Raw genomic sequence first — 72,089 nt, forward strand, 5'->3', positions numbered from 1 at the left:
AAAATTCATTTCTTACAGGAGATATGACAGAAAATGCTCATGGATTTAATGAAGTAGTAAATCAATTTATTAATGAGAAACATTTTTTGTTGTTCTTTAGTTTTTATGGAAGTATAATGAACATACAGTGTTATATTAGTATCATGTACATTGTACATTAAAATGTACATATTACTCAGTTATATTAGTTTCATTATACATTAAGATGGATTTATTACTTGGTGTTCATCAAGATAAGTGTATTCTTAATCCCCTTCACCTATGTCACCGATCCGCCTCCCCACTTCCCTCTGGTAACTACCCATTTGTTCTCTATATCAAAGAGCCTGTTTTTCTGTTTATCTCTTTTTGTTTGTTTTATTTCTTAAATTCCACATATGAGTGAAATCATACGGTAGTTATCTTTCTTGGACTTATTTCATTTGGCATTATACCTTCTAGGTCCATCATTCCTTGTTACGGTCGAGTATATTCCATTGTGTATATATTCCACATCCTCTTTATCCCTTCATCTTTTGATGAACTCTTGGATTGCTTCCATATATTGACTATTGTAAATAACACTGCAATAAACATAGGGAGCATATATCTTTTTGAATTAGTGTTTTTGTTTTATTTGGGTAAATACCCAGTGGTAGAATACTGGATCATACGGTAATTCTATTTTTAATTTTTTGAGGAATCTCCATACTGTTTTCCATAGTAGATGCACCAATTTTCATTCCCACCAGCAGGGTATGAGGGTTCCTTTCACCCCACATCGTTGTCAACATTTGTTATTTATTGTATTTTTTTATTTCATCCATTCTAACAGGTGTGAGGTGACATCTCATTATGGTTTTGATTTGCATTTCCCTGATGACTAGTGATGTTGAGCATCCTTTCATGAGTCTGTTGGGCATTTATTTGTCTTCTTTGGAAAAGAAAAAGTCTGTTCATATCCTCTCTCCATTTTTAGTCAGATTATTAGGAGGTTTTTATTTTTTTGGTTTTGAGTTGTAGAAGTTCTTTATATTTTTTGGATATTAACCCCTTATCAGATGTATCATTTGTAAATATCTTCTACCATTCAGTAGGTTGCCTTGTCATTTTGTTGATGATTTTTTTTGGTGTCCAAAGGTTTTTTATTTTGGTATAGCTCTAATAATTTATTTTTGCTTTTGTTTCCCTTGCCTAAGGACATATATCTAGAAAAATGTTTCTGCAGCCAATATCAAAGGAATAAATGCCTGTTTTATTCTAGGAATTTTATGGTTTCAGACCTCACATTTAGGTCCTTAATCCATTATGAATTTATTTTTGTGTATGACATAAGAAAGTGGACCAGTTTCATTCTTTCGCATGTAGCTGTCCAATTTCCCACATCATTTGTTGAATAGATAGTCTTTTCCCCATTTTATATTCTTGCCATGTTTGCTCCCTCTATTCTGTTCATTGTTTTGATCCCTACGGCTTTGTAGTATGTCCTGAAATCTGGGGCTGTGATGCCTCCAGCTTTGTTGTTTTTCTTAGAGATTGCTTTGTCTTTTTTGGGTCTTTATTGGTTTCATAAAAATTTTAGTGTTATTTATTCTAGTTCTGTGAAGATGTTGGTATTCTGACAGGGATTGCACTAAATCTATCGATTGCTTTGGGCAGTATGGACCTTTTAACATTATTGGTTCTTCTAATCCATGATCATGGAATATTTTTCCATTTGTGTTGTCTTAATGTCTTTCATCAATGTTTTATAGTTTTCATAGTAGAGGTTTTTTACCCCCTAGATTAAGTTTATTTCTAAGTATTTTATTCTTTTTGGTGCAATTAAAAATGGGATTGTTTTCTTAATTTCTCTGGTATTTCATTATTAATGCATGGTAATGCAACTGATTCCTATATGTCAATTTTGCATCCTGAGACTTTACTGAATTAATTTATCAGTTTTCATAGAATAGTTTATCTCAGAAAATTATGTTTTAAAGGCAATTTTAGTTGAATGGAAAGCAAAAGACATTTTAATATAGTAGATAATTTACCTGAGGGTTTTTTTTTTTTAATGAGAGAAGTTTAGATTATGTGAATTATACATGTAAAATTAGTGGCACTCATTTCTAAGAAAAGATGATCCATCATATGCTGATTTTCCAGTGATTACAAGGTGTATCATTTTATTTAGCTTTGATAGCAACTGGGAAATTTACTTATTTGTAACTGACAAAAAAAGGTGGAAAATTGGTGTGAATGTTTATAATCCACAGTTTCTTTGTATTTATGGTATAGTTGCAATTTTCCTTGGACATCTTTATAATTCAGCTTACATTATTTTGTTTGTGTTAAGATCTATCTGTCTATCTATCTTTCTGTCTGTCCACTTTTAAGAGTGGATATATCCACTGAATATGACTATTAGTTCATAAGCTACAGATAAAAGAAAGCATTCCTATTTTCAAATAGAAATTTGTCTGTAGAAATAAACCAGATGAATAAATAAATAAAGTAAATTCAACTGTGAAATCCAGTGCTTTGATCTGCAGTTTAGAATTAAAAAAAAAAAAAAAAAGCCAGGATGTTAAGTACTGGCTGAATAAACCTTTTGTACATAACCGATCTTCAAAGTCAACCTTTCTGAGAAAGGTCATTTTCAGAAATGACAGAAAGTCAACTAAGCAATATGAAAGAATTGTTGCTTTATTCAATTAGAGTCCCATTAATGGTTCTTAAAGTCATATTGACTTGATAAGAAGGTGGAAAGGGAAACAACCCCAAAGTAACAAAGGTCCTCTCAGGGATAATAGATAAAAATTATAGACAAATAAGCATTGAAATGTCATTCCTACTTCCAGGTCACTTGGTAATGACTTTACACGGGGCATTTACATATTCTATGTCACATGTACCAGTTTACAAGAATAAAGATAGAAATCTCACTCTTTCTGATTTTCACATGAATTTGGTAATTTCTGTAAATCACTTAGTTTGGAAATTGTCTCCTACCTTCACCTCCCATCCCTCTAATCCCCTCTTCCTCTGTCTCTCTCTTTCTCTTTTTCTCTCTGTGTGGGTGTATATCTGTTAATTAGCCAACATGTGTTTATTAACTACTTAATATAGACTAAACACCATGTGGTAGAAGGGGTGAGTAGGTCTTGAGTATTCAAAAGAAGTCAAACTAAACCACTTTGTCTCTATCATATATATATAATATATATAATATATGACACAGGGCTCTTATCAAGAAAATCACATTCTTACTTAAGCTTAAACTTACTTAACTAAAATACCAAGAGTTATAAAAGCATCAAGTGTAGAGAACTATGCAAGATAATACAGTCCCTCGGTTTTTCAGACAACTTTGAGGTTTTTGTTTTATTTTTCTTATTTATCATCACTTTCATTTTCCTTCATTACAATCAATTTCTTACAAATATAGTCACAGCCTGGAGGATTGAAGGCCAGGTCTTCAACATATGAATTTTGTGGAGACAAAATTCAGTCCATAACACATGTCATCAACCCACTCTTTGGAGAAGAAGAGCAGGATTCCAGACAGGTGCTGAAAACTTTCCTGGGCTCTGCTTGACCCTGAGTAGATGGTGAGGGTAAGTTTGTGTGAAGAGTCCCTCAGTGAGCCAATATGGATGGAGGGGAGTGACCAGGCATTGTGAATGGTATGATTGCATCTGAGAAACTGGCTAGAAAAAAGTAAAGGCTACAAACCAAACTCATACTGGAAATCAAATTATATCAGATTTTATTGAAAATCAGCCTGGAGCATGGCCCAGAGCCTGGAGCATGGCCCAGAGCCACCTCATCTCTGCCTTCTTCATAAATATCCTGTCTATTTATATAATTATATAAATAATTATAAGAACTAGCATGGAAACATTACAGAGATGACACAAGAAAATAAAAATTAGAAAAAACGAGCAATAGAAACAAAAGGCAAATGAAAAAAATCACTAGAGAACAGGCTAGAGAAGAAATGAGACAGAAATTAAGAGTTAAAGAGGATTAGAAAGAATATGTGAGAAATCTGAAATGCACTTTGTTGTTATCTATGAATAGAAGAACCAAAATAAGGAGTGGAAACCCTTTGAACAACGCAGCTGAAGAAACTGTTGTAGAAAAAGAAAGATTGAATCTGCATAATGATGGACCAAACATATCCTCAAGAAGTTAACAGAGAATAACTGTAGTTGAGACATAGCCTAGCAAAATTAGTAAATTCTAAAGACAAAGATATTTTGCCTAAGCAAACAGTCAGGACTAAAAGAAATTTGAAACTACGTGGTTCTTAAAAAAATAATTTAAAAAAAAGGGTGTGTCAGTTTAGACCAAAGCAAAGAAAATGTCTATAAAGGCAGCAGATAAACATTTTTTGAAAATGTAAGAAATCAAAGCATATAGTTTCCATGGTCTTTGTAAGATCATATATTAAAATCCAGCCAATAATAAATTTAATAAAGACTGGCAGTGAGTTGGGGCGCCTGGGTGGCTTAGTCGGTTAAGCGTCCGACTTTCGCTTAGGTCATGATCTCGCGGTTCGTGGGTTCGAGCCCCGCGTTGGGCTCTGTGCTGCCAGCCCAGAGCGTGCAGCCTGTTTCAGCCCGTGACTCCCTGTCTCTCTGACCCTCCCCTGCTCACGCTGTCTCTCTCTCTCTCTCCTAGAAATAAATAAAAAATGTTAAAAAAAAAAAAAAGCCTGGCAGTGAGCATTAAATCCACTTAAATGTAGGATAAAAGACTAAAATACATGTGAGAATTAAGTTTTAAAACAGAATGTAAAAGTTGCAAGACTTGACAATGTAAAAATTGCATTGCTTTAGGAAGCTGAGCTTGGGAGGAGGGAAAAGATGAAAAGAGGAAATAGTACAAGGATGTAGATTTATAAAGTTGAGAGTCGAAAGATACAATTTAAAAGTCATAAACCAGATAATGGAAGCCTTAGTATCCTTAAATTAAATAATCATAAATATTAAGAAAATAGGACTCTCAGTAAAATTGAGGGGGGAAGCAAAACATATTACTTAAATTCTTGCTTATCATAGAGAAACTAGGGAGAAAAGAGGATTAGGATATTATATAAAATTATAGTTATAAGTGTAGCCATGAGAACAAAAACACATTGAAATTATCAGAAAACATTCATGAAAAGAAAAGAACATAACTTGTGATGGTAGAACTAAGATCAAACATATGTGTCAATAAATGTAGATAAATTCAGTGGAACAAACACCCCATTAAACCAAAGGATTCAGGGATCAGGAAGCAAAACTCAATATATACTGTATACAAGAAATATTGGGTCCTTCTAATGGTTTTATGGGGGGGTGGATTTGAAAAAGCCAAATCTGCAAATGAGGAGACCAGTCAAAAAGCGACCACAGCTTTGCCCAAGAGAAATAATGGGGACTTAACATGAAACAGAGGATTTAGGGAATCACGAGAATTAGAAAGCAGAAGAATTTGTTATTGACTGGATGTGGTACTGAGAGAGAGGGAGGGTATCTCCTAGGTTGTTCATGGGCTCACTCTCCATTGGGACAGCGAATGTCAGAGGGATAGGGTTTTTAAAAGAAAGATGGTCCATTTCTATTGTAGCTCTTGAGTTGGAAGGGTCTATAGCCCACCTAAGTAGATCTGCTGGGCATGTAGTACCTACATTAATCTAAACCGCAGTGGGCAGGTCTAGGAGAAAGATACTAATTTGGAATTTTTACTAGTAGAAGGAGGAGTGAACATGTTCATATCGTATCTGTGACCCACATGTTAAAGACAAAAATGAAATTTAGGACTCTTCCTGGAGTCTGGCCTAGACAGAGGGTAATATTATGATGGTGAGGGTAAATGGGAAAGAAAAGCAATCTCATTTTCCCTCATCATATAGAAGATTGAGTTTCTTCGGTTGCCATATATTGTGACATATGGTGATTTTTTTAATATGCTAATAAGTTAAGAATTTTCTAATGCTTATGATAATCTAATGCTCACAGCAAGATCTTATTTCTATTATAATACAGTGGAAAATCTGCCAAACACAGCACTCCAAATTATAGCAATAACTGTTGTAAATACGTGGAATGCACTTGTATTCTACTGCATGAGCTTCTTTAATGTTAATAGCTCAATTTCGCTAATTTATTTATTGTCATTTTCGTATTTTGAAATGATTTTGTAATGGTTCTTAACACTGAAGCCCTTGTCGTGCCCATTAATGATACAATAGAGTTAAGTCAAATATATCCTCAAAATACTCCGGCTGAACTTCTCACTTTTCCTATTATTTGTGACCCAAAAAAAAAAAAAAAAAAAAAAAATTCCATTTCATTATAGCAGTGAGTCTCCATAAGGAACATTCCATCCAAGTAATTTAGCATTTCGAGTTGTTAAAATCACTTTGCTTTTGGCTTCATAACTTAAAACACCACCCAAGGCACGCTGTAATTATGTAGAAATGCACGACTTGTCAAATATCATAGATTTTAAACTCCAAGTCAATTGAAAGGAAGCACATTCCATGAAAGTCTTTGCCAAAAAGATGTTTCTTGTTGGGAGGCGACACTCTAAGGAAAGATCCTTTTTTGTTTTTTGCTTTTGTTTTTAGATAGAAGAAGAATACAGTTGTAAAAGAGGGGACGCAAGGGGCACACAGAAAAGGGGGCGGGACTTGTGCGGAGAGAGGCAAAGAGGAAGGAAGGAGAAAAAACATGGCTTTGACTTCCTCATTGGGCTTCAGGGACTTCAAGAGTGTGGGAACTGTGCAGCCTCTTCCGACTGGGCTGGGATTGGAGTAGGGATGGGGCTAGCAAGAGCCAAAGGGGGCAGCCAACGGTGAGCATATACAGTGTAGTGAATAATAAAGGAGAGGAAGCTAAAAGCGATACTTTATCTCATTGCTAAAAGGACAAGAATTGAAGACATATTTACACTGAAGCGGGATTATGCAAGAAAAGTGAATCCTGAGCCATGCTTGGGAACGTTGACGAGATCCATCTTCTTGTCTTCCTTTTTCCTCATTGCCTCTCCCTCTCTCTGATGTGTAACTCTTTGGCTGTAATCACAGTCTTCCCTCCCTCTCACTCTCTACACTCCTTGTCTTCCCTATGTCTTTCTCCCTCCAAATGCCCACTGGCCTCTGTAGTCAGCCATATTCCGTCTAGTGGGTACACTCTCATCCTCACTTCTTTTCTAAGCATCCTTTCCTCAAAACTCTTGAAAACTTTCAGAGAGAGAGAGAGGCCACAAATACAAAAACTCACAAAATACGCCAGTATATTTGGATGTATGCTTTCATTCTTTTCTCTTTGCAGAAGGGTAGAGCATCCATTTTATCTGCTGGCTTCATCTTTAAGTTTCTATTTGAAGTCAGAATAGTACAGCAAAGAGAGCCATGTCTTCTAATTTTATTCGTGTACCATATTAGTTTCCTGGGAAGTCAGTACTTGGTAAGTTCACAAGATGCTGATTTTTTCGAGGTGGGGGAGGGTGTGGTGTATTTCAAATGGTATGTATTTATATCAGCGATTCACCAGTGCTTACACTGCTTCAGAAAAAAACGGATAGGCAAGCACAATTTTTTTTTTTTTTTTGGTGAATTAGACTTTGCAGCAAGAAAACACGGTCCCAAAATGCCAATATGTACAAAACATTAGAAGCATTTGTCTATTTTTGCATGTAATGCTAATGGCATTTTGTGTAATTGCTCCTTTGAATGTAAGAACATTATGGTGGTGCCTGGAGTAAAAGAAGGGTTATGGATGTGACCGTCTTCAGGGCAGAGTGGTAGTCGGGACTCCGCCACTAACCAGCTTTGTGCCTTCAGTCAGTCACTCAAAACTCCTGGTCTTCAGCTTCCTCATTTGCAAAATAATAGGGTTTGCCGTGCTGTGCCCCTTTTTGCTCTGTTTCACTGTGTTCCTTTATAAGAAATACTTTAAAAGTTATCATCAAACTCATTTCCTTCTTAAAGTTCAGTATGCTTTGAAAAGGAAATGACCTCAGAAAATGTCAGGGCATTTTAAAAATGAATGCCATGTTGGAATTTAAATATGTCTAAATTATTTAGATACACTCTAAGTCTGGGAATGCATTTCTTAGTCTTGAAACACCTATCCCTTGAGGAGAGATGATATTTCTTATTTTTATCTGGACACGACATATCGTAACTATATTTTCCAGAGTGAATATGAAAAAGTGATATCTTTGCATAGCTTGAACTCTGAAGACAAGAGCTATCTAAAAGAAGATACTAACTCATATACTGTACTATGAAATTTAAATTTAAAGTAGCTGAACCATAAGCGAGTAGGGCTACCAGTCATTCAATGTGGGTTGTGCTGTGGTGGCTGGTGGGTTAGGTGCGAAGGGCACAGAGAAGAAGAAGGCAGTGACAGAGTCTAGCCAAGGAGACTGACATGCTCTGATAAGGGCTATCCAATCGGATGTGCAGGTTCAAGGGCTGCCCAGAGGGTCAAGAAGATATACCAGGCTGAGCTACTACATAAGCTGATGTCTTTGTTCAGTTAGGAAAGACGAAGAAGTGTATTCCAGGTAGGTGAGGCGGCAGACCAAAAAAAGATCATGGCATGAAGATCCCAGAGCACGGGCAAAGGATCAGATGTGAGAGCGACATCAGAATTTTGGAGAAACGTAGTGGTTTTATATGGCTGGGGAATAAAAGTCAGAGAAAGTTTCAATGGCCAGAGAGGAGAGAAGGAAGCAAGCAGGGGACACAAGATGCATATCTTGCATCCTGTGTTAAGGAACCTTAGAATTTACTTTTAGGCATCACAGAATGAAAAGAGAGTTTTTTTCAATGAGGGTACCTTTTAGAAATATTTTTAAGATAATAAGAAAAATAAACAGGCGAAATGGAAACAAGAGACCAGGATACCAGTCAGGAGCTACGACTTGTGTATGAGGGTTTGCCAGAGAAACAGACCAATATACAAAAGATTTTAAAGAATTGATTCATGTGATTGTGGGGACTGGCAAGTCTGAGATTTATAGAGCAATTTCCATAGGCCAGAAATCCAGGTAAAAGTTGACATTTCAGCTTGTGACTGAAATCTGTAAGGCAAGTAGGCTAAAAACTCAGGCAGGGTTTTATTTTATTGTTTTAATGTTTATTTATTTTTGAGAGAGAGAGAGAAAACAGGGGTGAGGCAGACAGAGCGAGACACAGAATCTGAAGCAGGTTTCACGCTCTGAGCTTTCAGCACAGAGCCCAACGTGGGGTCAGAATCATGGACTGTGAGATCATGAGCTGAGCCGAAGTTAGACGCTTAACCAACTTAGCCACCCATGTGCCCCACAGGCAGGGTTTCTATGCTGTTGCCTTCAGACCAGATTCCTTCTTCATGAAACTCCCTCCTTTGTTCTTAAGGTCTTTAACTGATTGGATGAGGCCCACATTATGGAGTGCTTTACTCAAAGTCAACTGATTTAAATGTAAATCACATCTAAATATACCTTCATAGCAACAGCTAAACCTATGTTTGATCAAACAACTGAGCACCATAGCCTAGCCAAGTTGTCATACAAAATTAACCATTGCAGTTATCATTTTCATTAGTCTTGTCTATTCATTTCATTGTGAATCATTACTTAGGATTTGCAGATGGTGTGATTCATTCTTTCTCTTCCTCCTTCCTACTAAGGCAGAAAATAAAGTAAATATAACACTAGAAAATACAAAATGAAATTATAGCCATGTAATATTTTCACAGGTTGTTATCTGTAGTTTGAAGCTAGTCTGGTTATTAAAAGGTCACTTCTTTTTAATAAAGTCTAAGCAGGTAGAGAGACTGTCTCACCAAGAGCCAGGTCATTGCTGGAAAATGGAGAAGAGAATTTCAATGAGTGAACAGAACTCAGAAGAAAAAAGCTGATATCACATGCTAGAGTTTGTGGTTAGGGACCAGCAATCTGTGGAGATGGGTCCCTGATCAGTGAGAGCAGTCCTGAGCAATTTTTCCCCCTAAAAAATGTCAACCTCTGATCATTATAGGTCACCACTCTGTGTCCTGTGTGAGGCCCAGTGAAGGTAGACAGCCTTCAGCGGACTCACCTCTATTTCATTCACTCTTTCTTCTTCATATTCACTTTTTTGATCTATTCTTCTGAGCCCCTCTCCTGTAAAGGGTCAGTCAGAAGAGACAAAGTACCCATCCAACTATGCCACCTATGGAAAGCCACCGAAGCTGGCCTTTGTTTTGATGTTGAGGTTGAGACCCAAATCATGCTATTACATTTTAGTAGTCACGTATATATTGTGAATTTTTGAATGCTGATTTTCCTGAATTCAAAAATATTTCATGAATAGGTAAAATGAGAATAGTTTCAAAGCTTTTTCAGACTGCTATAAATAAGTTCTATATTATTTTATTTGATCCTTATACCCCTGTGAATTAGATGTGGCCAGTAGTTTGATCCAAAAAGACATAAAATCTTAAATCTCTTGCTTAATATTATATGCATAGTAAATAGAAAATTTGTGAGGAGAGTTTAGGTTTTTCAAGTCCAATCTTTTTCCTTTCATCGTTTCTCATTCAGCTTTAAGGATTTCTCAAAGAGATTTAGTTACCCTTTAAGATAATTCATGGAATTATATGCTAATTATTCAGATTAAAGAAAGTAATAGAAAAACACTTTCTGAGAAACTTAGTAGGAAGAATCTGGTCATCTCTCATTTTATGACAATTCATTTTATCACGTTGCTGCTCTAGGTACTTAAAAATTATGAAACATACACATTAATACTAAAGACTGTAAATTAAGGAAAGAACTTTGCTTAAGTGAATGATTATTACTTTAAAACTCAAGATTTTTTGAAAAAAATTGTTTTTCCTTCCCTTGAAAAATGAGAAAGCATTTATAGGAAGTCAGAATCTTCTAAGGTATTTCCTAGGATGAAAGGTACTTAACAGTTATTGCACATTTACAATGTACATATTATCTTAACTCCACTGAGAGATGCATTGTTATCCCTCCATTTTCTTAAGCATTGTGGTAACGACAGGGGATCCTTGGCTGAGTAGCAGATCGAGGATGAAAACCTAGGTGATTTAACAGCAAATCTTCCGCTATACTCTACTGGACTGGTCTCTAAAACCATAAGGAATGAAAAGGCTAGCTTATTTGTTCAGCCAGAAGACTATGCCATGCTTGCCTTTCCAAGGAGTTAAAAGAAGTTAACTATAAAGCTTGTAAAATATTAAATCTAAATATCACACTGAGCCTTGAATTACTCTTTAAGTAACATCCCTGTGCTGTAAAATCCATTTGCAGTAGATTTTCATATGCAAGCTAAAGGATTTCAGAGTCTTTCTGGAAAGCCCATGGGCCCTATGCAATTTGTATGCCTTACATTCTTTCCTCTGAGTGCTTAGAAATTCATTGTTAGAGGGGTTTAGTCTATTACCTTAAACTCAAGTCTCAGTCAATTACTACCTGTTCATTTTCATTTTGTGTGTATAAATGTCTTACTGTTACCAAAAAAAATATCCACGACGGTGTACAGACTGAAAGTGTCAGGTGCATATTATCAGTGGCAGAATAATGAAATAAAACAAGTTGATACAGGGAGATTTTCCAGTTGTGCTTGTATAGGAAAGCCTTCAGAGATGATGACCTTTAAAACTGAGTTCATGATAATATGCAAATGGATCTAGTGTTTATCATTTTCTGAATGCAATTATTTACGTACTGCAGTACTCTCAAGTTGTAATTATGGTGATCAGAGAAATACTTTGCAGCTTGTTGAGAACAGCTAATACCATCATCAAAATTTCAGGTGTCTTTCTTTTGGTTAGTGTAGAAATGGCATGGAGCAGAGGAAAAAAAATAATGCGCTGTTCACACTGGAAAAATTTTTATTGAACAGTGACGATTTTGCTTTGTGGGGAGTGCCAGAGTCTTCTCTAAGTTCACATATTTCTGAGCTTAGCTGCTATATCTTCCATCTCTTCTGGAGGTATGTGTCTGTGTGTGCATCCGTGCCTAGGCCTAACAAACATATAAAATGAAACACATATGCATACGTATTTATGGCTTATGAAGAATAGAACGTAGGTTTTAAAGTAGATGAGAAGTAAGAAGAGTGGCAGATTTCGAGATGTATGTGCTGTGTTTAATATTGTGATAAGTGATCTGGGAACGGATGTGGGAAATGCATTCTTTGGCTTTGCAGATGATATTGAGCTCTTCAGGTTAATGATATGCCAAGATGACCAAAAAATGACAGATGTTAGAGAGGATCAAGGGTATGAAATAAAATAATATATGAATTCCACAGTGAGCAAAAGTAAGGCAGTACAGTTAGGAGACAACGATCAGAACAGTACTAATAGGATGAGAAAAAGTGAAATTAACAATGAACTCACAAAGGGGAGAAACCCCTTTAGGTTACTATTCCCAAGCATATTGGGCCAATTATACTGCTGGATGGGCTTATTCAGAAAGAACTTTAGAAAAACTGTGAAGGTAAATTCTACCCCAATATAAAATCTTGAGATATACACACATGGAAAATACTAACATTTTTAAAAATTTTATTATTTATTTATTTATTTTATTTATTTCTAAGAGAGAGACAGCATGAGCAGGGGAGGGTCAGAGAAAGAGGGAGACACAGCATCTGAAACAGGCTCTAGGCCCTGAGCTAGCTGTCAGCACAGAGCCTGACGTGGGGCTCGAACCCACAAACTATGAGATGATGACTTGAGCCGAAGCTGGACGCTTAACCGCCTGAGCCACCCAGGCACCCCAGAAAATACTAACATTTATATGAATTTCTGGGATATTCATAATGCTCTTGAAAATAATAAGCAATTCTAGACTTTGAACAGTATGCTTTCAATTTTCTGCACTCTTCTAAATTGTGGGATAAAATCTATGCAGCTGCGTTTAGGTACCCAGCGTATGGACTTTGATCATCAGATGAATAAACAACATTTTGGAATATTGAGTAATGGTGCTGCCTATCAGCCAATGCTTCAATTTCAGCAGTAAGTAATCCCCTTTTGTCCAGTAAGATTAATTTCTTCAATATTAGATTTCATTGCATTTCATTCTTCTTGCATAAAAATGAATACAAAGCAGGAAAAGTAAAAGTGCTGAGACTAGTATCAGAGCCTGTAAACCTGATACTATAGAGAAAAATTGGACCCAAAGAATTCAGCAAATATTTAAATTCACTCTGGTTTGTTGGGTTTAGTTCAGTTGACCATGTGTGCAGTGATGAAGGGATATTTTAAAAAAATATATTAAATTAGGGGAATATCTTAAATAGTAGATCTTGGAAAATCTTAGCTAAAGAGGGTCCTTTTTATAAAATTATTGTTTTCAAGTTTTTACTATTAGACTTTCAATATTCTTTTCAAGAACACTTGAATGTAAAACAAGTATGGGAGCAAGAAGATCATAGGTATAGAACTGACCCTACAAGTTACTAGCTATGTGAGTTTTGAAATTCATTAACTTTTCTGAGCATCAATATTCTCATTTGTATTTTGAGCATAAAAAGGACTCTGCTGTAATTGTGAGTGGTAGCAAATCAAGACAACAAATGCAAAACACTTAGCACGGTCCATGATACTGTTGAGCACTCAATAAATTGTGGTAGTTATTAAAGGTTCTAGCCCTCAAACCTAAATTGTCACCGTAGTGCCAGAGAATGGACAGACCTGGAGGTAGATATTTAATTGCAAGCTGCTGAGCAGGGTGATCACCCTAAAGATATGGGACGGGAGCCTGAGAATGGGATTGGAACCCAAGAATAAATGTTACAGTGATCCTAAGTGGGTTAGTCACCACATAATGGGACATTAGAAGGACAGGGTATGTCTCTACTCTTTATTGCCTTTAGGATGAAATATAACATCTCTTACAAGGATTTCAAAGTTTACATTGATTTGATGCCTGTTCATATCATCATTTGCATCTCTTACGACAATGCTTTTATACTTTATGACCCAGAGACTCTTAAACTACTTTTGGTCACCAAATTATGCCCTGCCCTCTATGCATGGTACTTGCTATGCTTAGAAAATGAATTTTTTTCAGGGCGGTTGGCTATTCTCACTCAAATGTCTTGTTTTGGATCAATGCTCTTCTCCTCATCTGCATTTCCATTAGATAAGTCTCTAACGTGCTTTTATATAGCATGGTGTAGGAGGCACAGTGATGCTTTTCAAACTGCAGTGCTTATTTGTATCTTTCACTAGACTGTGAGTTCTGTGATGATGTCTTAGATTTATCTTCTTTACTTGTACAGTACATAGCCTAGAATAGGAGACCAATAAATATTTATGGATGAAAGAAGGGATGTGATGAATGAATTTTGAGGTAGATGGTAAGTATAAGTATAATCACAGAAACTCATATGAAATCGTTTTATCAAGTTCAGAAAACTAAAATGTGGTACAAAGTGAGCATAAAATATTTCAAGAGAAGTCTAAGTAAAGTCAGTGGATTATAATCAAAGGTACTTACATAAGCATTGCCAAGGCACTAGGGAATAGGATTAGAAGAGTTTATTCTCAGACATTTACACCTACTACTCACTGGATGACATTTGTAAAGTCACTCAACTTCTTTTGGGTGTCGTAAGTTGTCTATAGAATAAGGATAATAAGATTTGTATACTTAAATGCAAGACGCTGAGTAATTCCTTGAGGTCTCTTCCAGCTGTAAGACACAAGATTCTTCAGATCAACTGTTAAATTTCCAATTCAAAATTTTCAGTATGCATATTTAAAAAGAATCACTGTGAGAACTTAGTGTGTGCACATATGTGTATACATAGAAACATGGTTTCTGAAATGAAGTAAGATCACATATAGAACTAAATGACTGAAAATTATACAAAGTTAGAAATTTTCAACAGACATAATCATTTTGGTTTAAACGCTATGGATATTAACATACAATCTACATATACATTTTTAAAAGATACAAACTATTATATATATAACCACATATTCAGATATAGTTCATGGTTATTTCAGTTTCAGAAGGATTTTCATCTCCCTAGTTATTGATTATTCATATCATATAAAAACCTCAATGAATACAGATGATTTGTATAAAGATACTACTTTTGAAAAAGACTGTATTTGCTTGTCAGTTCAGGCCATTTTTCATATACAGAGAAATCTTCTTGCTTTCCAACTATATATTCCTCCATGATAATGTATTGGGCTTGGTGTCAAAAATTTTCTGTGAATAAAAATCTCATAGTGAGAGACTGGGTGGCAGAATTTGAGTTATGGAATGAAAATAAGTTGGTCTAAAAGCCTACTGATGCACATTCTCAAAAGAAAGAGAAAAGTAATATATTCAATGTACAGAGATTATTTAAAAATGGAAGAAGTAGAAATAATTGAATACATTGGTAGAATATTTTGACGTGAACAAATGCCAGAAGGTACAAAATATCTAAAAGTTGATTATGAAAAGTTTGAAAGTAGTAAGTGAAAGAAATTCGGAAAAATCCACTATAGAACTCAGGGAGTATCTTATCTTTATAGATATAAAAATTATGTTTAAACTATCAGAACCATTGCCATAATGGAAGTATGGCCTAAAATGGAAGTAAAAGCCTAAAAACAACCCCAACATGACCAAAGAATGAAAAACCAAGATAGATTTTCTACGTTTTCCAGTACAAATACTAGAACAAAGTTCCTAGCAGTAATTGAGTTAAGATAGGAAGAGGAGAACATAAAAGTATGAAACAAGGATCCAATCATTCAAAAATACATTTATGCACTTCAAATTAAGATCCTACCATGTGCTCAGCACATGCTGTTAAGTCCTGGGCTTACAGAAATAGACACTTGGTGACCTTAAGGATTACATAGCTTGTTGAGAGAATTGGATCAGTCACTCAGCAATTATAATAGCATGTGATAAGTGGTGCTGTAGAAGCAGCCGCATAAGCACAGAGTCCTAACAAGCCCTCCTTGGGCAGGAGAAAGAAGTCTTACCAGGAACGAATGTTTAAATGTTGCCTTGAAAATATGGGAAGAATACCAACGTGTGTGTGTGTGTGTGTGTGTGTGTGTGTGTGTGTGTGTAAAGGAAGACGTGGAAAAACATGGAATTTGAAATAGAGGCCAGAGCAAGTAACAAGGCACAGAGGAATAGGCAGCACTTGGAGCAAGCAGTTCTTTATGTTTGGAAAATATATGAGTGTGGGAGGGCAAGATTGCAGACCAAGGGAAGATCAGGTCCAGATTTTTTTTTAAAACTTTTTAAAATGTTTTATTTATTTCTGAGAGGGAGAGAGAGAGAGAGACAGCATGAGCAAGGGAGGGTCAGAGAGAGAGGGAGACACAGAATCTGAAGCAGGCTCCAGGCTCTGAGCTGGCTGTCAGCACAGAGCCCAATGGGGAGCTAGAACCCACGAACCCTGAGATCATGACCTGAACTGAAGTTGGATGCTTAACCGACTGAGCCGTCCAGGCGCCCCAGGTCAGGTCCAGATTTTGAAGGGCTGACATCTGATTTGTGCATTTGGAAATCTTCTTTAATGATATCCTGTGAATTAATTTAGGAAAATTAAGCCTGAAGATACAGAGAGAATGAAATCCTTTGAAATAGTATAGAGAAAATATGAGACTAGTGTAAATAGACACTGAAGTTGAGCAGACATAATGATGAAAATGAGCAAAAAAGAGTCTACAGGTCATGAATAGACAATACATATGCAGGAAAGGAGCAGGAAAAAATGAGAATAGCTTAGTGTTCGGGTTAAGTATCAGAAAATGGTGATGTCATTTATAGAGATATTGGATGATTGAAGCCTAAGGGCGTTAAGTGATGATTCTCCTTCAGATATTTGTGGTTTGGGGCTTCTCAGCCATACAAATCGCTATTGGGGCATTTGAATTCATGAGTTTGAAGCACAGAAGTGTACAGTGGGTGATGCCATGGCCGAAAATGAAATTACACTTGAGTAAAATAAGGAAAGAAAATAATTTTGAGTGAACAGTTTTGGAGAACACTGAAATTTGGAAAGTAGGTAAGAGAAAACATAGGACAGAAACTCAAAGGGGTGTCATAAATTGTAGAAAATTTGAGTCACAGTTGAAAGCCTGAGTCTTTATATGAGGACCAGAATAAAATATTAGAATAATGGAAAATAAAATAATTTCAGGGAATCAATTATTTTTTTAATATATAAAGAAGTACAAACTTGGAATCAAGGCAACCCTCAACTCTTAAGTCTTAGGCATGAAATGAAAGAAGTAAGATGAAGCCGTGAAAATTCTTCTTAGAGAGAAATTACAGGAAGTTAAATTTAAATAACACTAATGACTCAATTTCCAGTAGAAATGTCCCATGACCTCACTTAAGTCTTGTTCTGGATGTCTTTCAAATTATGACAGCAATAACCAGTCATGCATCCTGGTTTGCTGAGCTACTGTGAAGCACTATGTGTATAAAAATAATTTAAATCATTGGAAAAGCAATATTCAAAGTCACTTCAGAATAATGAAGACAGTAGAGCTATGGAAAAAGTTGAACTTCATTAAAGGGAGATGCACTTTAAAAGAGATTCTAAAAGATCATTGATGGTCATGAAGACATAAACTGGGCTACTTTTTCCTGGTGATAAACTTAAATTGTAGCCAAATGATTTGTCAGTAGAGTTTCTGAATTATTTTGTCAAACTTAATATTGTAGCTTTCTAATGTAACTTTTTCTACATGTAAGAAATTATTTTGTAGCCTACCTTTGTCAAAGCGATGCAAAATTATCCCCATAGAGGAGGGACAATATAAGCACTCAAATAACTGATTGCATTCCTGAATGGGAACTAGTATTGCTTATTAAAAGTGCCCATGTTAGCTGGCACATCATGATTTTGTTTGTTTACATCTTATAGTAATTTTAACTGGACTCTGTTTTTCTCTTAGGAAATTCCAAAGAGAAAGAATTTTGTTACAGGGAAGTCATACACAGTACAATGGAACTACATCAATATTGGGCCAGAGGAAAGTGTACTTGTCATTTATTCTCTAAAGAAAGGCTTTTCCAGACAAACCCAAGAGATGTATGAGACATGGGAAAGAGATTAAATGCCTTCAAATCATCCCCGAGTACATTTAAAATGGCATGCTAAACAATTTATATTCTTCTAGCATGTTCCTTGAGGGCTCCTACCTGGCAGTACTGTGTTAACCTAGGTCTATTTATTGAGTACTCTTGAAAAAAATTAAACCTGCATGTCTTTGCATGTATTCCCTAGTTCTATATCTTTACTGACTCACATGGGTTAAATCAATTAATTAAATGGAGTGATATTTTACTATATGGATCTGTAAAAATAATTTTAAATAGCCCCCAGAATATGAATGGTATCAAGTTGCAGTATTTCTTCATAAAATAAGTAATATATTTTAAAATTTGTCTCTCATTGGGGATACACCAGACTATCTCCTATTTATCTTATCCTTTCCCAGATATTGAACTCTAGACAAAATGTGGAAAATGACTATCTAATGCATTGGAGGGCCACCAAAAAACCAGGCAGATACTGGATAAGAGTCGACTTTTGGAGGAAGGGAAGAGCTTTGAAAGAGAGTAAAATTTCCATGTTAATGACCTTTAGTCTCAGCACCTTGTGAGACTAAAAGGTGGCTAAATTTGGATAAAATATTTCACCTTTGCTGGCTTGAAGAGCTAGAGAACAGTCTTTTGGTCAATCACAGCCACTAGAAATGGGTAAGGAGAGTCTCAGAAAAGAAAGATTCATAGAGGAGAGGGACCCTAGGTTCTGTATATAAACTCTATCCAAGTCTCTGGCTGGTCCCTGAACCTCACATGCATGGTGAAGAATCTAAGTAATTCAGCTAAGGCCGATGTTTGAATCCCTACCATCACTGTGCAGACAGAGTTTTCAGTTTGACTTTATTTATAGTAAGTGCCTGCTAAAATAACACCAGCTAAAACAGTACAGCATTCTTCAGAAGAATAGAAGAACCTAGAATCTTGGGGCATTGACTTGGGTTATGATCCCAGGGTTCTAGGATCGATCCCCACTCAGGCTCTGCACTGACTGTGGAGCCTGCCTAAGATTCTCTCCCCCCTCTCTTTCTATGCATCTCCCCCGCCCTTCTCTCTCTCTCCCTCTGCTCCTCTCCCCTTGGCTTGCACTCGCTCTCCCTCTCCAGACAGACAGACAGACAAAAAAACACCCAGAATCTTAACATAACATGGGTCCCAAAGTCAAGGATACAAGGCAGCTCTTTGCCACAGAGGGACATTACCTCATTGCTCAAGGTTGCTGGTTGCAAAGGTGGTCCCAAGAATAACCCAGGGAAAGAGAGTGAGGGCCTTAATTTCTTGGCATACCTTGTAAGAACTCTAGTTCAGGAACTCTCAGAGCCCCAGGGCATGTGGCTTCCTCCAACACCCATTTTTCTATTCCCTTGTGTCCAACTCATCTGAGGGTAAAGAAGATAGTTCCTAGACTAAAAAATAGGAAGACTTTAGAGAGAACTGAGAACATTAGATAAGAGACCTTGGGCCCAATGAGAGGGAGGGAAATCTTACTATTTATAATATGCTAATTGGTTTACCATATAATATTTTCCTAATCACCTGCTCTTACTAGTGATTTTGCACGTTCAAAGAATCAGTATAAACAAAGATAAACACCTAAACATATTTCTAAAAAACGTCATTAATTTAGGAAATTACATTTTAAATATTTGAGACCTAATTATATATTTTTCAGTTGGGATGATTTCTGGCATCCATAACTTGAAAATATCGGTGATTATTTTCTAAATTTAAGCTTCTTCCAAGTTCTAATGCATTTTGAAGCAAAGCTCTCGGTGTGGCTATGAAGGATGGGAAAGAAAGTATCTCTTCATAATTGGCGTCAATAATTGTTTTGTTTTAAAAACATAGAATAATATAATAATTGGTAATTGTTTTGCTTTGAGAACATATTCACTAAAAAAATACATTAATTTTAACATATACAGCGACTCCATTAGTAAGCGTCAACATGCGTCACTTGGGTTCATCTGCTCTATGAGAGATAAGATGCACTGTATCGACTGTGAGGGTTATTTATGCAAGTTATAGAAGAAACCGACAGCTTCTATTTTTGTTAGCTCAGAATAATTGTCATCACTTAAGTAAGGGTATGCAAATATTTATTCTTATTTTGTAATTTTTAATCAAGAATTCTGCGTTAAAGAACTATAATTATAGATTGGTGTGTGTGTGTGTGTGTGCAAAAACACTTTACCATCGTGCTTTGGATAGGAAATATAATAACTTCAGGTGTTTTGATTTGGCCTATAATGCTTCTGGAATTAGAAGAAACCAATATTGTAGGAGTTAGAAAACATTTAAAAATGTGACTCAGAGAAATTTTTAATAAGCCTTTAGTTAAAAAAAAATGTCTTGAACTAATAAATTTCTTCCAAAAACATCTGTTTTAAATTATCTGTAATTCCCCCTTTCCACTTTCAGATACAATTTTCTGTTATCTGCATACAGTGAGCATAGACATCTTGTGTGTGGACACACTATGAATGGCTTAACTCTCTTGAGTTGCAATAGGGAAAACAAAAAATGTAGCACATCTTGTAATCTGCATGGTGGACAGATTCCTTTAATAGAAGATACAAGATCCTGGAAACATAACCCCAAATAAGATACTTTGAAGAGGAGTCCTGTGATCACTGATGTGCCACAGGCTCCATCAACAGTTTAGACTGAAGTAGACAGATGGAAATATCTAGGAGGAAGATCTCTAGGAGAAAACCAAAGAGAATAGTTTGATATATTTGACCAGTTAGGTATTTGACAAATCTCCTGAAATTTTAGCAAAATTAGCATTAGGAACATGGATAATTAAGAAAAAAATAACATTGGTTATTGTACAGATATATATACTTCTCATCCTCCCTCCGAAGGGAAGTGTATTATATTTAGCTTGCTTTAACCAATAAAGTATGGGGAAACATACCACATCAAAGCAGAAACCTTAAATGAAATAAGTAGTTCAGTTCAATTTCCTTTTTTTTTTTTTTAACCTCAGGAATATGGCCAGTCCCATATTAGGCCTTCCCTTTCAACATAGACCGCAGTATGAAAAAGGTATGCAGAACATTCTTGAAACCAACTGATCACCTCCCTGTAATGTAACTGAGAAATAAATGTGATAGGCCAGTGAAGTGATGACATTATTTGTTATGCAGGGGGCGGTGGGCCAAATTGTGTTACCTTCCATTCATATGTTGGAGCTCTACATGGAATGGTGTTTGGAGATAAGGTCTTCAAATACGTGATTATGTTAAAATGAGACAATTAGGATGACATCACTGACTGAGTATTGACTGGGGTCTTTTCATGAAGAGGAAGAGGCCCTAGGGACAGGTATACAGAGCTAAGGCCCTGTGAAGACACAGCCACGTGCAAGCCACGGAGAGACCTCAGAAGAAATCGGACCATGCTAGCTCCTTGATGTTGGAATTTCAGCATCTCACTGTGAGAAAATAGATTCTGTTTAAGCCTCCCCATCTGTGGCATTTTGCTGTGGCTCCCTGAGCAAGCTAGTGCACAGTAAAACCTAGCAAAACCCGAAAGGGTTAAGAGGAAATATAGTCATAGTGCCTAGAGTGGCTAACATTGAAAACATTTATGTGGCCATAGTAATGAAACACTGACAGAAAAACAAAATAAAACCAAGAAAAAAGTATGTTTCCAGCAAAATAAAAAATGTGTTCCAAGTACTTTGGGAACACGATAGAAAGGAAATGAGAGCTTAATTCTCATCACTGTAAAAGGACGTTAGGAGCAGTTTTAGAAGGGTGCCTGGGTGGTTCCGTCACTTGAATGTCAAACACTTGATTTCAGCTGAGGTCATGATGCCAAGGTTGAGGGACTGAGCCCCGCTTCTGGCTCTGTGCTAAGTGCTGATGTGAAGACTGCTTGGGATTCTCTCCCTCCCTCTTCCTCTGCCCCTCCTCCTCCCCTGGGAGCACATGCACGTTCTCCCTCTCATAAATAAATAAATAAATAAATAAATGTATTTAAAAAAGAGCCTTTATAGAGATGATGCTTACACATGTTAAATGAAAAAAAACCCATTTAATCATGTCTGTATTTGTATACATGTGTGTGTATGTCCTGCTCACTAGCTAGCAACTTGATTCTTTGGCCCAGTTGTTAGGTAGTTATTCAAAAATCACAATTGATATACAAGTATAATTAGAAAACTTTGGTGCATTCATTTAATCATATTTGTGTGTGTGTGTGTGTGTGTGTGTGTGTGTGTCCTACTAACTCACTTGCAACTTGATTCTTCTGTCCGACTTTTAGCTAATTCTGCAGATATATAATTAGAGTGATTTAGTGTATATTTATATGCATATCAAGCCTCACACAATCCTTCAAGCTAGGTATTATGATCTCCATTGTGTCCAGAATGAAATATTAAGTGGCTTGCCTAAAATGAAGACTTGATAAAATGAAAACAACTATTTTCTAAGTAATGGCTTTTGTTCACTTAGAACATACTAGTTGTTAGAGCAAAATAAAGGTTTATTATAAATAATAAAGCAAATTATTAACTCACCAAAGTAAAAGCTGTTATTATTATTATTATTTTTAGTATATACCAGAAAACTGAAACTTGCTTAAGGTGACTTAGAGGAAGGAGAGGAATGTAGGAGAGGAAGAGACAGAGCGAGGGAAAGTCAAAACCTGTGTCCTTTCCTATTAGCTCATGCTGTCAGCATCAATGCCAAAGTAGAGTCAACAGATAGAATTAAGTTCTAGAGTTCTAGATGTTCGTTCAGGTCGCTGTCTTGGTGGAAAAGAAAAGTAAATGTTCAGTGATGTTTTTTGGAAACGAAGAGGCATGATAGCTTTTATAAGCAAGATTCATCTGGCAAACTTAAAATAGATGTAAGCCTGCTAAAGCATCCAAATAGAAAATTATAAAGCTCATAACTAAGGTGCTAGTGGTTTAGCCATGACTTTTTGTACATCGAATATGTGTGAATGCTATGTTAAAAATCCTGGGATGGGGTGCCTGGGTGGCTCAGTCAGTTAAGTGTCTGATCTCACAGTTCATGATCTCACAGTTCGAGAGTTTGAGCCCCACATCAGGCTCTGTGCTGACAGTGGAGCCTGGACCTGCTTCAATTTCTGTCTCACTCCCTCTAACCCTCCCCCACTCACGTGTGCTCTCTCTCTCACAAAAATAAATAAACATGAAAACTTTTTTAAAAAAATCCTGGGCTAGAAGGGACTGGAATGTTTGTGTGTCTGTCTCCCCAGCAGATATACAGGGCCTTCAATAGCCTTCCCGGTGGGTGGGTAGCTATGATGCTGGAAAAGTGACCCACGGGGAGTTCTTGGCTGCATTTTGTTTACATGTCCAGATGTTTATATGCATTTACTTTCCTATCAGGCACTGCCAGACTTTTCCAGTGAGTAATTTATAAAGTTTTCAATTTATTTGATATCCATGTCTTTCCATTCCCTAATGGGCTCACCTCCATGATCTACTGCCACGATCAAAAGCATTTGATCTAGCATTTGACCTAGCAGGTCTTACCATCCCTGAGAACTGTACCATATCTGTATCAGTTAGAAACCTCAAGCAGAAAAGGAATTTATCAGAGAATATTTAGTGGCACACAAAATCTTTACAAAGGTCCAAGAACCAAGACTAGAGGCTTTGCAATCCGGAACAAGGCCCAGCTTATCACCTAAGGACTGCTCGCACAGGAACCTAGCTGCTCCCATGCCAGCAGGCTCTGCTGACGTAGGTACGGGATGGCATCACTGCTACCAATACCTACAGGAGCTGGGCAGGTATGTTTCCTTCTTTCCTCAATGGATATTTTGGGGGTACATGCTTCTCCTAGCCACCAGCTAAATCAAACTCTGCCAGAAAGTCTGAGAGGTAGATCCTAGATCACACTGCTCCAAGGAGGCTGGGAAGGTGACTTTTAACTTCTAACTGGGGGGGAGCATGGATTCCTGAGATGAGGAACCTCAGATAAAGGAGGGATGAGCAGTGTTTTTGAGCAGCTCTACCAGTCATAGAGAGAGAGAGATCTGGAAAGAGCAGGAGGTGAGGAGAGGGGTCAGTATTCCTAAAATCTCTGAAATATCCATTCCAGTGTTTCAAGCATTTCACTGTCCCACAACCAGATTGCCTTCCTCTTTCTTTAAACGCTAGTATCCTAGGGGTGCCTGGGTGGCTCAGTCATTTAAGAATCCAACTCTTGATTTTAGCTCAGGTCATGATCTCCGGGTTCGTGAGATGGAGTCCTGTGCCAGGCTCTGGGCTGACAGTGTGAAGCCTGCTTGGGATTCTCTTTCCTTCTTTCTCTGCCCCTCCCCTGCTTATGCGTGTGCATGCACTCTGTATCTCCCAAAATAAATAAATAAATACATAAATAAATACATAAATAAAATTAATAAGCTTAAAAGAGAAGCTCTAGTATCCTCTTTCTGGAAGTTATACGAGCACATAGGTACCCCAACCTGTTGACTCTACTATTCACTCTCCTTTAAACATTCTTCCTTCTTCATTATCCATTTTGTTTATTCATTCATTCATTCATTGATTTATTCATTCATTTGTTTAATGATTCCATTCCTCTCTTTGCTGTCTTCCTTATGACTCCCACAGGCTGTGCTGCATGGGGCAAGAGCTGGGTCCTGGAAAGAGCTTCTGCCACCCTGCTACACGGCAGTTTTAAGATGTGCGGCCCAAGCCTTTGCCATTTGAGGATTGTGGCAAATGACTCCTCATTATAACCACGTCCTTGCAAACATGCTTCATTCCTGTGTTGGTGCTGCCCTCCTTGCCCTCTGTTCTACTCAGGAGACAAAAGTCAAGTCACCGGTAAAGCTATCAGTTGTCCTCATAACTGATGCTGAGTACATGTACACAGCTTTAAAAAAATCACACAACCCTACTGACTAATTTTCCTTTAATGACTAAAATCTCTAAAAGGCATTGAACACTGCCGGGCATTCTATGCTATCCTTTATTTTTTATTATTTTTTAAAGGTTTATTTATTTTTGAGAGAGACAGAGAGAAAGTGGGTAAGGGCAGAGAGAGGGGGACAGAGAATCCAACATAGGCTCCATGCTGACAGCAGAGAGCCTGATGTGGGGCTCGAACTCATGAAGTGCGAGATCATGACCTGAGATGAAGTCGGATGCTTAACTGACGGAGCCATCCAGGTGCCGTCTACATTACTCTTTATTAAGTTTGAATATACATTTGGCCCCACACTCTTCTGGTTTTCTTCCTGCCTCAGCCCTGACTCTGTCTATTTCCTTCTCCTCCAATTCATGTCAAGTTCTCGAGATCCCGCAACGCAGATTTGAATCTCCCCAAGCCCTCTTCCATTTGGTAAATAGTACCTCAATTGTCTTTGTTGCTCAAGTGAAAATTCGGAATGAACCTTTACGTTCTTTCTCTGCCCTCACATCCCATCTGTCATGAACTTATTCACTTCCCTTCATTTCCACCTGCTATCAGTCCAGTGCCGGCCACTGCTGTCTCAGTCTCTCTTGCAGGAGCATCCATGGTACTCCAGCTTCTAACCTCACCCCATCTTGCAATCCATTGTCTAAATACAACAACCAGAGTGCACTTCCCGCAGGGTAAAATTGTCCTGTCCTTCCTCTTGAACTTGACATGACGATCCTAACTCTCCAAGATGGTCTTAAAGCCCAACATGACCTATGGCCCCACTTCTTTCATGAACGATCATATTCCTTTTCCTTAAAAAAAAACTCAGTATCTAAAATTATCTTGTTACTTGATTAGTGTTCGTGTGTAGTCCTGGTATCTTCCCACTAGAATGGGATAGAAGCATCTACTTTGACCATCCTTACTAATTTAATTACCTACTTCTTTTCCCTTGCTTTATTTTTATTTCCTTGCTTTACTTTTCTTCACAGTGCTGATGAGTCCTCAACAGTACATTGTTCGTGCACTTGCATGTTAAAATTTGTCTCGCCACACAAGAATGTGAGCTCAGGTGCCTCATGGCCTCAGTTTCTCCACCATATAGAACTGCTCCTGGAACAGATTAGGCTCTGGGATTCTGGAATGGGAAAAAGTTAAAGAGTAAATTAACTCCATGATAAGGAAGATAAAGGATATTCCTTCATAACATTTTAGGCGTGAAAGGGACATTTGTAGTCGTTTAGTTGAACATGATTAGCTCTGAGTGAGAAAACTGGGAGGGGGGGTGGAGGGAGTACAGCTAATTGTTGGAAGAATTGGAACTAATTACATAGCTGTCATCGAATTGACATTTCACCTTGCCACATTGTGTCCTTTGTAAGTAAATGAATTTCTTTTCTTGGCCTTCGTTTTGCTGCATGCCTTGGTCTGTGATCCCTTCAACGTTTCTGGTCTATTTTAGGTGCTTCAGAAATGTGTTTAATTAATATATGAATAAATAGTACTGTGATAACGGCTACTGATAAATTATATGACCTGGTAGCATTTGCCTTGCTTCATTTCTACTTGTCACGGTAGAATCTTTGATGATCTCTGATACTCCTGCTATTTCCTCTCTTTCGGTCACAGAACTGGGAAAAATGTTTGCGTGTCTCAAGGAAACATATTTTGAGTTCCTGGGGTCTAATGGGAGCACGGAGGAGGGAGTCTCTGAGTAGGAAGCTCTCACGTTCTTTCTGACAGCACTTCCCTGCAGCCCCTTTCTGCGCGGACTGAAGCCAGGATAGAAATCTTCAGGAAGGTTGCTGGCTGCACATGGGGTGAAGCCACCCTTTGAACATCTGCACTTCCCATCTGCTCTTCCCTGCCAGTGCTGTGCTCCGGGCTGGTGCCAACCGGCCCACGCGGTGCTAATCGGGGCGCGGGGGTGCCAAAGCGTGAGCCAGGTGAGGGCCCTGAGCGCCGCTCCAGCACGGGGCTGCTGGCAGTGTGGCCTCCGGGCTGGAGCCTCGCAGGCACACCCAGGCGGGGGCCAGGGGCGGGGGCGGGGGGTGCGCAGCTGCAGGGTGCCGTGTGTGCCCCCTTCCTCTTACCCTTCAGCTTGCCTGTCACACACCTTGCTGTCAGAACGCTGAGCAGCAGCTTCGGAAGGTGAACTGGGTCCACGATGACTAACAGGTGCTGCGTTGCTGACAGGAACACAATTTCGCGACTTAAAAATAAAAAAAGGAAATTCTGCTCCGTCCACGTTACAAGGAAGGTGGATTTAATGAAGTGGAGCGGTATGAATATTGACATTTTAGCTCACATTGAACCTGTGTATATCCTGAGTTTTGCAAAATCTCCTTTAGCCAGTTTTGACTATGACAGAGAACTTCATTTACAAGAGGGAAAAAAACTGTTTAAATCAAGATACAATTACAGAGAAAGAAATGTGAGCATATCCTATCTGGGTTTAGACACTATTATTTTTAATGTTCAGCTTTTTCATGCACGTTAGGGAAAAGAAGCCTTAGAAACCCAGCACTGTTCATTCACTTATTCATCCATTTACCCATTAAGTAATGACTTTGCTGCTCATCTTATGATGAGTGTGGCGTTGGTCTGGATGCCAGAGTAGAGAAGTCACAGAAAATAAAATGGGAGGCACAACGAAAAAGAGGTGCTTGTTTTTTCCTAATTAACATAGACATAGAACAGGAAAATAATAGCACATTCTTCTCAAATCCGTTCACATTATCCTATGAGAGCTCTGTGCTCACATATGAAAGCTCCAAAGGATGCTTAGATCCGAGGTTCTGGAAGCAAAGATTCCTTGAGATTATGTTATAAACAGCAATAATTGATCGGAGGTGGGGGTAAAGGGACAGGAGCCTGTTTCTCACAAACACACACACACACACACACACACACACACACACACACACACACACACCCCATTCTGAACCAAGGGCTCCAGAAAGGAATTGAATTGTCCCAGGGACAAAGAACTACCCAGGTGCATTTTCTAAACAGGCTTGACAGTGAACAGTAGAAGGGCCTGTTATCACTAAATCTCTTTATCCAGTTTTACTTTTGGTATATTTCACTAAAGTTTACTATGTAATTTAGTTACTAGGAAAACAAAGGAAGACAGGGAGTTAGGTGAAAAGGAGAGGTTCAGGGAGACAGGCCTTTCAGGAGGATGGAGCGATGACGGTGTGAAGGGGTATTTCCCTCATGACCCTCAATGGCTGGTAGTGGCAGCCAGCCACCCTACACTAATAACAAATCTCCATGGTCCAAGGAGCCTTGGGTAAAGGTGATCCCAGGCCCTGATGCTCCAGTCTCCTAAGAGCCACGCATTGCCCGGAAGTGGATCACACTTCCATGTGACCGAGTAGTGCTGATGCTCACTTTGCCCTATTCCCAGAACTAGTTTCATGTTTCTTCTGCAATTCCTGGGCAGCCCTGCGTTATCTGGTTGTACATTGTAGTAACTGAAATCTTCTACTTCTGTGTATGTTCAAGGTCTACCGCACATATGAAAGGGTAGCCAGAATAGTAAAAACAATAATACTCGTAACTAACATTGCATGAAAACTTATATGAGTCAGAGATTATTTTGACTCTGACATTCATATAAAGTATTATTAGAACATCTATTTCACGGATGTGGAAAGCAGAGCACAGAAAAGCCAGGAATTTACCCAAGGTTGCACAGCAAATCATCAGTAGTGATTGAACGTAAGTGTGAGTTGTAGGGATGAGAACCCTATTATGAAGAGCCCTGAATATTCTTCCACAAGGGATGGACTTTATCCTGCAGATGGTGGGAAGCTACTCAGGGATTATAGGCAGAGGAGTGGCATGATCAGATGCAAACCAGGTTTGAAGCATTTGCAAAATTGAGTCTTACAAAATTAAAATAATTTTGCAAAGGCTATCTACCTAGGAAATGACAGAAATGCACATATCCAGGTATGAACACAGGTCCCACAGCTTAAACTGTTTTATCCTACAGCTTCTTTCCAGCTGCAGGCATGGAGGAAGGGGAGCCAATAGGCAGGTGATCTTCCCAAGGAAGGGAAAGGTAGTATCTGTTTTTGAAGCATTCCAGGAGTTAGCAATCTGGGCACTTTACTTGCACAGTGTGGCAGTGGGAACAGAAGGGACCCTGGCGGATAAGCTATCGTTAATCTCTGAGCTGCACGAGGCCTCAGAGGTGGAGGCCACTGCATATTTAAATGGAAGCTGAGGACCATGTGAGTAAGACTGGGCCTGAGTGAACTGACCTGTATGAATCAACATGAGAAAAGAGTTATCAGAAATTAAAAGTTGGGTGACTATTTTTTTTAAATATTTGGAATAATGTTGAGATGATTTTTTAAATGTTTTTATTTATTTCTAGGAGAGAGAGAGAGAGAGACAGTGTGAGCAGGGGAGGGTCAGAGAGAGAGGGAGTCACAGACTGAAACAGACTCCAGGCTCTGAGCTGGCTGTCAGCACAGAGCCCGACGCGGGGCTCGAACCCACGAACCGCGAGATCATGACCTAAGCGAAAGTCGGACGCTTAACTGACTAAGCCACCCAGGTGCCCCAATGTTGAGATGATTTTGAAAATAAATGATTATGATTATTTGGTAGCTACATATAATTTCATGAAGACCAAAAGTTAGATATTCACTTACAGATACTTACCAAGATCTGGAGAATGGAGGGAGTATCATTATGCTCAGTGATGGTCAAGGTACTACATTCTGAATCACTGCTATGTCTTAGCCTCTTCACATCACATCTGCTTTGCAAAGGTCAAATACGTCATGTTAATTTCATATCTTAGATTCAAAATTTGTTTCTTGCTCTCAATGTTGTCAGGGAAGATGAGGGAGTCGTGACTTAAGGATGGGAACTTTTGGGTCCTGGTGTCAGAAATCTGACATTCGTGGAGCAGCATGCCATGCCAGTTTATGTCAAGCTCTTAATAAGCATGTGTATAAATGGTAAGAGAGGCTTTTTTTGGAATCTCTGCTCAGAAATTTCCAACATGAGTGAAGGTGATCTAGGTAAATATCAATGAGAACTTAAACCTATGTAACAGGTAAACATTTCTTAAGAGATGAGTTCTCTGACATCTTCACTGATAGAGAAAAAGAAAAGTAAAACCAAACTTACCCCTTCAGCTTTCTTTTCTATGGTTAAATTTCATAAAACTCAAAATGGCATGAAACTGCTTTTCCCCTTAGTTATTTTTATTGGCCTGCTTTTAGATTTTTGTGGCTGTAATGTTGGAGATAGGTAGTGAGCCACCTTTTCAATTGGATGCTCAGGACCCAGGGTGCCAGCGCGGCCACCATGGGAGCAAGTACTCATGTGAAATCAACAGCAGAGGATGAAAGGAATCCCAGACAGGCAGAAAGGGATAGAAGGTGCAAATGAAGATTCCCTATAAGGCAACATATAAATAAATGACTGTGTGTCAGAAAAAAAAAAAAGACCTAGGTAATTCACAGTGAGTAAGAAAGATGAAATTCCTGCCATGCTTATGGAGTTCATGGCTACAGTTTCCAGAAAGGCTGGTGTGAACAAGGCAGGTTGTTAGGCTTGGATGAGCTGGAGATGAGACCTGCAGTCAAAACAAGGCTTCAGAGGCATCTGGGGGGCTCAATCTGTTGAGCATGGGACTTCAGCTCAGGTCATGATCCCACGATTCATGAGTTCCAGCCCCACATCAGGCTTTGTGCTGTCAGCATGGAGCCTGCTTTGCATCCTTCGTTCCCCTCCCTCTCTGCCCCTCCCCCGCATGCACTCCCTCTCTCAAAAATAAATTAAAACTCAAAAAAGAGATAAGGCTTACATAGGGAAGACAAAACATTTGTGATTTTATGAACTTGACATGATTGCAGGCACCAGTTTGGAGCTCCATTACCGAACCTGACTTAAAATTTAGATATAGTTACAGCTGAGGTAGATCGGATTTTTTAAAGAAAAAAAATTTTAATGTTTATTTTTGAGAGAGACAGTGAGAGCCAGGAAGGGGCAGAGAGAGAGGGAGACACAGAATCTGAAACGGGCTTCAGGCTCCAACCTGTAAGCACAGAGCCCCATGTGTGGCTTGCACCCACGAACTGTTGAGATCATGACTGAGCCAAAGTTGGGCGCTTAATCGACTGAGCCATCCAGGTGCCCCAAGGCAGAATGGATTTTGAACTCCTCTCTGCGGGAGTTGTAAGGACTGAGCCTATGGTGGGGTCAAGGAAACTTAACATGTGAGCCAGAGTGATGTGGAGAAAGGTACCAGGTAGATAATTTCTTACACCAAGAATAAGTATGTAAGAATAATGTTTTCCATACATGGTTCAGCAGGTACCGTTATCCCTCAACATGCTTTCTACTCAGATATCTTAGAAAACAGTTAAGCAATATTAAAATTGGATTGTCTTTTAACCCCATGACTTCTCAAAAAATACGCAATACTGAAATTTGTAGGCGTGTATCATTTCCAAAATTTATTTGATCAGAAAATCTTTTTTTTTCCCCTCTCAAGGAAACTCTGCCCCAAATCTCTGTCATACCTCCCACGAAACTCCGGGAACAGCTCTACACACCTCCACACAGTGCAGAAAGGGAAGTCTCAGGGAACAAAACCCCGGAATCAGATACTCTCAAGGAAAAGCGTCAGGACCAACCCCGAAAGCAGGGCATCCCGCTGACCACAGCGCTGCTAGATGCACAGAGCTCTCCTGTAAACTTCCACAGTCAGGACATCCAGATCTATGCAGTCTGTGTCCCCTTGATGTGACTCAGTGCACCCACCAGCCGCTGATTTGCTTCCCACTGCCATGTGGAATTTCTAACCTGCTTTCAGTGAATGCCCCAACACCTGTTTCCACAGTCTTGAATTCGCCGAAGCCTGGATGTGTACTTAGGAAATCGCCCTCCACGAAGCCCTCATAAATGGAGGATTTTTCTTTAACTCTTCTCCTTCCTAAGTAAAGGAAGGTAAACATAAGTGCCCCGGCTGCAAATGTCAAAACCTGTTGCTCTTAATCTTCCTCCCTCCCTCAGGATGGAATCTTGATGAAGTCATAGGGATATGCAGTCCAGCTCAAAATATCCGTCTCTCAACACCGAATACATTATGGCCCAGGGCCTCTCCCACCATTCACATTTTGATATTAACATCAGTGACTTCCATGTTCATTTAGATGTTTGACTCGGTTTCTTGACAGTCTCAGCTCTACTAGGGCCTTCCTGTCTTCTGCGGCAGCACCCCAGTCTCCCAGAAGGCTACCTCCTCCAGGCTTCTTAGCACTTCCTGTCTTTCTAACTTGCATACTTGACCACACCTTCAGGGGCATTCTTCAGTTCCAAGCCATAGTGGTTAAGATAGTGGTTTTAAATCCAGAGGCAACTTATACTCATCTGAGTAGCATTTAAAAAAATGCTAAAACCATGGCAACTTGGTGGCTCAGTCAATTAAGCGTCTGATTCTTGATTTCGGCTCAGGTCATGATCTTAGGGTCATGAGATTGATCCCTGGGTTGGGCTGTGCACCTACAGCACAGAGCCTGCTGGGAATTCTCTGTTTCCTTCTCTCTCTGCCCCTCTTCCACTCATGCACTTTCTCTCTCTCTCTCTCTCTCTCTCTCACACACACACACACAATAAGTAAATAAATATGAAAAAGATAGTAATACTAAAAATTATATAGAAATTAAAACCACAATGAGATCTTGCTCACACTCATCATGATAAATTGAAACCACAATGAGATCTTGCTCATACTCATCATGATAGCTAAAATTATAAAGAATGACAGACAGTACCAAGGGGTAGTAAGACTGTGGAGCCACCAACCTCTCACGTATCACTAGTATTGGCACCATTACTTTGGGAAACTTTTCTGAGTATCTCCTAAAGCTTAATATACACCTACCCTATGCCCGAACAATTCCAAGTCTAGATGTGTACGCAAGAGAAATAAACGTACATATACACCAAAAATGCATGTAAGAATGTCCATAGCATCATTCATAATAGGCCTCAATGTGAAAGAACCTCCTTGTCACTAGGAAATGGCTAATTAAAAATTGTGGTATTCTTACTACACAACAATCAAAAAGAAAAAAGCTATAAATGGCAATAAAATCTCAAGATCTTATACTGAGTGAAAGACACCAAACCTGATAAGAATATCTATATCTTCATCTATAGCTATAGCTATATGTTCTTTCCCTTCTAAAAGTTTTTTAAATTGTTTATTTATTTTTGAGAGAGAGACAGAGAGAGACAGAGCATGAGCGGGGAGGGGCAGAGAGAGAGGGAGACAGAATCTGAGGCAGGCTCTAGGCTCTGAGCTGTCAGCACAGAGCCACCTCGGGGCTCAAACTCACAGACCATGAGATCATGACCTGAGCCAAAGTCAGACACTTAACCAACTGAGCCAACCAGCCACCCCTTCTTTCCCTTTTTTTGGCCTCCTTCCCATGTGCCTTTCCCATTTTTATTCCTCTCTGCCACTTTTTTCTATACTTTTGACCTAGTTGACGAATCATTCACTTTTCACTTGGATGCATCTATAGAGGTCTTTGATTTCCTGCAGGTTAAGAAGAGTTTGAAGGTGAAGAAAGCAGCTGTCAGCAGGCTGGTCTTAGAATAAATCATCTATAAGGCTGTCAAACCTATTAGACTGCCAAGCTTGAGAACCTCTTAACTAAATTTCAGTGAATTATTATCTTAAAAATGCATCATGTTTCTTGACTTTGCCATACATTACGAAAGGTACTCAATCACAGAACGGGATGGAACAAACTCGGAGAGACTTCACTGGTCAACTCTGGGGCAATTTCAGCATCAAAATCAATAATACTAAGAACAGATTAGAACTCATTGAATAAAAGAAGAATCCATAAGCTGATACTGATACAAGTAAATAAGCAAATAAATGAAAAAAAGATTTTGGAAATTAATCTGAATGACGAGTAGTTTGATGTTTATGTTTTTAAGCTGATACTTTTACTTTACTAATATCTCAAAATACCTATTTATCCAGCACTTACACATTCTGTAATTATGCATGGTATGTGTAAAAAATATTAAGCATGCAGCATGTTATCCTCTTTAATAGAAAAGTAAAAATTACACTGCTTTAGTTTTTTTTAAAATGTGCACTCTATTGTATTAAGAGTGCTCTTCACTGTAGAATGAAAATCAATATGCAAGCACATAGTGAAAATAGAAATCATTGCATGCAAATTAGTGTCCTAACAACATCATTTAATAGAATGTAAGTCTACATAATATTAATGTGTGAATGGATGTGAGAAACTATGATATCTTGTGCATTCATGTTAGGACATATATTTGAATATGAAACCTCCTGGCCAGTCTCTGGCTGTTAGTTCCTCTCATTAAAGAGTGTGGTAGAGAATGTTCCTAGTCCTTTTCTTCTAATTTGGTCTCCCCGTGGCCAGTGAGGGTCTGTCTGATTGGATAGTGTCTATACCAAAGGGACTGACTACTGCTCTGATTAGCCACTTTGTCAACTGTCACTTGCAATCAATTTGGCTGATGGAAGGAGCCTTCAACTCTGATCAGAATGTCTGTTTTGTCAGAATAGCTGAGTACCGGGATGCAGATCGATGCAGTCACAATGTTCCATATGTGCAAGACAGGGATGGAAACATGACAAAAGCACTTTGTAAGCATAAATAATTAATAAGTGATAAGCGCAAACATGACATCTCAGAATTACTTTAACACTGACCTACTAAAGGAATCTCCATCTGAAACCCAAACTACTGTGGCTCAGCCCCAGGGAAAAACAATTGAACATTATTGATTTAAGCTACATGTACATCAACATGCATTAATTCAAGTCTAGAAACATAAAGAATAGGGGCGCCTGGGTGGCTTAGTTGGTTAAGCGTCCTACTTTCGCTTAGGTCATGATCTCGCGGTTCGTGGGTTCGAGCCCCACGTCGGGCTCTGTGGTGACTGCCAGCTCAGAGCCTGGAGCCTGTTTCAGTCTGTGACTCCCTCTCTCTCTGACCCTCCCCTGCTCACGCTGTCTCTCTCTCTCTCAGAAAACAAAAACAAAAACAAACAAACAAAAAAACACATAAAGAATAGTGAAGCCATATGCATTTGCCCTGGCACTTCTCTATAGAACATTATTTTTATTTTCTTTCCATAAGGCATACACACAACTCAAAGTCATTGTTACTCATGAGAAGTCCTCCCATCATTTTGAGGCCCATTTCAGTTGCCATCAGGTGTACAAAGGGAATCTGACCCTTCAAGCTATCTACAGTAAAGCATGTATCTTCTATCGTTTGTCTCTCTAAAATGATATCGAATACGCGTTCAGCCTTGAATGGAAGTAATTTATCTCTGTGCATATTTCTTCCACTAGTTAGGTATTTTACAGTTCTTCTTAACCCGAATACAGTGTTTATCAACCATGTCAATAAAGAAATACAAAAAGCTCATGACACTCCCGTGTAATGAGATCAGTATCTGATATCTAAAATGTATACCCAACGTCTAGAGTAGATCTAGCAACTAGGAACTAAGGAGATTTTGTTGAGCTTTACTTTCTATAGCTTTAAATAAGTATAAAAAACCAGAATCATTCTAATATGCTACTATATCATTCTATATTCATGTTATTATAATTATTATTAATCACTATAAAAAATGATATGAAATTACCTTCACAGAACTAACTGTAGCATCTCTGTTCTCCATTCTAGCTTTGCTCTTCTTAAGTATTCCTACCTCTATCCATTGGATATCAGAAGACATGAAGATAAATTCACTCCTAATTAATCCTAATCTTACCCATCTTTGCAGTTCTCAGAACACTGGGCTGAATAATTTCCATCCAGCACATCCTCATGAACATTTTTTAAATGGAACGCACTTACGCGTATTCATCTGTCTTAAACTTGATCTTAATAAAAACATCTTGATCCACCAAAGATTTTTCAGAAATCTCTGAAATTTTACTGTTTTTAATAATCACTCCTGATTCCGTATGTGTGTTTTTTTGGGGGGGAGGAAATAATTTCATCTACTCCAAAGTGAAATATTTTCACTAAAAGGCAAAGGCAGAGTCTATCAAGAGGATTGCAGAAAGCTACGCATGCCTGCCAACGAGTTTCAGCTTTCCCAGCGGGGCACTTAATAAGCTAATGAACCCAAATGTAAAGTGAATTTTTCTAATGGACTTAATAAGAGTGGGCAGCACTAGAAGGGTTTAGTTGACGGAGAACCAAGTTGAACAGTGCACCACTGCCAAATGAACATGTGGCACACAAAAAATAATTGTAAAGCTGAGTGTTTGGCTTTGTACTTGGTTTTGTACCCATGATATATTGGCTTATTGATTATAGCACGGTCACTTTCCATATTATATAAATATAATAATATATATAATATGTATATATGTACGTATATAATATTTATATACGTACGTGAAGAAGACAAGTTATATATATATGTATCCTTTTATATACATAAAATATCGACTAGGACTAGTTCACTTAGAATCAAAGCTCTGTCTGTAGATAAATCAGTGTCCGCATTATATGCAAGGGCAGGGCTGGCGTTTAAGCTTCATTTCGCAGGAAAGTATAGATGGGAAGGCAGAGGTTGTTCTGCAGTGTTCTGCACTGAAGGCAAGGGAGGCTGCCTGTGGTTTCCAAACTGGTTCCTACAGAAAACTGCCTCGAGAGCAGGTCGCGGAAAGGTTGCACAACCCAGTGCAAGGCTGCCGATTCTCCCATTTCAACTTAAACCGAAACACCATATTTGACTTTCACAAGACAGTCCTGCCACTTACAACATCAAAGCCCTGAGAGCCAGTTTATTGAAACAGGCAGTTTCTAAATTTTTTTGACTCACAAACTTGTTGTGCTATCAAATATAGTGTCATAATTATTTTAAAGAGTTACAAAACTATTCCCTTCTCTTTATGTGTCATGTGCCGAAGAAATTGTTTTTCTAACAAATTATTTTAAAATATAGGAAAGCCCATTATATATTTTTAAAGTTTATTTATTAATTTACTTATTTATTTGTTTATTTATTTTGAGAGCGAGAGAGGGAGAGAGAGAGAGAGAGCAAGCAGGGGAGGGGCAGAGAGAGAAGGAGATAGAATCCCAAGCAGGCTTCAAGCTGTCAGTGCAGAGCCTCACGTGGGGCTCAAACTCACGTACCATGGCATCATGACCTGAGTCGAAACCGAGAGCCTGATGCTTAATAGACCGAGCCACCCAGGTGCCCCTATATTTTTTTTTATTTGTTTTAATTTCATTTTTTACTATTTTAAAAAATTTTAAAAATATTAAGAAAAATGTTCTTCATCTTTACTTGTTTTTAACTAGCAACATGGTATTTGATTTACCAGAGTAATCATGTAAGAAAAGCCCGATTTATTTAAATATGTATTCAAAAACAACCAGCATTTGAGGCGCCTGGGTGGCTTAGTCGGTTAAGCAAAAACAAGCCACATTATTGTTTGATGTGATTTATCTATATTATGGGCCATTTATTTTGTTTCATTTTTTTAATTTAATTCATGCTTACTTATTTTGAGAGAAGAGAGGACCGGGGCAAGGAGATGAGGAGAGGGAGGGAGAGACTCCAAAGCACTCCTGCACTGTCAGTGCAGAGCGGGGCATGGGGCTCAATCTCATCAAATGTGATCATGACCTGAGCCGAAATCAAGAGCTGGATTCTTAACCTACTGAGCCACTGTGGAGTCCCTATTATGGGCCAGTTAAAATTTAGAGGATACAAACATAAAATTAACTAATAATAAAAATAATTTAAAATTATATTAGGGTCAAGCCCACCAAGAAAGTTAGTCAATATTAAGCGTACTTTGTGACTGAGTTTTCTAATCTCCTCAAGATACATTTGGTGGCTTTCATACTGTTCTGCTGAAAGAGAAAATAAATAAATGGTTAGTTTATTTGCAGATTTAAAAAAAATAAAATCAATACTCTTGTCTTCTTTAATAGGATGAATCCTTAAGACTCCCAACCAGTGGTTGGAGAAGCTCTGGTAAAACATTCCATGCACTCATTCAAGACAGAATATGTTACCACACCCACTGTTCTGTGTGGTGAAGGGCTAAGTGGTTAAGAAAATGAGCAAAAATAACAAAGCATCTAGTCAGGACATTGTAATACACCTTTTGAGAAACTGCCAGCGACTTCATTATGGAAGTAGAGGGCACCATAGATGAAGAACTGACGAAACTGGCAATGTCTGCCCTGATGTACAACAAAATCACTTCCCTCTTTCCCCTTACAGAAGAGACCTGGGTCTGACTTAGCAAAAAGTGCCTTCTTGTTTGACGTGCGGATGGAGAAAGTACTGTAATACCAAAGGCATTTTCTTATGTTATATGTAATTTCTCAACAGTTTGTTAAATAGAAGTTTAAATTTAGACGTGTGTATAAAGAGGTTCACACCAAATAGCTCTTTTATTAGATGGCAGAATGGATGTATAGACTTTCCGTAAGGAAGAAACTGTTTAAAAGTGGCAATATGTGAACTCCCATCAGGTAATCAGGTTGTAGATTTGGTATATTATTTCCAGAAAACTTATTTGTTAGCTTGTTTTAGGTCACTTAAAAAATGTTTTTAATCTCTATTCTTGAGAGAGAGAGAGAGAGATTGAGAGGGAGAGAGAGGGTGGGGGGAAGGGTCTGGAAGAGAAGAGACACAGAATCCAAAGCAGGCTCCAGGCTCTGAGCTGTCAGGACAGAGCCCAACGCAGGGCTTGAACTCACAAACCATAAGATCATGACTTGAGCTGAAGTCGATGCTCAACTGCCTGAGCCACCGAGGCACCCCAGTTTTAAGCCACTTTTAAATCCTGCTATTTTAAAGGAATATAATGAGCTATTGAGAAATGAATTATCTTGTGACACAGTGGAGTATATCACCTTCTAGTGCCACAGCCACCTTGATAGCTCCCCACTCTGTGGTCTGATTTAAAACTTTGCTTACTCTATAAGAAACGTGCAGCAAGACGGTGAAAGACGGGGTGCGGAGGGGCCCGCAAGAGGGCTATGGACCCTAGCAAACAGGCATCAGCAAGAAAGGGAACTGGCCACCAGCTGGATTTCACCTTTCCTCTGATCCATTGGTGGGGTTGATTAGAGAATGAGAGGTTGGTGTCTATATAAATATATGTGGCTTTCCTGTAAGTAAATTTAGGTTTGTTCTAAAAAGTTTCTCATCCTCTTAACTCCATGCCAGAATGTGCTGGCAAAGACAGCATCTTCATCATCTTCTTATGAACACAAACGACTTTTCCCACAAAATGAGCATTTCCCACAAAGAACAGTAAAGGCAGAATGCAGACAGGAATAAACTAGAGAAACATACATACTGATTCTTTTCCTTGTCTTTCTCCAGACATTCCCAGGTTCGGCATCACATTGTATTTCAGAGTTACTTTCATGATTGAAAAGGAAATAGAAGAGATTGGAATCAGATGTAAAAATTAACAGAACATATTACAAATTGTTTAATGCTTTGTTATCTTTTGCATAGTAAGGTAATATGTCTTATCTTCTTGGATTTCCAACATTTGGCTTATATATTTAATTGATGTGTAATTGCTGACATCCATTTGTTCTACACCTAAGGATTCAGAAATCTTTCCCCATCTGAAAAGATGTGTTTGTGTGCATACCTAGATTCCATGACAAAGTTTTTCTTTTTCTTTTTGATAAAGGACAATTACTAAACATATTAAAATTGATATATGAATTTCTGTCCATATACTTATCCTGGCTTTGACTGGGAATTCTTTTTGATGATTGTGTGACTAACCCATTGTATATGTGCTTTAACTATGTATACATGGCCAAAGAAAATTATATAAATCGTACAATCATTGTTATACATTGTATATTCATCTTTTTTGGAGATTATATGGTGATATCGTATGGTGATTGTTATATGGTAATAAAACAACCAAAACAATTATATTGTATAATCTCCTTAGTTACATTTTAAATTTATATTTTAAATCTATAACCATGATTTAAAAATCACTTTAAAAACAATGATACTGAGAGGTGCCTGGGTGGCTCAGTCAGTTAAGCGTCCGCTTCGGCTCACATCATGATCTCACAGTTTGTGGGTTCGAGCCCCACGTTGGGCTCTGTGCTGACAGGTAGAGCCTGGAGCCTGCTTTGGATTCTATGTCTCCTTCTGTCTCTGGCCCTCCCTCACTTGTGCTCTGTCTCTCAAAAATAAATAAATGTAAAAAAAAAATTTAAAAAAAACAATGATACCCAAACATTCATAAATATACTGATCTTATCTAAAATGTTTAAAATAATTCTGTGCACTTAGAGATGTATTTTCTCAGGGTACTAGATCATGGTGAATATCTATTTAGTGGGAATTGTTTTACCTGAATTCTTCAAAAAAAAATGATTTCTAAGGTTTTAATAATATAAGTTTCTTCCTTATAGAGCATATATTTGATATATTTCATACTATATACTTAGAAAATACCACTCACTTGTTCATAATTTTTTTATCATTTCATTTATTGCAAGTTTGGAGAGAAATGAAATTTGGCACATATATGTGTTTTTCATAAGTGGTTTTTTTTTTTTCAAAATATGCTTGAATCCAAGTAATAAGTTACCTTTGTAATAATATTTCTAATAAAATTTACCAGCCTGCAATCTTATCAATTTATTCTGACTTTGGTAGGTATAAGTACATAAAAACAAAAAAAAGATCTTTTCATATGCTTGAAATAAATCACAGCTCACACTAGTTTGTTGATATTTTCTAAAACTGGGCAGAAACATACCACTTTCCATTGCAAAGCATTTACAAGAAAGAAGCAATTTGTTTTAAATAAGACATTATGTAAGTATAACCATAGTCTTTTACCTGGAAACAAACTCACTTAAAAAAAAAAAGGCAATAGGAGACTAAAGGCTGCTTCATCAGCATGTACAACATACCCCTACCATCAGCCTTAGCATGGAGGAGAAGAAAAGGTGGTGGAATGGGGTAGAAAACAAAAACCGAAAACCAGACTTAAAACTTTTGTTTTCTTAGAACCATTAGTATTTAATTATCTGTTGACCACAATTGGGGTAACTACTTAAGTAACAAATTTGCTATTTTATGGTTTTGTATAATAACTCACATATGAGTTAAAAGAATCCTTTTTTTTAATATTAAATTTGCATTTTCAGAATGCTTGCTGGTTATTTACTTTCTTTTGCAAATTAAATATATCAAATATATGAAATGTAAGTTATAATGGAGAAATAGCCTGACACTTTAAGTAAATAGTGTGCCAAATAGAATTAAGAATTATTGGAATTGTATGGTTTGAACAGAAATGGTACTTTAGTCATTACATCTAACTATGACAATACACAGATATATGGAAAATAGATCTAAGCATGTAAATAGTATTCAAATTCCTGAAACAGAGAGAAACATAAACTTAAAATAAGATAGCATTTTCCTCCATAAAGTTGCTAAGTTTAAAAAATGCATGGTCATAGTCCGTGTTGGTGAGATTTTTAGGAAAATAGGTCCTGTTATCTTGCAGATGAGTGTGACTATTCCTATATGAGTTTTTTTTTGGTGTGTGTGTGTGTGTGTGTGTGTGTGTGTTAAGTGAGATAGATATATTAATATTCTCAAAAATGTTGTACACTTTGGAGGAAGATTTCCAATGTGAATAATGTAGTATGAGGAAATACAGATTCATGCAAAAAATACAGATTATTGATTTATATAGGAAGATTGGGGGTAAAAAACCTTAGATGTCTTTAATTGGCCTATTATAAAACAATTTATAGTGTGTACAAATGTAAGAAAATCTTTGAAGCCATTGTGAATCATGATTTGAAGAATATATAATGGGTATTCCTTTTGCCAAAATACTGGATAAGAAACAGCATAAAAACCCTCTTGCATTCAAAGTCAGGGATGGTATATCACAAAGCTAGTAAGCCACCTAGGACACAAACTCTCTGATTCCAAAGATCACTTATGCTATTAATTACTTGCCATAGATGAAGACACCGTTGTTAGTGAACATAATACATGATCATACTAATGATTAAGAGTCATATCATAAATACACATCTAATATATTAAGATAGTTTCTATAATCAAGAAGCATGCTAAAATGAATTTACACAGGAAAGCTATACCAAGTAATCAATATTTTTATAGAAATGATTTTAAATTAACACATCTTCATGAATGGCCTAAATCTCAACAGTACTTGATAAGTCAAGGATTTATCCAAATGTAAAGCCATAGTCATTGAGAATTTTTAAGGAAAGAGAAGGTCTTTTGCTCTGAACGATTTTCCTCAGTTTTTACTCACAGGATTGAGCCATTATTTCATTAAACAGAGCCATGTTATTTATTTTTGTGTGTATATTTTACCTTCATAAATGATTCTCATAGCTATTTCAACAACTGCCTTTATCATTCTTTTCAAAATCTTCAAAAGTTTAGTGGCGCCTGGATGGCTCAGTCGGTTAAGACTCCAATTTGAGCTCAGGCCATGATCTCGTGATTTGTGAGTTTGAACCCTGCATCATGCTCTGCGCTGACAGCACAGAGCCCAGTTGGGATCCTCTGCCTCCGTCTCTGTCTGACCCTCCCCACCTTCTCTGTCAAAAATAAACATTTTTAAAAGCTAAAAAAATTAAAAAGTTTCAAAAGTTTATATTTACGTATACTTTACAAAAGTTTCTTACGTAGCTTAAAAATTACTTAAAGACATTACCACTCAAGAATTTTTAACTGAATATTTTTTTACCAAATATGTTAACACAATATTGAGTGGCTGTTGACAATCATAGATTCATATCAAGAAATGGAAAAAATCTACCATATTTAAACATATTATCATCTCAAAGACAACATTATAGAACTGTAGGATTTATATGTCCCTCCTCTGTAAATATTACACATATTCAGTATCTTTTCTTGTCTCTATTCATCCAAACCATGCATTTCTTGCAAAATAGAGTATCAAAGGAATACATTGAAAATGGAAAATAATAGTCACAGTTGAAATCCTCTTGTTTATATTTAAATAACTAAAATTAGAAATTTTGCATATAAAGTAGTGCCCTAACTTATTTGCTCATGTGTACAGTGATATATAAGAAGGAGTGATAGAAAATAACATTTTGGAAGATATACTGTATATCGGGCAGTGTGCTAGTTGTTCAAGTATAGGTTATGTTGGTTCCATTCTATTGAGGGCTGTATTCTTGGCTAGAAATGACAAAGGTTCTCACCCTGACCATATTTCCTCTTAGTGTACCCCACAGACGTCTTCCCAGCCCCTCACCACCAGGGCCAATGTGTGGCTGGATTGGCTCTTGTGGTTCTTATTATGATTGCAGGACACACTTCAGCAAGACAACTAGGGAACCTTGAAGAATGAGATTTATTACTTCCAAGTACTGGAGCGTATGTGATATCCCTGATGGCCACACACCATGATAGAGGAGGGAAGCATGAAGCTGGTCTCTGCCTTTATTTGGGTTGAGAGTGGTGAGCCGAGGGCTTCCTGGGTTCACTTTGCATTGCAGAATTTAAAGCATAGGAGTGGAAACTAGTGCATGGGAAGGGAGGAGCTGGGTCACTCAAGAGGTTAATAATCTAGGTTAAGCCTAGGGGCTTCTAAAAGGGAACCTTCATGCGGGGAGGGCAGCCTTGTTTCTTTTCTCATCACGTTCTGTGTCACGCATGGGGCCATATGTTTATTTGTGATGGGTGTTTTTAAAATGGATGCCTTGGCCATCAAGAGCTCAGTGTCAGGCACTCACAATAAAAAGCTGAATGTCAGACATTGACCCTAAAGTGTGTCACCACATTTTACCTTGCTTAGGCCAACATATGTTATTGTATACATTCCCATTTTAGACACGAGGACCCTGAAGCCCACACACGTTATTTGTGTGGAATCACAGACATTGGAATTTGAATCTGCGTAACTGCCAGACCACATTCTTTCCCCTCTCCCACATGTAGTGTACAAGGACTGCACACTGAAACTCCTCATTCCGGCTCTGAAGTCGAGGTGCTGAGAGAGGTTGTTGTGTCTGCCTGATTCCTGTTGAATGTTTATTTGAATAGTATTTGAATATATAGGTGGAGGGCATCACTGGCAGAGAGCTGACATTGTCCTATGAATAATTTGGCTTTGATGGTTGGCAGAGAGGCTCTATTGTATAGGGAAGCAAACTTTGCCACCCCAAAATGTATATCTTTGGCTGGGAATTATTTTAGGCTGATTATTTTTAAGAAACAGAAGAAGTCTTTCTTTCTGCCTCCCACCTAACTACCTAAGAATTTAAATAGAAGACCTGCTGGAGGAAGGATGCTATCACCATAGATAAGTATGAAATAGGTGAGGCACACACGGAGGAATGTAGCAAGACCTTTATCACCGAAGTCTTCTCCATGCCCCCTTGCTTCTGGATGGCCAAAACCTGACATTTGTTTACCAACATTCACTCATTCCATTCTTGCTATAAATTGCCTTTTTCCCCTTTGAAGTGTCAAACTCCTTCTCCCTCTCCATAGTCCAGAATGACTAGGTAGCTCATTTTGCCTGATGGTCTTTGGAATCTTTCGTGTTTCTGTGGATTCCCCGAAGGTACATAATTAATTTGATTTTCTCTTGTTAATCTACCTAATGTCAATTTAATTCTTAGACCTGCCAGAAGAACCCTAACGGACAGGGAAAATTTTTTTCTCCCCTGAAACTGTCTAGCTGGCAAGAGCACTTCCCCTAGAGTCTCGTGTTGTAGTCGAAGCCTCACTAGCTGCCATATCTGTACACATTCTTTGACTTTCTTGTGGTGTTAGCCTCCATCTTTCAAGGTTTTGTTGTGAGGATTAAAGGAATTAATAGATGTAAAGTCCTTCGATGGGGCAAAACACTTTTTAAGTTAGCCATCACTGATATGGATTTTGTTCCCAGGGATCTTAGCCTAATGCAAAATAAATAGCTTCTTAAGAAATTAGGTTGCAATTTAACACTCCTTACTCCCTGATGAGTGATAGACACCACAAATCAAGCATGGCACTCTTTACCTCTCAGCCTAGACAAGGATCCTTAAACTAAGTGCATCAACCAGACATCCAAGAAGTAATTGGGTTTGACATGTAGTAGTGAACTTATTTTCCATACTAGCCAATAGGACTTTTTTTCTTTTCTTAAATGAATAACTTCAGGCATTAAGAATAAGAGCCACAGGGGCACCTGGGTGGTTCAGTCGATTAAGTGTCTGACTTTGGCTCAGGTCATGATCTCACGGTTCATGGGGTCAAGCCCCGCAAAGGCTCTGTGCTTACAGCTCAGAGTCTGGAGCCTGTTTCGGATTCTGTGTCTTGCTCTCTTTCTGACCCTCCCCTGCTTGCTTGCTCTCTCTCTCTCTCTCTCTCTCTCTCAGAAATTTAAAAAAAATTTTTTTTAAAAAGAATAAGAGCTACAGCCTCCTACCTAGAATAAAACTACTTCAATTCATTGGCTTTATGATAGACCTTTCTAGCAGTTTGTTTTAAATGAGATAATTTCTAAAGACATGAAATATGGTATATCGATCTAAAATGAAATATCAATTTCTTTTTCTGAACGATCCTTTAGGAAATGTCTCCATATTATGATCTCTAAAATACAATTAGTCTGTTCTCTTGCATTGCAGAATTGGTAGACTCTGTTTCCTTTACTCAAACTGTATTTCCCGGTTAACCCCACCCACATCCCCAAGTGGCTAACTAACTCTTTCTTTAATCTTTTCTTTGCTACAGTCTCTCCCTGTGGTTTTGTGTATTACCTCTGCTATAGACTGTAACCACATTGTCATCACTTAGTATATTTTCTCTCTAACAATATTATGGAATCCAATGAAAGAAAATTGCTCACATCTCTATATTCTAGGAGCCTAGAACAGTCCCTTGTGTGCAGAGCATATTCAGTAAGTATACTTGACTTAACAAAATTCTGGTGACTTTACCTAAATCAGATGATATGATTTGCTCCAACTTTACATCCCTTCTCATTCTTTCTTCTAGCTCCCCTAAATTCTTTGGATAGTTGACATCTACTGCTTTAGACAGGGATACAAATGTATCCCTAAAACTCTATCAGTCATTACCCTGAAATTATGAAATCTTTACTATGATGTGAGGTGAGTAGAATCACATCATTGTTAAAAATCTTTATTTTATTACTCTAAGGATGTTATAACTATAAGTTAAACCTAATTCTTACTCCTATTCTAGGAGAGAAATATTTTCATAGGGTCATTATCTGAAGATATAAATTAAATCATACTTACAGGAAGAACAAGAATTTTGGTACTAAGAAAACCCTTATTCAACCTTTACAACCCATCGTAGATATCATTTTATGCACCTTTTCTTCTTTGCTCTCTCCACTGAGGATTCTTTCCAGGTTCTGTGTCTGCTTCTAAGTCTTGTACCCACTGCTGTTATTGCGTGTGCCACTCTATACTGTAATTACAATTTTTAAAAAAAAATTTTATGTTTTATTTATTTCTGAGAGAGAGAGAGAGAAAGAGAGAGAGAGAGAGAGAGAGAGAGATAGCATGAGCAGGGGAGGGTCAGAGAGAGAGGGAGGAGAGGGAGATACAGAATCTGAAACAGGCTCCAGGCTCTGAGCTAGCTGTCAGCACAGAGCCCGATGTGGGGCTCGAACCCACGAACAGTGAGATCATGACCTGAGCAAAAGTAGGAAACTTAACAAACTGAGCCACCCAGGCGCCCCTGTAATTGTAATTTTCAATAGATGTTATTCTTTGGAGAATATGGGGTTCACAGCAAAATTGAGCAGAAGGGGCAGAGACTTCCTATATGCCCTTCTTCCTAGCCTCTCCGTTACCAACATCCCCCTCCACAATGATACATTGGTTAAAACTGATAAATCTACATTGACACATGGTTATAACTCCAAGCCCATAGTCGCCCTTAGGGTTCACTCTCCCTGTTGTAGGTTATGGGTCTGAACAAGTGTATGATGACATATATCAACTATTACAGTATTATACAGACTAGTTTCATTGCTCTGAAAATCCGGTATGCTCCAACTACTCATCCCTGTCTCCTCCCAGCCCTTGGCTGTCATTGATCTTTTTACTGTCCTCATAGTTTCAACTTTTCCAGAATGTTTCATAGTCAGAATAATATGTAGCCTTTTCAGATTGTCTTCTTTTTCTTAGTAACAGGTGTTTAAAGTACCTCCATGTCTTTTCATGGCTTTATAGCAAATTTCTTTTTAGCACTGAATAATATTGCATTGTGTGGAGGGACCACAGTTTATTTTTCCATTCACCTGCTGAAGGACTTCTTGGTTGCTTCCAGGCTTTGATGATTATGTATGAAGCTTCCATATACATCCATGTTCAGGTTTTTGTGTGAACCTAATTCTTTTTCATGTCCATCTCCTTAACAAAAGTGGGATCTCTATGAAGACAGCTTTCATCTTTTTGTTTCTGAGACTAAGAACAATGCCTGGCACAGAGTAGGTCCTCGGGAAACTTTTGTTGAATTGAAAATGTGTGGCAAAGTGAATGGAATAAAGAGGCACACATTCCATTTCGGAACACTTGCTTGCTTTGAATGAGGATTCATAAAGGATTTCTAATTCAGGATGATCTATTATAACCATCTCATGGAAGCCATTATTTTCACAAGGCATGATGATAGCTTTGCTGTGTTGAAATAGATTTATAAAGACTTTGGCTTAAAACTCTGCTACACAAAGCATAATCAAAAATTGATAAACTCGTAGAGAAACAAAAGTGGGATTCAGTATTTTTTTTTTTTTTATTTTACAATGGGTAAGGGATTTCTGGACTGGTCTTTAAAGCCTCAGTTACATTTTTCTCTAGTGAGTGAAACAAAAAAAAATATATATATGCATAAATTCTTTGACACTATTGACTGGGGAATTATTTCAAAATTACAAATGTCATACTAAGATTCTTTGATTTCAGTTTTAAGAGCCACCCTAATTTTTAAGCTCTCACATACGTGTGTGCACATGGGTGTGCACACATTCAGACATGTGCACACATTCAGACACACCCAGAGCATTCAGTAAAACCTTCACAGGAAAAAAAATTACATATATTTGGAATATGGCCTAAATACAGTATTATGTAATATTGTCCTAAATACGTGCACATATGGGCATAAGTTTTGCTCCTATAAATAAAATCCCATTTTTCAAATGCTAATTCTGAGATGCTTAAACTACAATTTTCCAAGACAAGGTTATCAGAATATTCAGAATTATTAAAGTAGGATACCAAAGCACATTGAATTTTTCCTTTTGTTTGTCTGGTTTTGCTAATATATACATTATATATAACCTACCTACAAATCAAAGTTTGTTGCATAAAAATACCTAATATGAGAGGCTAACCATCATGTCTCCCAAGTATCTCTGGTTAGGCACTGATGTTATAATAGATAATTAAGCTCATGTAGATGATGACTTTTTCATAAAAATGCGAGAGACTGTTTTTCTCTGTTTGCACATTTATACTCATCTAGAAAATTTGAATTATGAACATGTTTGCAACCTGGCCTTTAAATTTTCTTGAATTTATTCTAAATGAATATAATTTGGAGAATTTACAGACCTTTAAACACCATGAAAGTATATATGATTTTACGTTAGTAATATATGAAGATGAATGATACAGTCTTTGGGTTAGATATGGAGATCTCAGCTCAGAAATAGAAGTACCTAATCCTAGCATCCAGAAAAGGAATACTTGAAGCTGTTTGTAAAAGAGTTACCTCTGAGATCAATGTACTTAGCATCTATAATATCATTTGTGGGGGTCATATTTTATCCACTTGAATCAACATGACTTGACGGACCAAGGGAACAACAAGCAGATTTAGTTGGAAACTGTATTTCTTATGAAACTGATGTCTACTAATAAAGACTTCAGAAGAAAACCAAAGAGCACTCATGACTGTTTCATCTTCATTAAAGCTATAGAATTGCTCTGGTCCAACAGGTCAGAAGTAAACTCTTTATTTAGGGCCATCTCACTTGAAATTCTGATGAAATTAAAATTTTTCTCATAAGTTTTGTAATTATGATCCAAATTCATATTATTTAAAAAGTCAAGGAACAGTTGTAGTAACATTTTATAATCTCTAGGAGGGCTAAGCTGGTAAGCAACATTGCATGTGGTTAGGAGTATCAGTGCCTTTACTCTTTTTTTCCTTATTATTTATTAATTATTTTTAAGAGAGAGAGATAGAGCCCAAGTCGGAAATGGGAGGTCGGGTGGGGGGACACACAGAATCCAAGCAGGCTCCAGGCTCTGAGTTGTTTGCATAGAGCCCAACACGGGGCTTAATTCACAGACCATGAGATCATGAGCTGAGCCAAAGACAGATGCTTAAACGACTGAGCCACCCAGGTGCCCCTTTACTCTTTATCCACTAGCTGTGTGTCCTTGTTCAAGTTTTGTAACATGGAGGTGAAAAGAGTCCATCGCTTGTAGGTTTCTCATGTGGAATAAACATGTAATAGATATCATCTGCTTAGAACAGAGCCAGACACAGTGTAAGTTAAATAAATATATTTCCAAATACATCTTTCATATTAAATATCAATTGTGAGGAGTGTTGTTGTGCCTTTTTCCCTTTTCCCTTCTCTTCCTTAAGAATTAAGGTCCGAAATTAGAACTAGTATATAAAACAAGGGATGCTGATTTATAAGGACAAGGAATTAAATATATATGTATATATATTATTTCTAGGAGAGAGAGAGAGACAGCGTGAGCAGGGGAGGGTCAGAGAGAGAGGGAGTCACAGACTCCGAAACAGGCTCCAGGCTCTGAGCTGGCAGTCAGCACAGAGCCCAACGCGGGGCTCGAACCTACAAACCACGAGATCATGACCTAAGCGAAAGTCGGACGCTTAACCGACTAAGCCACCCAGGAGCCCCAAGGAATTTAATATATTTTTGAACACTGAAGATATTGTCTGATAGTCACCATATCTGAAGTCACAACTTTATCTCTTGAGATATCTTCAGATTTATTAATGGAATTCTGCTTCCTGTTACAAAACTTCTCTGCATCTGTAAATATAAGTACTAGCATATACAATTAGAAGACAGGATATCTATCTGTAGGTATTGTACAAAGGCAGATTTTTACTCAGAATGGTCAAGTTCAATACAACTTACCCTTAAAAACATCAAAATCTCCCAGTACCATAATGTCCTGTATACAGTAGTTTCTCAAAAATGATTCTTTTTCTTATTCGATCAAAAACAAGTATTTTGTGTTTTGAATACAACAAAGGATCTGTTAAATTAACAACCCCTAAACTAACTTGCCCATTTGTGTTACAGAAAGCACTGGGATATTGATTAATATTACATGGAGAAGTGTTCTAAGGGAATATAATCTGATATCAAACGGGGATAGGGGCGCCTGGATGGCTCAGTTGGTTAAGTGTCCAACTCTTGCTTTCGGTTCGGGTCATGATCTCACAGGTTTAGTTCGTGGTTTGAGCCTGTGTCGGGCTCTGCACTGGTGGGTGCAGGGCTGGATTGGGATTCTCTCTCTCCCTCTATCTCTCTGCCCATACACAACTCCTGCGCGTGCGCTCTCTCACTCTCTCTCAAAATAAATAAACTCGAAAAAATAAACAGAAAAATACATTTCTTTAAATCCAGGATTCCTTAGAATCTCTAAAATGCCTGTGCACATTTTTGCTCTATAAGAGGAGTGAAACTTATTTGACCAAAGATATTTGGGGATGGGGGGAGGGCCTAAAACACAAACAAAATCATCTAATGAGGTTAGGGTTTCACAGAGACACAATGGTTTGGGAAAGCGGCCGTATTTGTACCATACCCACAGTATATAATTAGGCAACTGGAGACTTCATTTCAGGTGCAAAACAGTAATACTGACAATTATTCTCCTTTGTGATTTTATGAATGGTGCCACCTTTATCCCAGAAACCATTTTCAAAGGGGGATAAAAGAATATTAACCATTAATAAGCCAGTCATTTGCTGAGTAAACATACGGACCTAGTTTTGGCTCTCTGATACTCATGTGTCTCCTCAAAAAGAGAATTGCACGGTGAAAAGAGAAACTCACTGTTGAACTCTATTTCAGAGCTAGAGTTCCTTATGGCAGAAAACAAAGTATAATAGAAGAATTCTGCAATGTCTTTAGTTGCGCAATACAAGGTTGTTCATGGAGACAATAACTGAAGCAGACAGAGAGTTCCAGAAGCTTTATTAGCGAATAGCTTGGACAATGAATCTCTCAAGCCAAGCTCTGATTGGCAATCGAGTCCCTTTTACAATGTCACAGCTGTGCACGAATCTCCAGTGGTATCTGAGCACAGCTGGGATCTGACAATATATATAAATGGGAATTACTGCACTTTTGTTTGAACTTCTTCATGTCTTACTTTGAGGCACAATAGCAAACTTTCTGTCTACAATTTTTATCGTGATCTGTGATTTGTGTTTCTTTTCTTTCTGCAAACATCTATCACGCAGTCATGACAAACTCTCCTGATGCTTATTAAAAAATGAAAATGTTTCCTTCACCCAGAAAATGTTAGCGCTATAAAAACATGTAGAAAATAGTAGAACATTCAGAAATTATGCTCTTTCTGTCCTCTTAGGTATTTTCTTTCAGAAAATAGATCAGACATGTTTTTGAAATGTTGAAAGGAAAAATCGGGTAGTGTGAGAATTTTGCCCTTTGGAAGAACCTAAAAAAAATTTTGGTCATTCATATGAGACTTTGATATGAATGGTAAAAATCCAAATTTTCTGTCTAAGCCCTATTAGACTACTGTGGCAGCTAATAATTTCGAAAATGCTATTTTATAGGATAGTCTAAGGAGCAAGTGCACAGAGTAGGACCTTTGAAATTTTAATTATATGTGTTTAGTTTTATGTAATTAAGATTTTTAGGGTTGTCTTTGAAGAGACAAATTTTGAAGCTATATATACCACACTTTTTGATAATATGTGATATGTTTGCATGGTCCAAAGCACTAGGTAAAGTTTATATATATTAAATGAAAAAGTAAGACTAATAGAGAAAAGCATATATCAAATAATTTGATATAAACAGATTTAAACATTACACCTTAGAATTACTTCATATGTACAGATGATACACAGGAAGCAAAATTTAGACAAATGCTTAGGTACAATCTGGAAGCTCGCTCCTTCATTTCTAATTTCAAACATCAGGAATTGCTTTAATATTAATTTTCTCTTCATACCAAAAGAGAATGTGTTTTTAAAATATTTATTTTTTGAGGGAGAGAGAGAGAAATAAAGGGAGAACTCAAGTGGGGAGGGGCAGACAGAGAGGGGAAAACACAGAATCCAAAGCAGGTTCCAGGCTCTGAGCTGTCAGCACAGAGCCGAAAGGGGGCTGGAACTCAGAAATCTTGAAATCATGAGCTGAGCCGAAGTCAGATGCTTCCCTGATTGAGCTACCCAGGTGCCCCAAGAATGTCGTTTTAAGAAATCGAAAACTAGGAGCCCCTGGGTGGCTCCTGGGATGAAGTGTCACACTCTTATTTTGGCTCATGTTATGATCTCATGGTTCATGGGATCAAGTCCTGCGTCTGGTTTCACGCGGTCAGCTCATCATCTTCTTGGTTTGAAGCTCAAACTTCTTAGAGCAGACCATGAATTCCATTTCATTCTAATATATTTAGTCAGATTGAATAAGATTACGCTAAATATATGCTGTCGCCCTGCGATTCCCTCTTCCCCTGTCTCTGCCTCTCCCCCACTTGCACTTGCTAGAGCACAAATGCTCTTTCTCTCTAAATAAATAAACTAAAAATAAAAAAAAAATCAAAACCCAAATACTGCCTTGAATATGAGGTCCTACGCAGCCTGTTAGCAGCTCTGGAATTCCAATTAAGTGTTGGGTTGTCATCATATCTCTGGTGGCTCCTTAGAAGCCTGGGATTTCAAACTAAAAAGCGTTTGACCACTATCTGCTTTTTGTCTCAACCTGTGGTTTCTTAGAATTTTCTTCGATCATCTTTTCAGCCTTTCCACTTCTCAACTAGCCCAAGAAAAACTGCTTTAGGGGGAAAGGTTTTATTTTCTGCGTTTTTCTGCCCTTTAAAAACCCTTTAAAACTATAGCAGAAAAAAAGAAAAGAGGCAAAGATTCAATAATGTGTCTTCAAAATGACAGCCTGAAACTCATGTGTCTCTCTTGTCTCAATTAGAAAAAAAATATAGCATTTCTCTCTTAAAGGTTGGAGAGAAAATGGGAGCAGATAGGATTGAACTTCTCAGCTATGTGCACGTATAACGTTCACATTATTTTGTTGAACTTGCTCATCATCTTCTTGGTTTTGAGACTCAAGCTTTTTAGAGCAGATCATGAATTTTATTTCCTTCATTTATACATTTAGTCAGGTTGAATAAGATTATGCTAAATATGGTCATTAAATTGTGAGCCTCTTTTAGGTAAGTATTCCATTACATCTAGATAGTATTATTATTGGCCACTGCTTAGTTCCAACTTTTTTGTTCAAATCTTTGTTTAAGACTTTGCGGGAAAATCACATTTCAGAGAATTGCTCTCATCACACTGTTATTATTGCTTTTGGTCCTGATTACTCTGATCTTCTTTGTCTTTTATCTGCAGCACCTTCTGGCATACTATATAAATCTCTTATTTAATTTCTCTTGTTTCTTGTCTACATCTCTCCCTGTGCTAGAGAGTAAACCCCACAGAGCCAGGGAGTTTTGTTGATCTTAATCAGACATTATCCCATGTGTCTAAAAAAAATTCCAAGTATATCCCACACTAAATATTTGTGAAATGAAAATCTCTATCTCAAAAATTTTTCATCAAATTTGTCTGTTTATTTACTTTTTTAATGTTTATTTATTGTTTGAGATGGAGACAGAGACAGAGCACAAGCCGGGGAGGGGCAGAGAAAGAGAGAAGGAGACACAGAATCTGGAGCAGGCTCCAGGCTCCAACCTGTCAGCACAGATCCTGATGCAGGCCTTGAACCCGTGTTCTGTGAGATCATGACCTGAGCCGAAGTCGGAAGCCTAACTGAATAAGCCACCCAGGTGCCCCAATTTATGTCTGTTTAAGCAATTCTGATGGTTATTTCCTTTGTCAGTTTATATGAACCAAAGGAGACCTTCGTTTTACTTACATTTGTTAATATTTTGTTACCACGGTATTTTGAACCATGAAAATCAGAATTTACAGAACAGGAAGAACTGTATATGAATTATAAATCTAACTGCTTTGGATGTTTAAAAGCCCTAGATATTTGAGTGTGATATTCAAGTTACTATTTTAATTGTTCTCTTTCTGGTATTCTTATGTAAGAGCTTAAATGTGATTTATCCAGCTTCCTACATTCCAGACTGTATAAGCCTCCATTTGACTTGGAGGTCAATGGCTCATCAAGCAGATTGGGAAAATTTTCCTAACGCCAAAAAACTAATGGAGCTAAGTAGGAAAAGCACATCAAGTCAGTATTTGGAAAAGGGTAGACAAGCTAGTGTTTCATGTTCTGGCAGGCTCACTGACCAGATGGAATTCTCACATAACCTTTTTTGTCTACTACTTAGTACTCTAGTTATGGACATACCAAAGTTTATGCTTCTCACATTCTCTATGGCACGGAACCCCTGGGGAAACAATTCCAATCTGTTGCATGACCAATGTGGTAGAAAAAAAAAAGTATTGAAATGTTGCGTCAGTGTTGAGTTTCTATAGTCATCTCTAAGTGCTTACTCTTAATTTCTGTACTTACTGAGTTGAGTGGTAACAACCAATTCAGACACTATCATTGGATTGAGGTCTGCACTGTGAGTGTCATGGGCAACCACACACTGAGAAGTAATCCATGTGTTCATTAATGGCCCATCGTAGAACACTGGAAGAGGAATCCCAGGCAGAAGATGTTGGAGTAGAGATGAGAAGGTGCACCTGCTGGCATTTAAATGACCCCAGTTTGAGGGCAAAGTGTAAATACACTCACCTACCTAAGGAACAGACTTCACAGTGCACCCTCCCTTCTAAAACCTAGTAACAAACCAAGAGGCTGCTGGAGAAAGCTCATAACCTACCATGATAGTCCATCTGGGACTTATGCACCAAAGCCATGAACTTGTTTGACTCCATAGAAGAAGCTCTCCCTCAGACACTATTTAATCTGTTTCATGTCCAATTTTCAGCAAGCTTGCTTATCTGATTTTCCAGCTCATAGACCAGAAACAGATGATGACAGCTGGCAGCAGGAAGAAATAGCTGTTACTGTTCTCTGGCAACTGGAAGAGTTGATAACTGACTGAATAATCAGACAAAAGGGTGAAGAAAATGCACACAGTAGTCTAGGGACATTTAGTGGAAGGCCGACAATTCCTATCCACCTGTCCATGGCTTCCTGTTCAAACATGTGGCTCTGCTGTGTGCTTGCTGTGAAGCTCCTGTCTCTTAACTCTGCAAGCCTCACCTTCATGTATGAAATGTGGAAACTATCTCACAGGACCATTTGAATGTCAAATAATATATATTAAAGTCCTTTGCAATTGCTAAAATAACTGTATCAATGAAAATGATCATAATTGTTATTTTTATATTTCAGCCTAGAATTGCGTTTAGTCTATTGATCCTGTATCATCAAGATAAGTTAAATATTGTTCTAATTCAGATATCACCTAATTCATTATAAAAGTAGTTCAATCTAAATTTTTGGATATGTCAGTGTTAAAGCAGTGTAGTTTGCTAACTGAAACATTTACTTATCATTTAATAAAACATCTAATAATTTTGTATTATGTGTATTTTTTTAACCGGATGAAAATAAATAAATAAATGCTAGTAGTTCACTTATGTAGAGGCATCATTCCCTGACAATTCCAGATGGTGGAATTTGGAATTGCCCATGTTACTTTGATCAATTCATCTTAACATTTTTAGGGCCTGCCTCACTGTGAATTACTATGCAGTACCCTCATGAGCAGTTCATGGTATTATTGCAAAGACCAAACTATGGAAGGCAATTTATATGCAAAATTATGTTTCTATTTTATTACCTTATTTCTATAAAATGGGGTCATTAGGATGTTTCTTGGAAAAGTTATGATATGAAATGTGTCTGAAAGAGAGAATCATATTTCTGTCATTGCAGAGTCATAGAGTCTAGTTAGTGGTCAGGGTCTGGGTAATGGGACAGAACTGGTAATGCTCATTTGCAAATTCCAGGAACAACAATAAAAAATACCGATCATTTGGACAGAAGGGGTTACGATTCAGTAGTGAAAGAAGTGCATGAAGAGAAATCATAATCAATGGAAAACAGTGGTAAAGTGTGAGTCTTGGGGTAGGAAACCAGGCAGATTAACAATTCATATCACATGAAAAATGGGTTGTATTGTCTATAATCCACTGTTTCTTTCTCCTCTTAAGTAAATTCCTATGCAGGTTGGTTGAGAGGTCTCACTTTCTAGCTAGTTGCTCTAAAGTGAGTAAGCCTTGTTAGTTCACTTTTTGACTTAGAAATTGGAAGTCAGAAGGGTGCATAACCTCAGATAAACCAGGAGATTCTGATCTATGTGCAGTGATTGAAGTTCTAGAATACAAGTCTAAATGGATCTTTTCCCACCTATCCACAAGCTTGTAGGAGATTCAAGGCAATATTTTGTCTTGTTGTAGATAATGCCAAGAGGTCCAAATTCATCATCCTTTTCAGATATTATCAAACTAATTTGCAGCAACACATGAATTGCAGTTCTCTTGCTTTATTCCATGGCTTATAGAATTGACATCCATTCTAAATCTATCAGAATTAACAGCACAGGAGTATTTTAACCTGATACCTTTTTAAATATGGCTAATTTTTAAAAGAAAATAGCTTCTAATATTGGACTATTTTATTAATTCTACTAACATTTAAATCCAAACACTTATATCCAGTTGAGTTTGCTGAAACCATCAAAGATTCATACATATATAATATTTCTTGAACCTGAAATTTGAATGACTTTAAACATCAAAAAAATCTTTTTGCAATGAAAAAGAAAAAAGTAAAAATTCTGAATTTTTTGGTGATTATTTGATTTTAAGAAACCATGCATTTTTAAAATGTAGATGGTTGTCCTAAATCCACTAAAATGATTACTTTAAACTGAATTTTAAAATTTTACCCCCAAAATAGTTTTCTCTCTCTCTATTAAAGACTATATGAGAAAGAGCCTAAATTTGTGGGAAAAGAAAACAAATATTTAAGTATGAATATTTTAAATAATCACTGTTATTTTAACTACTTTTCATTGTTATATTAAGATGTATTAGCCAGGGACCTGACAGGTGGAATACTGACCATAATGAAAAGAAATATTTTGTAGTTCAGGTAAATTGCAATCCATTCTGTTGATTACTGGTGATGCCAGTCATATTGCTACTATCATCCCTTTGTGCACGGTAATAGAATGGTGTATTTGAGTGACATGATTACAAAAGTTAGAGTTAATATTTTCTCACGTTGAACTGATAATAGACATATTTTAATTAAGAATAATAATGAAAGGGGTACCTGGGTGGCTTAGTCCAGTAAAGTCCTGACTCTTTTTTTAATGTTTTAATTAATTAATTTCCTTTGAGAGAGAGAGAGAGAGAGCACAAGTGGGTGTGTGTGTGTGGGGGGGGGGGGGGAGAGAGAGAGAGAAAGAGAGACAGAATCCGAAGCAGGATCCAGGCTCTGAGCTGTCAGCACAGAGCCCAATGTGGGACTCAAACTCACAAACCGTGAGATCATGACCGAGCCAAAGTTGGATGCTTAACCAACTGAACCACCCAGGCACCCCAAGAGTGCTGGACTCTTGATTTCAGCCCAGGTGATGATCTCAGGGTTCATGGGATTGACCCCTACATCGGGCTCCATGCTGACAGGGTGGAGCCTGCTTGGGATACTCCCTCTCCATCTGTCTCTGCCCCTTCCCTTCTAGCACTCTCTCTTTCTCTCTCAAAATACCTAAATAAATTTAAAAAGAATAATAATGAGATCCAGAAAAACTGCCAATGTACATGAGAACATCTCGATATCCACACATACTCAGACACACACACACCGCTGTCTCCACCCTTGATCCCCATCTTCGTTTCACACGAGGCAGTCACTGAATCAGTGTGGGAGGTTCAGCTGCACGAGCCTATTCCTGTATTCTTCAGTAGGACAGATGTCTCCAATTACTATGGCAATGTGCACCTTGGATGAGTCAGAGGTGAAGTGTGTGGGATTTTTAATTGAATTTTATTTGCATCAAATTATTTTCACTGAGTGAGCCAAGGATAAATTGCTGATGGCTGATCTATAAGAAGTACTCTCTGGAAGGCCTTCTGGGGTAGCATGACTCAGCAGAGTTGATCTAAGTGAGTTGGCCTGATGACATCTGATCTGGTTTGAGGAGTCTGATCGCTTATACAAAGTACAGTGATATTGATGGCTGCTGCTATAATCTATTTTGGCTCTTGGTATACACTCACAAAATACATTTATTTAATAATGACTTGCCAAAAAATCACATATTCAGTTGTATAATACATAAACCAATGTCTCTAAAGTCTGCCTTTCTTTCTCTGACCTCACCCCCAAATTCAAAGCTAATCTGCCTGGCTCACTTGAAATATCCAACTGTCTGTCTTAATTCTAATATGTCCCAAGTAGAATTCTTGCTTCCTAATTCCCCCAAATATGATGCTCTCCCAATGGTCCCTCAGAGAGACCTGAGATCTCAAGCAATCAATAGAGAGATGCTTGAGTGAGACAGTTGAAGTGACCAATGCCAGGTTTATTAGTGATCAAAGCCAGGTCGGGGGACATGGTTAGCTGTGGAGTCACAATGAGGTTTCCACAGTGATACCTGCTCCCAGGTGGGGCTGTGACCTGTGCTCTGACTACCTACCTGGTCACCAATTAGGTAAGTCAGTCCTCTCCCCCTAGAGAGGAGTGGTAGAACTGAGGGCAGAAGGCTGCTTTAGTGGGGGGCCTTTGATACGGAAAATGTGAATTGATGAGAAAACAAGTCCCTCCCTATACTCTGTCCTAGTGAGTGGCTCTAAACTTATGCCACAAATCAATAGTGTCTTCAATTCCTCCTTTATCCCTGATCTGCCCAAACCAAGTTCTTTTCTCCTTATCTTTGAATCATATCTTGAACTCTTCCATTTCTCTGCACCTAGAAAATTGTAATAGCCTCATACTGACCCCCCAACTACCTTTCTTTGACCTCTGTCATCCATTCTCAGCACTGCTCATCATATCTAATCACATTCCTGTTTGAAACTGTCCATTGGCTTTTCAACTCCTTAGGATGGCAGAGAAATTTCTATAAATCCTCCCCCCTTGTCTTCCTTTCTCACCTTCTCCCCTTTCCTCACTGAATTCCAGCACACTAGTCTTTTAATTTTTCAAGTGCAGCAAAATGCTCTTGCCTTAGGGCCTTTGCACCAGCTCTCCCCTTTGCCTAGACTTCTTTTGCACCCAGTCTCTCTTTAGCTGGATCTCAGTTTACCTCCTTAGAGAGGTGTTTCCTGACTATCCAACTATGTGGTAATTTCCAATCACTATTGTACTTACTCCCCTTGGTGTTTTCTTACTCATTTGTTTTCACTCATTGCTTCCACCCATTCAGGAATTGCTTATTTTCTGTCTTCTCATCTTAAAATAAGCATTCTTGTTTATTTATATATTAAAGGTATGTCTGAACCTACAGCAGTGTCTGTGATATGATGAAAGTTGAACAACATGAGCCGAGTGAGTGAGTGTGTGTATGCAGGATAAAATACAAGATAAGATGCAGGCTTTGTGTCGGGCGGAGTGGGGGCTGGATGGGAGGGTGGAATTGATATGATCATCTTGTGCTTAGTGTCTGATAGCATTTCCGTATCAGTCTCTTAATTGGAATTCTTTCACATAAAATTTGGAGTTTTCTAGTGATGAGAGAATTAATGAAAAATAAGTTTGACATCTAGATAAATCAGTAGGACCCAAGTGCTGTGCAGTGCCTCTGGACGGGTGAAATTTAAGTGAGGTGCAAATATCAGCTTGGATTTATACTCAGTCACCTTCTGAGAGTTGGGTCCACCTGTTGACCAGAGCAATAAGGGTTTTTTGTTTTGTTTTGTTTTTTAATTTTTACATGGAGTTGAGAGGCAAGAAAAAGTTCACCCTACATGTCATACTGACCGGGCACAGCTCAACACTTTCAGGAAAGTAGTGCATTGCATTGTGGTGACATTAGGGGCTGTGTGTTTTCTCAACTCCGGCCCTGGCAGCCTGCTAAAATCTCTGCACCTTTTATTGTCTTCTTCAATCTTATACGAAAATCCTCCACAGTAGGAGTGATTACTACTCCCACCTACTGATGAGGCAACAGAGTCTTAAATTAAAATCTTTATCACATCACTAATATTTCCATGCCAGGATTCAAATCTCAGCTTGAATATAAAAAGTGTTTTTTAAAATATTATTCCTGCAGATAATTTTCAAGGATACTGGAAAGGTTCTATGAGGCAACTTATTAAGCATCGTGGTTTTTGAGCCACTACAAAGCCTTGGGGATTCGGAGTGTAAAATGGGTATCTGTTGTAATGATGGATGCTTGGTTCAACCCCATGAAAGAAGTTGCCTTATTCTCTCATTTCCCCCCCCCTTTCCGTCTTTTACCCAACACGCACTACTTTTTTTTTTTTTTAATGTTTTTTATTTATTTCTGAGAGAGAGAGACAGGGAGAGAGAGAGAGAAAGAGCAGGGGAGGGTCAGAGAGAGAGGGAGACACAGAGTCTGAAGCAGGCTCCAGGCTCTGAGCTAGTTGTCAGCACAGAGCCCGACACGGGGCTCAAACCTACGAACCATGAGATCATGACCTGAGCCGAAGCTGGATACCCAACCGACTGAGCCACTCAGGCGCCCCCACACACTATTGTGTGATCTTACCAAGAGTGTGATGCAAAGGGGAAGAAAGCCATTTGTTAGCATCTCCCAACCTCTCCACTACCACTAGCTTCAGCACATAATTTCCCTGGTGAAGCAGATACACCTGCGGCTCATCATCTACTTACCAGCAGGTGCTGGTCCGGGAGTAGGAGCTGTGAACCAGCAGTGAACCTGGTGGAATAGATGGTCTGTGAGCCCAACCTGGGATTTACTGCAGAAATCCCAGAAATAATTGTGGGAAACTTTGCAGAAGGATAGTGTCCCTGGATTAACTTCTGGGGATAATGAGACCCATATATTTTACTTTTTATGGTTAATTTGCAAATGTTATGGAGGAAAGGGTTTTTTCTTTTTCTTTTTCTTTTTTTTTTTTTAACCAATACAGGATGTGTAATGAATATAAACTTCTGGCAACTGGAGATATAGATAATGAGAAGTTTTGCCAGGGCGCCTGGGTGGCTCAATCCATTAAGCGCCTGACTCTTCAGTTCAGTTCAGGTCATGATCCCACTGTTCGTGAGATGGAGCTGTATGTTGGGCTCCTCGCTGACAGCACGGAGCCTGCTTGGGATTCTCTCTCTTCCTCTCTCTCCCTGTCCCTCCCCTGCTCATGTGCTCCTTCTCTCTCCCTCTTCCTCTCTCAAAAATAAATAAATAAGCTTAAAAGAAAGAATTTTTGCCAATAATATTAGTCCTCCTATATCAGAAAAAAAAATGGAAATAAGGGAGATGCAGAAGCAGCAGAAAATCCTGATGAGACCATCAAAAAAGAGACCAGTACATGACAAAAAACCAGAAATACATTCATACAGTGCTAGACAGGAGGTGTTATGGCTTGAATGTCAGTGTCCTTCACAATGCATGTGTTGGAATCCTATGTCCAATGTGAGGATGTTAGAAGGTAGTGCCTTGATGAGGTGATTAGGTGATGAGGATAGAGCCCTCACAAATGCAATTACTGCCCTTAAAAAGAGACTCCAATGAGCTCCCCAGCCCCATTCAGTATGTAAGGATACAAGGAGAAATTTGCCACCTGGAAGTGGGCCCCCTCGTGATCATGCCGGCCCTTTGATCTCAGACTTCTCCTCTCAAGAACTGTGGATATGTTTCTTTTGTTTATAAGCTGCCCAGTCTGTGGTATTTTGTTATAGCAGCCTAAAAGGACTAAGACAGGAGGGACTAGAAACTGATATCAGCACCACACTATTTATTATTTATTGCTTTTTCTGTACACTTATTTCCAGGCACCAATAAAACAAATAACATTCAGTCTTATTTTGTAGTGTTCCTTTAGATATTCTCAAATAGTTCATCTGTCATGGTTGTCAATTAGCTTAAAGAAAACTTTCAATTTTCACTATAAACATTTTATCCTAGTAGGATATCAGGTCCTTCGGAATTTTGAGGTCCATAATGAACAGACCAGTTCTTACAGAACAACTCCATGGTCTGGCTTATTTGTACCAAGAGATACTTGCTGTCTAGCAATAACTGAGTAATTGTGAACTCCTTACTTGTATAGAGCTGTAGCTGTCCACACAGAATTGTGACTCTATCACAACGCTTATACCTACTCTGAAGGAATCAATCCTTTTATAAAGTCAAGATGGACTAGCGGTCATAGACCCGCCTCTGGATTTGGTGATGAATATGCACTAAAGGGCTAACCATATGGAGCTCATCGGTGTTTTAGCGAAGAGAATCACACATCTGTGCTGAGTGGCCAAATGCTATGGATATTTGGCCATAAGTACAGGGAGCTGGTGTCCAGAGTCTAATGTTTCTTGACTAGAAACTTGTTGGGGCTTAAGGTCTATCAGAACATCTGCATTGAAACTTTCTCACCAATAAGCGTACACATAAAGCAACTATTCTATAAGCACTTAGTGAAGAAATGAATAATAAGCAGCCTTTACCCACAAAGAAACATACAAACTGAAGGGCTCATTACTGAGAAAATGGATAAAATTATTGCGGATCCGCAACTGTGTCCATGCACAACATCCTGAGTCAGAGCCTTGGGGACCTGACCCCGTGCCCCGCACATCCTTTGGCCTCTGTGGAATTGGTTTGTTCACATAATGATTGGACACTTCTTTACTGACAGCAGCAAGCCAGCAGGTATTATCAACCATGGTGGCTTCCCAGCTGTCTATATAAATGCTGCAGTGCCTCAGGCACATTTTCAGTACAGCCTTGAAGTCCTTCTGGAGACCACTCACGACTGGCCTCTGTACCCTGTCTTCATTTCAGAAGGGAGATGTCTGAGCAAACAAATAGCTCTTATTAGTCTCTCTAGCCCTGAGAAATTGAACAGATTTTAACCTGTCTTGGATCTAGCTCCTAAGTGTGGCTACGTTTTAGGTTTTGAGCCTGGTCATCCCATCTTGATTGTGGATGAAAGCATCAGTAGCACAAGCAGCATTTAACTGGGGAAGGGTCTGCTGTAACCGTCTCTGCTCAAGAGAAGCAGGTGGTTCTTCTCCACATAGTCCTACTCACTGTTTTCTTTATGATTGGTCAATTTAACCTTTAAAAACGTACATATGTTTCTCCATAGTCATAATGGCTATTTATTGAGCATATATATGTTCAAAACAATGCTGCAATGAGGTAAACTGAAAATAATAAAGGTTAAGTAACTGCAAGTGCTTAGAGTTGGCAAATGATGGAATCAAAATTTGACATCGGTTTGCCTGTTCTGATTCTGAGTTCTTCCTACAATATCATGCTGCCTTTCTTAGTTCATTTCTCATTCCTAGGCACTAATTACGTCAAATGATTACTGTAGAGGGAATGAAAGGATCAGGAAGGAACCAAGGTTGGATGATGGAAAGAAGGAAGGAAGGAGGGAGGGGGGAGCTCATTGAATAAAAGGAAATAGGGATTGCTTAAGTGATTTCAAGCACTCTTGGAGGAGCATATTCCTTTGTATTATAGATGGTAAGGGAAAGATTAAATACACTGCACTTCGATTTGTGGGAATAAAATACATGCTCAAAGAAGATCTTTCCATCCATAACAACTTTATGATTCCATTATTCAGATCATTTTATTTTCAATCTGCTGGCTGTTCATAAGAGTTCATAGCTAAGAATTTTATTTCATTTCAGTGCAACCAGAGAGAAATGTATTGAGGCAATCCAATCCGTCCAGATTTCATTTCAGAAAAAGGATATATGTATATATGTGTGTGTGTGTATACATCAAATAATCAAATAAGAGAGATAAGTCTACTTATCACTTAATGAGTCATCACGCAATACATGCATTTTTCCCTAATGCATACTAGATAATATTTTTAAAATGTTACCAGCGCTCCATTCCTTAAAAATCCACTTATTTACCATTAAGAAATTGGTACCAGGCCCATTTCTGCAGAATAGCTTTTTAAAATATAAACCTAAGAGCAAGATAACTCAACATTTTAAATGTGGTTTGGTAACTTACCAGTACATGAGAAAACAAAAGAGAAAACAAATACCATCTTCTGACCTTAAAAGTGAACAGAAATAAATTCACTGGAAAAAAAAAAAAAAGAAAAAAATCCACTGAAAAGCAAATGCTGAGCAATGATAAAGAATAAGTTTGTAATTTATACTACCACCTGTTGGACTGATAAGCAAGCAGCAAATATAATGCGTGTGTAGGGAATAATTTAAAAAATCTCTGTCTCTTTAATTAATCCATTAATATGGATAAGGATAGATTTTAATAGCTCCTTTATTAATGAGATGGGGTAGATATGCAGAGAATTTTATATGTAGATTCAAAAATAGATGCAAACATGACCTACTAATTGAGATATCCCTGTTTTGATATAATTGCTTGGTAAATTATGCCAAGAGCTATAGTTACAATTATACAGTAATGTATTCTACTGGTAATCACTATAGTTAAATGTGAAAAGAATGAATTTATAGTATACATGCACTCATAATTTTATGTTTTTTCCTTATCAACACCAATATAATTAATGTTATTGCATTCCATTTATAATGAATATTCTTGGTGACAATTTTATGCAACAATAAAGATTTTAGAGAAATGCAATTAATTGATATTTTTAAACAGGGACACAATTTTCCTTTTAGCAGGGTAGAGATCATAGAGTTTGAAAACTACACTTTTCTTTGGTAAAAGTATCTATTACCAATCAGAAGGCATGAAAGAAGATTTCATTAAAATTTGAGATAGTTTGGGGCACCTGAGTGGCTCAGTGAGTTAAGCGTCTGACTTAGGTTCAGGTCATGATCTCACTGTGTGTTCGAACCCCATTTCAGGCTCTTTACTTATAGCTCAGAGCCTGGAGCCTGCTTCGGATTCTGTCTCTGTCTCTGACTCGACTCTCTCTCTGTCCCTCCCCTACTCACACACACGCACGCGCGCTCTCTCAAAATACATAAAAACATTTTAAAAAATTGAGAAAGTTAGGAATTTAAATATTAAAGTGTAGTGTATAAGTTTTCAGCTATTATCATGAAAAATATCTTGCAATTGGCTGTTCTCAACGTGTTCTTACAACTGAGATCATGTTAAATATTTATATAAACAATTTAAGCTTTCTAAATTTTTATTAAAATATCCATAAAATTATTAGAGAAAGCCAAATTTAACTGTTTTATTTGGATTTTTCGTTTGGTTAGAAAAGCAGAACTTGGATTGTTTCAGTTAACAAACATCCAAACAAAACCCATGAGGGCACTTCTCAATGGATTCTGTCATGGCCAGTAGTTTCCTTTCAAGTTCAAAAAGACAAAGAGTATGGTTAACTGGCTTATAACAAATGAGAGAATGTGGATGAACTTCAATAACTTCTATCCAAATATTCAGTTATAAAAGTTGCATAGTCACAGTAAAATTGCTTTGAGTACATAAAGATACATGAAAAAAATTGTCTAACCATTTAAGCAAAGTTTCTATCTTTACATGATTTTTATTGCCTTATATCCATGAAAAGATACAACTGTTGTAAGAAAAATGGGACAAGAACACTGAATTTAAGAATTTAAGAAAGGGGGACCTGAGTGGCTCAGTCGGTTGAGCTGCCGACTTCAGCTCAGGTCATGATCTCACGGTTGTGAGTTTGAGCCCCACGTTGGGCTCTGTGCTGACAGCTGAGTCTGGAGCCTGCTTCGGATTCTGTGTCTTCCTCTCTGCCCCTTCCCTGCTTGTGCAGTCTCTGTCTCTCAATAAAAAAAAAATAAATATAAAAAAAAGAATTTAAAATAAATTTTGCAAGATAATCTTCTTTAATTGAAACTCAGAATTTTTCAAAAGCTGTATTTAAAAATTTCATTGTAACACTATATTCTGTGCAGTCTGTTTCTTATCTAATTACACTTTTACATTTGAGTTTGAAAATGATCATGGTGAGAGCATGTTGGTGTTGTGATTAACTATCAAATGGATTGTTTCTATTTTGTTTTTCTTTTTTTGTTCTTTCTGCACACACACACACACACACATACACACACACACACGCACACACGTTTTTCATGGAAAAGCTAATTACCTGTCTGTGGAGGGCAGAATGTTTTCATTCAGCCCTTGAATTTTGGTACTAATGTTGCTGTAAACCATTAAATGTCCCAGCCAAAGTGCTAACTTAGCATACCACACTTCCTCTTCAGTATTTTCAAGAGTTATTTACTTTCTTCAAAAAATAACTAATAATTTGTTCCTTCAAATGCATAACACAGCACTTTCCTCCTTGATATTTTAATATGCAAAAGTCAACATTTTTGCTAGCTTTCTTTGCATTATAGAAATGTCTAAAGAGGCACATTTAAAATTCCCTGATGGTATCATTTCCAGTTTTAACAGTCTTATGAAATGGAGATTGTAATTGGTAAGATAGATTTTTACAATTTATCTATGAAAATATCTCTGGCTTAAAATATAATCCTTTCACAGACTTTTTTTTTAAAGCATTCAGTTAATCTTTGACCCATCCCACCATAGCTGGATCGTTAGCAGTACAAATTCCAGTAACAATTTAATGATTCCTAGGATTTCATATACTCTTGAATATAAATTCACAAATTTATTATTTGGGGGACCTTTCACACAACATAAAAGTTGATTAATTACTAATTATCCTTTCTTTGTTGGGCAAGCAAGGGCTAGTAATCAGGATTTCCTTAACATCCACAGACTCGATTTTCAGAACAACATTGTGTTTTCTAAGTTTCTTAGTGTTCTTCAGTGTTGGATGTCAAATCATTATTTACCTTTCTCTAAATCACACCACTGGATAGCAGAATTTTCACCATTTTTTTGTTCTGCTTCAGCTCCAAAAATTCTTTGTTAGCATTGCCAGATACAGACCAGTATTAATGACAGTAGCAATGACAACATTTAATATTATTGAGGTCTTACATGTCTGGCAGTATTCTCAACTTTTTATTATCTTATGTAATTCTCTCTACAACCGTATGTCGTTAAGCTGCTTTCTCAAAGTCACACAACTAGAGAGTAGAGAAACCAGGCTTAAAACTGTACACAGAATCTGTCTAGAGAGCCTAGATTTTTCAATGAAACTTCTTCAAATGATTCAGCCTGAGAAGAACGTGACTTCATTCTCTGTATTATTAATTTAAAAACTTCTTAAGAAGCAAATTGAACCTTAGCTGGTATTTAACCTTACTATCAAAAGATTTAACTAGTCCTTATTATGCTGACACCAGTCTCCTAAAATAAAATAGTTCTGACCTTATAAGGTTTGAATGTTTCATTGTAATATGACATTTCAGATTCTTGGGAACAATTGCTGTTCTATTTTCTTTTAATTGCCACACATAATATACCGTGGGATGGTAAATTCTTCTTCCATCAAACTTGAACTACCAGATACTTCTTTGATAATGAAACTTGGAGTTGTATATATTTGGTTCTGTTGTATTTATTTGGTCATTGATGATACTCCCATTGCTTATGTTAGCACAGTTTAGGGTGATTCCAGAGGAATATCACCCAACACGTTAATATATTTTCATATTTTTGATTCATGTATTGTGAGGAAATGTTGGGGACAATACAGATAAAACTGCTTTTAATGTCTTTGTTAGAAATTCCACGACATGGCAGAGCAGTCTAAGAAGAACATTAAACTTACGATAAGTACACCTCAGTCACCAGAGCAGGGGCTGTCATTGCCTTTAAAAGCCCTCGATTATTCATTTGCAGCTCTTCAGAACAGGGTCCTCATTTCAGAGGAACTCTTTACTGCCTGTTACTGCTATCATACTGCAAACTTGTGGAATGTCCCGGAAACATTGGATTTTTCTTTAGTGGTCTTGCCCAAGTTTCTTGCCTTTCACTGGTTGGAAATTGTACCTGGAAGCTCTAGACCATGCATGGTCGGTTCCTTGATAGGAGAAAAAATAAATTACACATATTAATCAGAATCTAGTGGTTGTACTATGACTTACAAGGTGGTAACTCAGAAATTTGGGAAATAAATGTAGTCAGATTCTTAAAGTGTGTGAGAAGGTGGATTTTGAGAGAACGTGAAGGTTCTGAAATTAGAACAGGGTTTTCCCTTTAGTGAGTGGGTACAACTCACCATTAAAAATATTAAAAGTTCCTTGATTTTTGTAACCTTCATTATCATAAAGGATTCACCATTTGGAGAATGACTATGCCTATCAAAATCAGGAATGTTACTACTTTTTAGGAAAGTAAAGTAAATGGTCCCATTGTGGGTAACTTAAGAGTATTATGTGTCTTTTCCCCCCGGAAGCATGTGCCGTCTTCTAAAGCCATCTGGAGAGAAAAGCACAAGATAAAAGTTTTCAACCCAACTGCATTCATCAAGACCAATGTAGGAGCTTACTGATTTAAAGGAATTTATTTAAATGAGTTACTTTTCAGCTTTCTTTTTATAAAATCAAATATCGGTGCACTGAACTCTTATATTGACCAGATATCAGTGGCTTTTTTTAAAGCTAACTTGTCAATTATGTTTGTGGTCATTCCATTATTCTTTGATTTATATCTTAATGTGTCTTGCTATTTATTTCTAACTGCATTTGATTACTATTTGCAGGGAAACTCTGTGGAATAACTTTTGAGAAGGGTGAAATTGATTTCTTTTTCTCTTTGCTGTCCTCCTTAAGCACTCAGTGTTCCCAAGCTCCCTTCATATAGAACTTTCCAGATGTGGCATGTATATTCAGGGACCAAACTGCCTGGCTTGTAATCCCAGCCCACCCATTGTGCTACCAAGAACAGGATTTGACCTTTTATGTGCTTCAATTTCTACATATACAAAATGAAGATAACAATGGTATATATTCCACAGAAATGCTTGATATATATTAGTTATTTTTATTACCCTCAACTCCTTAATTCATACTAAAATGTACATGACTGATTCAGATAATGTGATAAGTAGCCTGGTAAATTTGCACAACTTTTCTACAAAGCAGAATCCCCTCCCCCAACAAAGGCAACATCCAATGAATCAACCAGAGACAGGAAGATGAGTTTGGAGGATGAAGCTAGGTATTTCCCAAATCTCTGAAATCATACCTCAGAAACGTGAAGATGTAGTTCATCCTTAGAGGAACAAGCCTTTCTCTGTGTTGTCACCACTGTATTGAGTTATTCCTGGTTCGATTTCACCTTGAAGCTCAGAGAGACATTTCATTCCCCCAGTCTTTCGTAGTGATGTTGAACTCAGGTACCAAGTTGCTCTTCCATCTGTCTCTGAGCTGTTCCTGTAGCGTTGCACACTCTCAGTCCCTCTTGCCAGCGCCTCAGAACCTTCGATGTATGCCTTTGTCTGTTCCATTTCCTTGCGTTAGCAAATGTTATTTCCTTTATGGAAGAGTGCCCCCTTCTCCTTTTTCTTTCTCTGTGCCTTGCTAACTTTCAAACGTCCAACTTCAATACACATTTCACCTTTTCCAAGTGGCTTTCTTTCGCCTTACGGTGGCCTCTTCTTTATGCAGGAATTAGCATCTGTCTCAGCGAGTATTAGCATGAATGACACTGCTAGCTTATTTATCTGTATCTCCGAAAATGGCGTGACCTCATTTTATTCAAGCAAAATGTTTTACACCTAATAGAAACCCCATGCATTTGGTAAGTGACTGACTTAAACTGTTTTCACGTGTGTGATTACAGAATAACAATCATACATCACTTTCTGTAACAAAGAACCAGTCAGAATAAGTCAGAGATGACCTTTTGGAACCCGTAAGAAAAAGTGCTGGTTTCTGTCAACCAGGCAAAAACACCCCCAGATATGGAGAAGACCATTCAGTGGAACTTAAATCTATGTGTACCCAATATTACAGAAGTAGCTGAGTTATTGCTATACAATCCTAAAGTAGAGTATAAATTCAATAAATTGCTTGAGTTTTATAATGAATCTCTTAGCTCAATTAAATGTCAACAGCTAGATGATATGGAAACAGAATAGTTTTTTGCAGAATTTTCAAAAGTCAATAGTTATATAGAGGTCTGTGTTGAATCTGAGCATAAAAATATATTCAACCTGTTGCTGCATCCATCTCCTAATTTTATATAAGAATTGAAAATCTGGGGATGCCTGTGTAGCTCAGTCGTTCAGCATCTGACTTTGGGTCTCAGCTCGGGCCTTGATCTCAGGGATGTGAGTTTAAGCCCCATATTGGGCTCTGTGCTGGGCATGGACTCTACTTAAAATAAAGAATTGAGTATCTATACAAGACAAGACTCGGATATTAATAATTGCCTTCAGGTAGAGATTTATACTTTGTAAAATTCCTGGCTGTTGCTGTTGAAACTTATAATGGCAATTTAAGGCTGCCTCAAAGTCGTGCAAGAAGTCCAGATGAGTCTACCAGGCTGATCCATATGCAGGACTTCTCCTTAATGAAAAAGTTAAGGTTTTGATGGATTTAATTGAAATTTATACTCCAAAGCACAAAATAGAGATAATTAGCAATGCCATGCAATCAATCATCATTTTTGCTATTAAAAGCACACCACTTAGGCACTGGATATATATGTTAACTAGATCACATCATTTTACCACTAGGAATCTTACTACTGTAACCCAGAAGTTTATTCAGAGGTTAAGTTTTTACCAAGGAGTGTTTGTATTTCTCATGAGAAAGCTGCCTTAGTCTAAGCTATTGTGTTCTGAAAGGTTTTTTTCCATTGTCTTTGCTGAGGAACTGGGGAAAAATGTTTATGTACAGTCATTTGCTTCTTTTTCTCCTTTTAGGTTAGTACTTCTGGGCCTTCAAGTATTAGAACTTTGAAATGGCTACAGTAGTGTTCTGTTATGTTTGAAAAGGCACAGTACTTTAGTGCATGTTTTATTCCTGAGCTGAATCTTCTTAATGTTTCCGACAAAAGAGAGAAATACATTTGGGAAGTTACATTTCTTTACCTCATATGTTGAAAGCAGTGACATGACTAGTACTATTTCTAATGACACAAATTTTAAGTATAATGATGACTTACATTTTAGTGGCATAGAAGATAATGGAAGGCTGATGCTCCTGATTAATATCATCACATATTAATAACAGCTAATTAACTTTCAATTGAAGCATTGCTGCTAGATTATAGGATCTTTGAATAAATTTTACTGTGATAAAAAGAACCTGCATGCTAACATAATTTCACTTTAATCTTTATTAGCAATTAATTCACTTATAGAAATATGCTGCTTATTTGCAGAGACTCAATCAATGGGATTTTCCTAACAGCACCAGTAAGATTTTTTTTTTAGATGGGATAATGTGTGCTTTGTCATAAAATCATAGGACAGATACTATTTTCAGTCATTTGCCAGAATAATCCATGAAAGAATATATATATATGTTTTATAGTAGAAAAATAATATGTTATCATTGAAAAAAGTCCTAAAGTTCTTTGGGATGTCTGGGTGGCTCAGTTGGTTAAGTGTCTGACTCTTGATCTTGGCTAAGGTCATGATCTCATGGGTTCTTGAGATCAAGCCCCATGTTGGGCTCTGAGCTGATAGAGTGGAGCCTTCTTAGGATTCCATGTCCTTAAATATCTTTAGTCTATTAAATATGTAAATATGATACTAAGAAGAAACTGGATGGTT

This window comes from Hyaena hyaena, unplaced genomic scaffold (assembly GCF_003009895.1).
Source record: "Hyaena hyaena isolate Hyena2069 unplaced genomic scaffold, ASM300989v1 scaffold_17, whole genome shotgun sequence".
Classification (NCBI taxonomy): Eukaryota; Metazoa; Chordata; class Mammalia; order Carnivora; family Hyaenidae; genus Hyaena; species Hyaena hyaena.